Genomic DNA, 70,947 nt, shown 5'->3' with positions numbered 1-70,947 from the left:
CTCGGTATGACTCAACTAATTTGTTGAAAAACTTATAAATATATTTCAACAGTATCAAAGTTTTGTAAATATACTAGTTGTAGTCTAGTGCGTTAAGGTTTTGGTCCAATTTGGTCCACTTCAATTCATTGGATCTCTATTTCGGTACATACAATCCACTTCATTCCATACAGTCCAATTCGGTTCGTTTGGTCCATTTCTATCCAATTCAGATAATTCAGTTTAATCTGGTCCATTCGGAACTTTCGGTCCATATCGGTCCAATTCAGTCTATCCAGTCCACTTTGGTCCATTTTGGTCCAATTTAGTCAATTCAATCAAATTTGGTCTACTTCGGTCTATTTGGTGCACTTACTTTTTTTTTTTTGAGAAAGAACTTATGAATTTCATTAACGTAAATGAGCTACATCCAACTGTAAAAACTGAACAATATGGATTGGAACATCCTCCATCCAAACTTGGAAATCTGGTATGCGTAAAGCATATTTGGCCAGATTATGAGCTACACTATTGCCATTTCTCATAACATGAGAATACAATACTCTTCTAAAATTTTTTCCATACTCTTTCACATCTTCAACCAGCAGACCCCACGGCAGTAAGGTTTGTTCTTGTGCCTTCAATGCTTGAATTAAGTTCAACGCATCACCTTCAAGGATAATATTCTGGAAGCCCAGCTCATGAGCAAAGGATAGAGCCTTCAACGCCGCCAAAGCTTCCAAGTCCTCTGCCTTGAATTGTTGGCTTAGTTTCTCTGCACAGGACGCCAAGACAGCCCCCTCCGAGTCTCGAATCACCACTCCCACACCAGACGTTCTTGAGGATTCACCATTTGCTCCATCAAAGTTAATCTTAACAAAACCGGTCGGCGGTGCCGTCCATATATTTTCTCCCCTGCCGCTGCACTCCACTTGAACCTCTGAAGCCTGCAGGTTATTTCGGTACTGCACCAGACTAATCCAAGCAAGTGCAGCAACCTGATGGAGCGGGCTGGACTGCAGCATTAAGCGAGTCTTGTTCCTCTGATTCCATACTCCCCATGCTGTGAATGCTAGAAGTTCCAGAGATTTCCCTTCATCAACCATCCATAGCAGCAGCTCCTTGACAGAGACAAAGCCAACCTCATACCTGAATCTCCACATACTCTGGTCTGACCACACTACATCCAGTTCCGGACATAACCATAGTGCATGAAGCGGGTCCTCCACAGCATTCTTACACCTCTCACACGTTGGGTCTTCAATGATTTTTCTTCTCATCAAGGCTTGTTTGGTTGGCAAAGCAAAGCGGCAAGCTCTCCACAGAAAATTTTTCACCTTTGGAGGGGCTCGCATCTCCCAAATTTTTTTCCACAGCCGCTTCTCATCTGCTGGAGGTGTTGGCTGATTTGATTCCATCTCCTCCTCCTGTTTTAGAAATCTATACCCCGACTTACAAGTATAATTTCCCGTTGGAGAATACGGCCAATAAAGAGAATCCTCTGCTGCATTACGGCTGAGTGGGATTTGCTTAATCAAGTCTGCATCTTCAGTCACAAACAGCCCATCTATCAACTCTTCATTCCACCTTCTTGTGATTGGATCAAAGAGAGTAGCTACGGTATGCTCCTCAAAGCTCTCCAAGGGACAGATTGGCAGCTGCGTTGGGTGTTTTCTTGGCAGCCAACGTTGCTGCCAAATGTTTATTTTCTCACCATTACCTATTCTCCATAGAGCCCCTCTTTGAATGATGTCTCTCCCTCTAAGGATACTTTTCCAAGCATATGACCCCATCCTAGAGTCGGTAGCCTCCATAATCGTTGAATTTGGGAAGAAACGAGCCTTAAATACTTTGTAAAAAAGTGATGAAGTATCATTCAATAGCCTCCAAGCTTGTTTTGCCAAGAGTGAGTCGTTAAACATAGCAAGGTCTCGGAAGCCCATTCCTCCAATAGTTTTTGATTTTGTCATTTCCTCCCATTTAATCCAATGGATTTTTCTTCGATCACCTCGTTGGCCCCACCAAAATTTCTTGATTAAAGACTCAATCTCATTACACAAACCCATTGGCAATTTGAAACACCCCATCGTGTAGGTAGGGATGGCTTGTATGACTGCCTTAAGGAGTACCTCTCTCCCCGCTTGTGAAAGCAATTTAGCTTCCCACCCTTGAAGCTTCCGCCATACCTTCTCTTTTATGTAATTAAAACTTGCCTTTTTACCTTTGCCAACCAAGGAGGGCAGCCCAAGGTATTTTTCATAGTGCAAGATTTCAGGGACTCCAATGGCCACTTTGATTCCATGCTTCTCCTCCTCTGGTACAGACTTACTAAAGAACAATGAGGTTTTACTTCTATTCATTTTTTGTCCCGAAGCTTCCTCATACTCCTTAAGGATATTCAAAACTTTCCCACATTCCTCCATTGTTGCCCTGCAAAAAATCAAACTATCATCTGCAAAGAGCAGATGTGTTAGTTTTGGACCCCTCCTACAAAGGGAGTATCCATGGATTTCACCTTGTAAATCAGCCTTTTTAATTAAGCTATTCAATCCTTCCGTACAAAGAAGAAATAGGAAAGGAGATAGTGGGTCTCCTTGCCTAATGCCCCTTGTAGGAAAAATTGTCCCATATGGATCACCATTTACCAACACCGAGTATGATACAGTTTTCACACAACCCATGACAAGATTTATCCATCTCTCCCTAAAACCCATCTTCCTCATAATCCCCTCCAAATACGACCACTCCACCCTATCATATGCTTTACTCATATCCAATTTTAATGCCATATACCCATAATTACCTCCCCTAAAGTTTTGTAAGTTGTGTAGTGTTTCAAAGGCCACTAGAATATTGTCAGAAATCAAACGCCCTTTAGTGAAAGCTGATTGGTGTTCAGTGATAATGGATGGAAGTATTTTTTTAAGTCGGTTTGCAAGAACTTTAGAGTAAATTTTGTAGAGGACATTACAAAGACTAATGGGGCGGAACTGGTGGGGAAATTCAGGGGAGTGTAATTTCGGCACAAGAGTAATAAAAGTATGGTTCAAATTGGTTAGTATTGTACCTGAATTTAACCAAGACAGAATGGAAGAGGTAACATCCTGGTTCACTGTGCTCCAAAAATGTTGGTAGAAGAGCGGGGGCATACCATTCGGGCCAGGAGCTTTAAGGGGCGCCATTTGTTTTAGGGCAATGGCAACTTCACTTGCCTCGAACTCACGACACAAATCACCATTCATCTCTTCATCAATCAGTGGTTGTACACAATCCAACACCCCAGTGGATACAATCCCCTCTGAAGCAGTAAATAGAGACTTAAAATAGTTAACCATCACTTCACCCATATCTTCATGTCTGGTTCTTCATACTCCGGCCTCATCTCTAATACCCTGCAAAAAAATTTTCCTGAATCTCCTAAAAGCACAACAATGGAAATATTTAGAGTTTTTGTCCCCTTCATTAGCCCATAGGATTCTAGACCTTTGAGCCCACATCGTGGCCTCCCTATCTTGCATCACCTCAATCTCTTTTTTAATCTGCCTGACCCTAAAATTATTACCACTCACCATTGCTATCCTTTCTTCTTTGGCTAGGGATTTTTTCAATCTGTTCAACTCCATCCTAACATTACCAAAAACATTTTTCTCCCATATCCCCAACTCTTTTCCACACTTCTCAATTTTATTCAAAATATTACTCTCTACACTTCCATTACTTCCACTACTCCAAGCCGAAACCACCACTTCCTCACAACCCGAGTTTGAAAGCCACATTTGTTCGAACCTAAAATTTTTTTTCCTGCTTGGAGGAATCAAACCCGATGGGGAGATGAATAATGGGATATGATCCGAAGAAGAGCAAGACAAGTGATACACCCTTGACCCTCCAAACATCATAAACCAACTATTATTAACCAAACACCTATCAAGCCTCTCTCAAATTGAAATCCCGCTTTCAAAGTGTTTGCTCCATGTAAATTTAGGTCCCTCAAAACCCAAATCCATGAAGCCACATTCATCAATCACCTCCCTAAACTGCTGCATCAAATAATAAGGTCTTCTAGCTCCTCCTAGTTTCTCATCTTCTTTTATAATCTCATTAAAATCTCCAAGACAAAGCCAAGGCTTCTCAGGTTGTGAGTTTAGAGCTCTTAATTTGGCCCAAGCTTCATGTCTTCTCGCTGAATCAGGTTCCCCATAAAACCCAGTTAATCTCCACTCATTATCCGTATTTTTATTGATCACCGCATCAATATAGTGTCTATCTGAATCTTCCACCATCAAATTAACTGATGCTTTCCAATATAGAACTAGTCCACCACTTCTTCCCACCCTCAGTACGACCCATCTATGCTCAAAACCAATACTTCTCTGAACGAATTCTAGCCTTGCATCATCTGTAAGTGTCTCGGCTAAAAACACCACAGAGGGATCTTTTGCCCGGATAACATCACCAAGCTCCCTCACTGTACGTAGGTTCCCAAGCCCACGACAGTTCCATGCTAAGCAACTCATGGCCCTTGGCGGGGCTGACCATCAGCTCCCGCCACTACAAAGAATTTTTCATCATCATTGCCAACTACTTGGAGACGTTTTGATGAACCTGTCATAAGGGATACCTCAGATGCCGCCATTCTTTTTTTTCCTTGCACCTTAACTTGTGCTGTCGTGTTACTCTTAGGCTTAGGTCTTTCTCTTCTTGTCCAAGTACGTGCTGCCCTTGGAGCTTGGAGATTGTGAACATCACTAACAGTAGCATCACGTGACAACTTAAGTGAGGGATTGCCACTTGAAGTCTCACGTGCACTAGGGTTAGAGAGTCCACTTGGAATAGGGTTTTTGTTATGAGCTTTCCTGCTTGAATCCATTAACTTTGCCGCCCCAAACTCTGCTGCCAGACATAACTCCTCATTACACGCCACTTCTTCAGTTTCAGTTTCCTTAGGGGGAGTAAATACTCCAATAATCTCATCCTTTAAATTGTTTTGGTCAACCGTATCTCTCCTCATAATTGTGTCTCCTTCATTACGCTTTAAACACACCACGTCCTCATCTTCAATTCCCTCATTATTGCTCCCATTATTGCTACCCGTTACCTCATGTATCTGATCCGTTACACCTCTGCTGCCTGCATCGGAGTTCTGTCCTAACTCACTTGCCGCCGGTGTACCTGATCTGACCTTCTTCTTCGCTGCATAGAACCCAGGGACAGTGATAGCATAACGTCTGGCCGGAACAAAAGGCAGTGCTCGCAAGTATGGCCCAAACTCACGTTGTTCTGGTTTGAGTGTACCCTCGCTATCAATCCACAGATCACAATCTCGATCATCATGAGTAAGTCTCCCACACCAATAGCATATGTTAGGCAGTCTTTCGTACTTGAACGCTATCCATACTTGCTTCCCTCCTTCACCTATAGACACTAATCTTCCTCGGCACAAAGGTAGTGACAAATCAATGGATGCCTGAATACGAACAAAATGACCTCCATCGAAAAATTTTGGGTTCATTGGCACGTCAACCTCCCCCAAGACGCTGCCAATTTTCTTCGCCGCCTCTACTGTCATATACGTAATCGGAAGCCCATGGAGTTGAACCCACAGTTTCGTCTTCTCAAATTTTATATCCTGAAGAGAGGATTCATTCTCGTATCGATTCATGACCACTAGATGTTTATCAAACGTCCACGGCTCACCTTCTAAAATTCTATCCACATCTTCCATATTGTCAAAGAAGAAAAGAACTTTATGGTCTCCAAAGCTCTGAATCTTGAACCCATTCTTGGCTCTCCATAGCGGGTTAAACGTCTTCGCTATGACCTCCATATTGATTGCTCGCCTAGTCAAAAACTTGGCAGCAATAGCAAATTTCTGACTTCTATCATCATCAAGTAGGCAGCAGCCCGGTCCCTCTCTATCCGATAGAGTGAGCTTATTCCAAGACTGAGCCAAATCTTCCATTCTCTCACTCGCTCAAAACTGTTTCCCCACCCCCAAAAAGAACCCAACAAGCCTAGGAATAACAGTGTTACTCCTAGGATACAACGCACCTTCAAAGAAGGGACTCACCAATTCTACTGTGGAAAGAAATTAGAGAGAGACCTAACTTCTAGACTCACAGAGAAACTTGTAGCATGTGACAAAAGTTAAAGAACTAGAACCGTCAAAGAACCAATCTTATTCCCAGTTTTTATCTGTTGAACCATCGGTTTTCCCAATTTTTATTTGACCGGATTAGGGTCTAGTTCCTAGTTGAACCGGCTAATACAATTTGATTTTTAAAACCATGGTTAAGAATGCCTATTTTAAATCCAAATTTATTTAAAAACTACTTTTTAAGTAGCAGTTTTTACTACATAATTGCAAGTGGGAATCTTGAAATACATGTTACCACGTAGGCGGTTCTGTTATTTAAAGGCAAAATAGATTTTGAGTTGATGCTAATGTGGCTGTTTCCTTTCAAATCCTAGAACACAGCTTGGATAAGAATAAAAGAGCCCCATAATTATATATATATATATATATATATAAAATTGTTAGTATATATATATATATATAATTGTTAGTAAATATATCAATAAAACATAAAATCAAATAAAATAGAATTTTAATAATAAAAAAACGTAAATACTATTGTACCTATCAAATTTTATCAATCAAATATAAAATCAAATATGATAGAACTAAAATAAAATTATTGATAAAAACAATTAAGTCATTGAAATTTTATAAAACCAAAAAACAATGAAGTTGATATGAACATAGGTGGTATGTTTTGATAAAACATTAACAATAGTTTTTTTTTTTTTTTTTTTTTAAACACAAATAGTAGTTGATAAGAAAAAGTAAGCTATTTGTTCTTTATCTAAAAAATTGCAATTTGGTGCATCAATTTTTCGCAATCACAACTTCTAGGGGCCCAACTTTTATTTTATAGTATATGATTTCAATTTTTTATTTTAAGGATATTCCAATGATGCATAAAGTTGCACTTACATCTGTAGAAAACTCTCTATAAAAGGATGAACCTACTTATAAATAGTTTAGGTGGTTGGATGGCAAAACATGTAAGTGTGGGTTTGAAGTTGCACCCATTGTCCTTGTAAGATTTAGTATGTACAAGAATCAAGCAAGAGTTGAACAGGAAAAGGAAAATGAGGCTAGTGATAGGAAAAAATAGCTATTGAGAGGGAAAAAGTAGCCAAGCAACGGGAAGAAAAGGCTAGGGTGAGAGAGAGGATAGCTAAAGAGAAGTTGCAGAACTACAAATTTGTACTTGTTGTGTCATAGGGGTTTTTTGCTATTTTTTTGTGTTTTCTAGTAGGATGGGAGAATTTGGAACAAAGCCATTGAGTCTACTTTGAAGGCAAGTTGTTGTAGTTATTGTATAATTTTGGATACTACCACTTTTGACAAGTGTATTCCATGTATTTGGCACTATGTAATGTTGTTGTTTATTTGAATAAAGTATGCAATGTGTTCTTCTTTATGTAATCCGTTCTTGTTTATGTAATGCTACCTTGTAATGTGTTCTTTATGTAATGTGTTCTTGTAATTTGAATAGAATATGCAATCTGCTTTTCTTTATATAAGGGGAAATTGCACTTGCACCCCACAAGATTCTGTTTACATCAAATGAAGAAGTATAAAGCAACCTAATGGAATAGCAGAAAATGACTTAGAATCAACTTTCAACTGCTCAAGCTTCTGCACTATGTTTGGACATATGTCACTAGTGAACTTTTCAATCTCAATCCTCTTACCGTACATTCAAGTCAGGGGCGGAGGTAGCATGGGGCGAGGGGGGGCACTTGCCCCCCTTAACTCTGTAAAAATGCCTTAAAAGTTACTGTATTGGTTTAAAAAGTTTGACACTTTGACCCCTCTAATAAAAAAATAAAAAAAAAAGTAGCCCCACTCTCTCCTTAAAGAATCAAAACAAAGTCCTAACCTCTGATATGTCTAAGTCCTAACCTCATATTATTTTTTTTCTTAGTTTTTATATTGTATACACGTCCCCCTCAAAAAAACAAAAAAAAAAAAAAAAAATTGTATACATGTTTATTTTTTTACCTATTTCACTATTTACAGCACTTATCTTTCTTGCTTATCTCATAAATAACTTATCCCATAAATGAATGATGAAATGCCGTTATTTCTTAACTTTTTTACAATTTTTAAATCTAAAATTTTGTTATAAACTTAAATTTTAAATACTTAGAAGGATAGAGAAATAAATGTTGAATTTTACATATTTTAAGAAGTAGTTCACATATATACAACTTTACAAGTATTTGCTATATTTTTAATATTTTTAGATTTCATAAAATAAAATAAAAAACTTATAGATGAATTTTTTTCTTAATTTATTTTAAGGAATCAAATTAGATGTCTAAACTTTGTGTACTTATTCTTCTAAAAAAAAAAAATTATGGATTTACATTAATCTCTTCTTTCAACTGTTAGTATCTATGAATTGGTTATTTTTGTTTCTTTATTTTAACAATAAGAAAAATATACTTGTAATTATAATTGTTTGTTTACAATTTATTTTGTTACTGTTATGGATTAATATATTTAATTTATTTTTCTTTTAATATTGTCTTTTAATCTTGCCCCCCCTAGACTCAAATCTTAGCTCCGCCACTAATTCTAGTCATCAACCTAACGCTAATCCATTCTAGCATGGCAATGATAGGCTTATCCCTAGCGTCTAGTATCATAGAATTAAATGACTCACTAAGATTATTCACATAACAATCAGAGATGGCCCTTGGAGTGAAATGTAATAACTAAGAACAAACAGAAATCTCAAAAAGCAAGTGAATTGTATTACCTTCTGCCTATCTTAAATGAACACCAAATTCAGCTCATCTTGCCTCCCAATATCATCTGTAAATGTTTGTAAAAACCATACCCAATAATCTTTGTTTTCTTGCTCAACTACACCTAATGCAACAAGGAATATATTGTCATTCCCATCCCTTGCAGTTGTTGATAATATATGTCGACCAAACTTGCCCTTAAAATGGCAACCATCTAATCCTACAAGTGGCTTACACCCCTCCAAGAATCCAACTTTCTGTGCATTGTATCTCATATATATCCTCTTAAACTTAGGTTGTGTTTTAGGTTCAGTAATTTTAGTTTGTAGAATCACCTTACTCCCCACATCAGTTACTCTTATCATCTCAGCATAATCCCTAATTTTCCCATACTTTAATCTCTAGCTTTCCTCTTAGCTCAATACACTTGATTTATGCTCAAGTCCATAGACACATCCTGCATAACTCAATGCTTCACACCAGAAAATGCCTAATCAGGGTTTTTGTTGAAATCGTCCAAGTACTTCTTAGCCACATATGTAGAAGTGACCTGACTATGCTTGAATGTCCTCCCACATGTACAAGTTGGAACCATGGTCTTTATCTGGAAGGTTAACTCCACTAAAATCTGTGATGCATATACCACATTCATACTTGCGGTAGATAGAAACCTTGGCCTTTTCATTAAGCTTGAACTTAATATCCATAGGCTTTGCACTGAATATTCCCTCAAGGCAACTCTAAACACCTTCCCATTTGGAAACTTCATACCCTTGCATAACTGAGGGTTACTCATGCCAGTCTTCTCATTGAACTCTAAATGTCTCACCCTTTCATTCTTATCCTCAGAACTGTTAATGCTCCTAGTGTCATCATCATCAAGAGTTTTTTTAGGCTAATCATCATCATCAACAGCTTGATCACTAGCAGCAGCTTCTAGCTTCTTCCCATTATCTGTAACCTGCTCCTTCAAATGCTCTCCCATGTTGGGCACTTCATTGTTCTGAGCATCAAATATGTCATTAGGATAATCTAGTCCTTCATACCCTTCATCTAGCCAATCAGGTTCATCCACATGAACATCTTCACTACCAATAGTTTGTCCATAGGTAGCTTTGTCATCCACATTTTGTCCAGGGGTAGCATTGTATCCACATGCATTTCTCCACAACCAACAGGTTGCCCACCCCCAGCATTGCCATCCACAGCTCTACCAACACTACTATCTCTTAAACCCTTAACAGGTTCTTCACTAACATTATTTTGGTCAACCACAGATAATCTAAGAGAGACAATATTGTCACTACCCCTATTGTGTTCATCCACTACTAAAGTCATTGCTTTACAATCAGTATCATCATTTTCATCATTCATTTCCCATGGTTGGTATACTGCAATTGGTTAATTTGGTTCAACCATAGGTTCTTCAATAGCAATTGGTTCAGCTTTAGGTTCTACATAAACTGTGATTTCATTTGTTAGCCATTCAGCATATAGTTCACACATGTAGGTCACATCATTATCTGAAGTAATTAACCTTAACCCTTGCTCTAAGTCACCACCAGGTATTAAATAATAAATTTTACTATTAATAGGTCTCCCAGCATCAACATAAATGTCTTGTATCTCAAAATGACTTAGTAGATCTGGATCAACATTACCCATTACAGATACCTCACCACCTATATACTCTAAACCAAGGTTCCACTCAAAATTCCCACTATGGTGAATAGTAAAATCAAAATGAATTTCAACAACCATCTATAGGAGTTAAAACACATGCACAAACAATAGTAATTAAATACATAACCAATACATGCACAGAGAGCACCAATCATTGACAAAAGCAAAATAATTTCATACAACATAAAATATCATTTAACATGGGGTCAGGGGAGATAAGAAACACAACCAACTAAACAATTTATCTCTATGGGACCACAAACAACCTAAAGATGCATCTACCTAAAATATTCCTAGGGACCACAGTCATCAATGTCAACTATAAAAGCAAGAAATTATTTAACAGAAAACCTTTAATTTGAATCACCTTCATCAATCGTTACACATTAAAAAAGAACAAACACAACAATGGTAAACCCTACAAAGTAATTTCATACCTGATATAGAGGAAAACCCAAGCTTCAATACACCCCCTCCTTGCTTGCAAATGTTCAGATTTCACTTTGGCAATCTAAGTAAAAAGAGAAAGGGATTATGGGTTTGGGGATTTTTAGGGATTCTAAGGTAGAGAAAGGGAGAGAGCTCGTTCTTCTTTTTAGGGTTCTATTTTGGTTCTAATTTTGGCTTCTTTAGTAAAGGAGATTTTCTAACGGAAAGGGTAGAGATGGGTAGCGAGGGTCAAACGGAGGCCACCCTAAGTAGGTTAAGTAATAACTTTTAAACCACAAGTGGGCACTGTTAAAACGGGTCAAACCACAGGTGGGTAAAGTGCAATTTCCACTTTCATTTTTTTTCTCACTTCAAATCCATTCTAGAATTTTAGATCGAAAAGCAAATATCTTAACAAACTAACAGTTGAACCGGCTTACGATTTGAATGGTTTTCCAAGTTAGACCTCGGTTCAAGTAGTTCTCTCATATTGTTTACATGCCCGGTTCTTATATATAAAAAACTGTTTTCATGAACGGTTCACAGTTAAACAAAAGACATGTTATGTGGAAATAAATTAACCAACCTTGTTCTCAAAAACCAAGAAAATAGTGCAAAACACAATTTGCTTCCTTTTTGTTCTCCCCCTTTTTTTATTTTTTTATTTTTATTATTATTTAAAAAAACTAAAATGAAATGCATGAATGTTATGCAATGCAAATCCTAGGAAAAAAAAAACACACACACACACACACAAAACCAAAGAACAATGGTCACAAAGGGTAGAGCAATGAAGCACAAGGACCATGTCAGAAAGACTCAATTAGTTCGAGTTTTTTGCATCCAAAACCTTTTAGATGCACTATGAATGTTTATCGCCTTGTCAATACACATTACATTTCTTTCGTAGAATGGGGGAGACAATTCATGGTAGAGAGTCATGTTCCTATCATATCAAGGCAAAGGGTGTTCTTCAAAATCGTGTTTTAATCCTAACACGACCAATTTATTAAGCAAATTGACACGACATTACGTACGTAACACACTTAGTATACATGTTATGTTGAGCTAACACAAATTTGACTCATTTTAAGCTATTTAATAAACATGTATTGTGTTAACTTGGACATGACCAATTTCAACCCATTTAATAAATGATCTAAAATGAAGAGTTTATCAACAATTTTATATTTAAATTTGAATTTAAGTTTGATAAAAATGACATTTATTAATATGAACTAGCAGCATGAAACACATGTAAACACATGGATGCATTTAAAATTAAACTCAATTTTTATTATAAAAATATAAATAATTAGTCAAATTATTAAAAGAAAAAATAGCATGTAACACATGCATTAATGCATATGTATAGATACAGTTAAAATTAAGCACAATTTTTATCATAAAAATATAAATAATTAGTCAAATTTTAAAATTTTAAAGTAAATATAATTAGTCGCATACTAAAATTCTTATCTAAATTTGATACTACTTATGATTTTTTTTTTCTAATTTTTAATAAGATAGACCGTATGGTAATTTTTTTGAGTATATGTGATTGGTTTTTTTTTTTAATTTTTTTATAGTTCATTAATATTAGGGTCTTAGTATTTTGCACTCAATAACTCACTTGGCACAAAGATTAAAAAACTTAAGTGCAAACATGGCACAAACTTAAGTGGATGATTATAATGTGGTCTCCACATAAATTTAGACACATGATGCAAAATTGGATTCTAATTTCAAATTCTAATTGAACTTTATCTAAACTTTGCCTATGTATATATATATATATATATATATATATATAGATATATATAGAATCATTTTAGGTTGATTTTGTTTTTAAAAAGTCAACACAGAAATGACCTAAACCTTGTTATCAATCATATCAAAGTGGGTCAAACCTTTTTAACATGAACTCATTTACAACTTTAATTTTGCATTTAGCCTTTTAACCTCTTTTCATTAAGGTCTTCTTAATTGTTACCCAAAAAATCAATTTAACTTATTTTAACTATTATATAAAAGATGGCTAGTTGTTGTGTAACACCCCAAGCCTTTTTCTTAAGCAAATTTTAGATGTGAATAATACCTCAAATGAATTTTATTTTTCTTTAAAGTGGTAAACTATTTTTGCAGAGGTCTTTTGAATATTTAAAGCATATAATGACATTTTTGTAATTTGTGGTAATGAACTTGGTGAAAATTAAGGAAGTGAAGAAACCTAAGGGTAGACTGGTAAATGTTTCCTCAAGATATTTGTAGTTAATGGTCCACAATGATCAGCACAGCCCCTCCTTGGATCCACATGGTTCTCACCCTCTTCTTGTGTCCTTCTCTAGCTTCTTCTTCTCTTCTCATTTTCTCTACCCCATGGCTGACCCATTGCAAGCTTCCTCTACTCTAAACCACCCATCATCACCACTTAAACGACCTAAACCCCAACAGCACTGCTCCATTTTAATGGAGGCAGCAAATGTTCTCCTGGAGTTGCTAAAACAGTGGTGTAAAGATGAAATTTTCTTGGATTTACTTTATTATTGTTTTGGTTATGGTCTAAAGCTTGTGTAGAGTCAATCTCTTGGGTGGGGATACTATTTTGATAAGGGTGTTTCTCCTTGATGATGTTTAAAAAGTGGGTAATGCAAGCTTTAGATATGGGTTGTGTGAGATGTTTCTTTTGGTTTTGTATGATTTTTGCTAAACTTTGTTTTGTGGTTGCTTGCTGTGTTAATTTCTTAAAATTCTGGTGTCTATGTATTGTACCAATGATAAAATGGTTTGTTGATGATGGACACATGATATTTCTCAAAAGGGGATAGGAAGTTTGGAGTTCAAAACGACCATTTGACCGTACTTAATCTGTTTTCCGTTGAAACTCTGCACACATTGTAGTTAAAAGTTCATAATAACTACCATAGATTGAATCTGGAAGCGTTAGATGGCTATAATGAAAGCTAATACACATGTCTTTTACCTGATTCAAGTCTCAAAGCATTTTGGTTAGTATAATAATTATAATGATTTTTCTTTTGGGACTGTAAATCTGTCCCTGACAGATTGAGTAAGCTGAATTACGTGATTTTTAATAAATTATAGAAAAATAATTTTGAGCTGAATTTTTGGTGGTACATATTAGACATATAAAAGCATCTCCCTATTTAATTTCAAGTTTTTTGGATAATACTAAGTGGACCAAATGAATTTTATAAAAAGGGCTGACCTGTTGGAAGTTATCTGAAAGTGTGAATAGGATGTTGAGACTTTAAGGAATTTATTCAAAGCTTTTGTTGTGTGATTTAGCTCATAAGTTCATATGTGCTTTCTTTGACAAATTTTTTACTTTAGCTAATTTTACCATGGATTGGTAATGACATGTGTAACGGCGGATTTTGGGACCCAGGCCCAGTGAGCAGGCGATTCTGGCCCAAAAGACCCTCAACAATGAATTTGTAGAGAGTGGGTCGAAGAACTAGGTCAAGACAGAGTGCACGTAATTGTTAGTAAGTCATGCAACCATTTAAACGTGGGAACGTTTTATTAAGCCTCCTGGGATAACGATTCATGGAACAACAACTTAGGCTTTTCTTACAGAACTTCTCTCCTTTTCTCTCTCTTTTCCTTACTTTTTGCTCTCCAGCTTCCGATCCCCTGATCATGGGGGTTTTCTTCTCTTATATAGCATCCTTCGAATGATAATGGCCCTACACTTCTTGATCATCTGGGCCTCTACTTGAGTGCCTGTCCCATAGGACATCATCCTCCTTTTCTGTGAGTTGCACTGGCCAAGATAATACTGTTCTCCTGTCCTCTCCACATTAATACGGCTGGAAAAGTAGCTTCCTTGCATTTAATGCGGCAGTTGTGGTTACCCCCCTGTGCATCCAACATTTTCCTTTGACTTGGGACGATTTCCCACTACGTGAAGGGTGTGTGTTGGACTCCCATTTGATGCGTCCGAGGAGACATTCCTCCTCGGACGCCTCTTAAACAGGCCCGGCCCGGCCCAACAGGGTTGGGCTGGAAGTCCTCTGGCCATGTCCTTACTTCCTGTTATGGTTGGGCCCCGCATGGGTGCCAAGGCCCACTGTTGACTGATGAACTTTACCCCCACAATAGCCCCTCAAAATTCCGACTCTTTCTTCTTGATCCAAGGAGGAAAGGCGGGATTTTGATACCCACTGGATAGTTCGCTGGGGATCCCTACTTTGCACGTGCGGAGGCGTGCCCTTACGTGCCTCATTAATGCTGCAGGCATTATTGAACCTGGGGGAAGTAATTGTAGCTTTTGGAGTTTTACGTTCTTTCAATCCAACGGTTGGAGACCAGATCAACGATGGACAACATTTCATTTGCTCTAGGCGGGAGTGTGTCTGTCCAACTCCCTCTGAGTATATAAGGTTTTGGAAGGCGTTCCTTCCTCGCTTTTGACGAACACTCCAGTATTCAGAATACCTTAGAGCCTTCTCCTTCAGCGCGTTCTTACCTTCGCCGCCGTTCTCTTGAAGATTCCGTCGAGCTTCTTACCCGTAAGTGCACGCTTCTTCTTCGTTACTCTTCATTAGACAAACTGCCTTCACGTTGTCAAGGATTAGAGGGGATGGGTAGGCTTGAAAAAATGGTAAACTCTCCGGCCGGTATGGCGGGCTTCAGGGTGAAGTATCGTATTCCACCGGAGGTAGGTTTAGAGTATTGCCACCAGGAGGAGATTTTGTTCAAGAGAAGAACGGGGGAAGTCGCAATTCCAATGATAGCCTTCGTGGAAGGAGGAATGACGATTCCAATGGGGAGAATAACTAGGGACTACCTACGTGGTCATAGGTTGGCCCCACACCAGTGCACCGCGAACCTGTTCCGGATCCTGGGGTGCGCCGACACCTTAAATGACCAGATGAACCTCGGCCTTTCATGGCACGACGTGGTTCATCTTTATGAATGCCATAAGCTCGGCGACTCATATTACCTAAAGTCCAGGACTGACGAAGTGAGGTTGATATCCTGTCTTCCCAAGTCCAGCAAAGGCTTGAAGGACAACCATCTGATCGTCTCCGGACCATGGCATGACGGCCTTCACTGTCCGACTAGGGCAGGAGAGCCAGGTGGGGTGTCATAGAATTAGATTCCATGGGGAGAACCTTAGTTTCGAGCTCTCCCCTTTTTTTTTTCTTTCTTTCTTTCTTTTCCTTTTTAAACTTGTTGGTTTGGTTGCATGCCTCCTCGGACTAACATAAACCCTTTAACGGCCTTTGCAGACAAGGAGCGAACATCCCCTCGGCTGAGCTTGGTCAACGTCCCGGCTCTAAATTTCCTCCTGAGATCTGAGATTTTCGTGAGTGAGGACAGATAATTACGGTCGGCTCCTTTGATTTTGGACTACGTTCCTCTCACTCGATCCTTGGTGGACCCCGGCCAAGCTATAAGGGCTGGCAGTCCAAGATTGGCACGTATTGACGTATCTATACCGGGGTTCCTTGCTTCAACAGACTTACCTCCTATTCAGCTGCCTCCCCAACGTGCCTTTCCCCCAGTGGTTATCCCGGAAGAGGAGGCTGGTTCTTCGCATTCATCCTTGGAAGAACAAATAGACCAGTTCCATTTTCCCGAGGAAGGAGAGGTGTCGGCCAGGGTAGTAGAGCTCTCGGACTCCGACGCCGATCTAGACCGTGCTTCAGCGGCTCCTGATACTGGTCTAGTCATCGCACAAGTTGACACCAGCGAAGAAATTGAAGAAGAAGGAATGGACTTGAAGCCGAGGACAGGCCTCAGGGGCCTTCTATCCAACAGGAGCAAAGGGCAGTCCTCTAAGGATGTCTCGAAGGAACAAGCTGCCACTAAGGCTCCCGCTCCTCCTCTCCCTCCCCCCTCGTCGAATGCGGCGCTGCAGCCTATACCTAACTTAAGGCGAAAAAGGCAGTTAGAAGAAACGGAGGAGGGAGAGATTGGCCGTGAGAAGGCCAGGCCTCAGAAGAAGGGCAAGGAAACGAAAGAGCCCCGAGATAAGAGGACTAGGTCCACTGATACCCGAGACGAGGCAGCCACTCGTAGGGAACAACGAACATGGTCGCCTCGGATCGAATTGGACGGCGCCCCGATCCCTTGGGATGCGACCCTATGGGAATCCCAACGAGAGCAGGCATCATACTTGGCCGAGGCCCTGCAGCAACCTCTTCTCTTGCCTCGTGATATGGAGGGGCTCAGAAAGACTCGCCAGTCGAAACTTTTCATGTCCTTGAAGAGGGACATGGCCATGGTAAGTGGAATCTTCTATCTCGTCCCTATATTGCGCACCCTATTATCGTCATGTTTTAATAGGGTTTTTATTTACTTCCGAGCGCAGGTCACTCAACAGATTTTTGTTGCGGAGGAATGGGCCAAGAAGGCTTGCGAGGACTTGCATAGGGAGGCTCAGTCCCGCTATGCCGCCGAGAAGGCTGCTGGTGATCTCAAACAGGATTTTGAGTGTCAGGATAAAGAAATAAAGGAGGTGAAGAAGGCTCATGCGAGCGCGGAAGCCGGCCTTAAGAATGCCGAAAAACAAGCTGATGAACTGCGCATAAAGCTCCGCCAATCTGAGGAGAAATTTACGGCGGAGCAGCAGGCGGTCTCCACGCTCAAGGCTGAGCTTGCAAAGACCAAGGAGGAGGCTCGCTTGGCCAGGGAAGCTGCTGAGAAGGCTGTGGCGGCCTCCTATGAGCGTGGAGTTCATGATACTGAGGCTAGGCTGGCCGAGGAGGTAGCCATTGTCTGCAGGGAATACATCACCACGTCTTGGGGTGTAGCCCTGGATCGGGCAGCTGTCCCAATGGATTCTGATCTCAGGAAGGCTGAGAACATCTTCTTCCCAAAGGATGTACGCGAAATTCCTGACCAGGATGTCTCCAAAGAGCCTCTTCCAACAGACTCCTTTATTCTCGAAGCTGGGGGCGATGAGCAGGCCGCGCAGGACAAGCCACCTGAGGACAGCCTTTCCATCAACGAGATCGTCGCACAGGCCAAGGAGGTTGCCCCGGGGACCCAAGCAGCTGATGGTCAGCCCACTCCTGCTTAGGGCTTTTAGGAGACTGGTGTAGGATTTATTTGTCTCATTTTTTGTATTTTGTTTTGTTTTGCCTCGCCAGTGTTTGTAAACAGAACTGCTTTTAGATTTTAATGACAAAGGTTATTTTCTTTCAAATATTATTGTCTACCCTTTTTTTTTTTTTTATCATGAATGGATGTCTATTTCTTCACTAACTGTTGATAACCGAGCGTAAGTGAATGAATACGTGAATAGAACGATAGTTAATAATTAGGCGCACTGGCTGCGAACCTTATTTTTTCAAGTCCCTAGTCCGAAGAGCCAGACAGGATTTGGGCCCTATTTAACACTTATGGAGAACTGCATCGCGGTTAATTTCCCCCAAGTCAGTGGCCGAGGAGCCATGCAAGACTTGGGTTCTGTTTAACACTCGGCTAGAATAGCTTAATTGTTAATTTCCCCCAAGTCTGTGGTCCAGGGGGCCATGCAGAACTTGGGTTCTGTTTAACACTTAGTCGGAATTGCTTTGTGATTAATTTCCCCCAAGTCTGTGGTCCGAGGAGTCAGGCAGGACTTGGGTTCTGTTTAACACCTAAGGAGAACTGCCTCGTGGTTAATTTCCCCCAAGTCTGTGGTCCGAGGAGCCAGGCAGGACTTGGGTTCTGTTTAACACCTAGGGAGAACTGCCTCGTGGTTAATTTCCCCCAAGTCTGTGGTTCGAGGAGCCAGGCAGGACTTGGGTTCTGTTTAACACTTAGGGAGAACTGCCTCCTGATTAATTTCCCCCAAGTCTGTGGTTCGAGGAGCCAGGCAGGACTTGGGTTCTATTTAACACTTAGTTGGAATTGCTTCACGGTTAATTTCCCCCAAGTCTGTGGCCGAGGAGCCATGCAGGACTTGGGTTCTGTTTAACACTCGGCTAGAATAGCTTAATTGTTAATTTCCCCCAAGTCTGTGGTCCGAGGAGCCAGGCAGGACTTGGGTTCTGTTTAACACCTAGGGAGAACTGCACCGCGGTTAATTTCCCCCAAGTCTGTGGTTCGAGGAGTCATGCAGGACTTGGGTTCTATTTAACACTCGGCTAGAATAGCTTAATTGTTAATTTCCCCCAAGTCTGTGGTCCGAGGAGCCAAGCAGGACTTGGGTTCTGTTTAACACCTAGGGAGAACTGTACCGCGGTTAATTTCCCCCAAGTCTGTGGCCGAGGAGCCATGCAGGACTTGGGTTCTGTTTAACACTCGGCTAGAATAGCTTAATTGTTAATTTCCCCCAAGTCTGTGGTCCAGGGGGCCATGCAGAACTTGGGTTCTGTTTAACACTTAGTCGGAATTGCTTCGTGGTTAATTTCCCCCAAGTCTGCGGTCTGAGGAGTCAGGCAGGACTTGGGTTCTGTTTAACACCTAGGGAGAACTGCCTCGTGGTTAATTTCCCCCAAGTCTGTGGTTCGAGAAGCCAGGCAGGACTTGGGTTCTGTTTAACACCTAGGGAGAACTGCCTCGTGGTTAATTTCCCCCAAGTCTGTGGTTCGAGGAGCCAGGCAGGACTTGGGTTCTGTTTAACACTTAGGGAGAACTGCCTCGTGGTTAATTTCCCCCAAGTCTGTGGTTCGAGGAGCCAGGCAGGACTTGGGTTCTGTTTAACACTTAGTAGGAATTGCTTCGCGGTTAATTTCCCCCAAGTCTGTGGTTCGAGGAGCCAGGTAGGACTTGGGTTCTGTTTAACACTTAGTTGGAATTGCTTCGTGGTTAATTTCCCCCAAGTTTGTGGTTCGAGGAGCCAGGCAGGACTTGGGTTCTGTTTAATACTTAGTTGGAATTGCTTCGTGGTTAATTTCCCCCAAGTCTACGGTCCGAGGAGTCAGGCAGGACTTGGGTTCTGTTTAACACTTAAATCAAGTAACTGCACAGCAATACGGTACCAAAGATTACATCTTTCATTAATAACAGTACCTTTTCAGGTTGTTTACATTCCAAGGGTGTGGAACTACACGTTCATCCAAGTCTTCTAAAAAGTAGGCTCCTACGCCAGCTACGGAAGTGATACGGTACGGTCCCTCCCAGTTTGGTCCGAGCTTTCCCCATGCGGGGTTCCTCGCAGTGCCCAAGACTTTCCTCAGTACTAGATCTCCAGGCGCCAATGGCCTGGACTTCACCTTGGCGTCGTAACCTTGCTTGAGCTTCTGCTGATAGTTTGCTAGGTGGACCATCGCGCCTTCCCTTCTTTCGTCAATGAGGTCTGAGCTCTTTTCTAGAAGTTTGTCATTGGTAGCGGGACAAAAGGTGGTGGTCCTCTGGGTTGGGAAGTTCACCTCCAGTGGAATGACAGCCTCGGCCCTATAGGTCATTGAAAAAGGGGTTTCCCCTGTGGACCTACAAGGCGTGGTGCGGTATGTCCATAAGATATGGGCTAACTCTTCTACCCATCTTCCTTTTGCGTCATCTAGTCTCTTTTTCAGTCCGTTCATTATGGTCTTGTTGACGGCTTCTGCTTGGCCATTACTCTGGGGGTAAGCTGGCGTGGAATACCGGTTAACAATTCCCAGCTTGCTGCAGTACCTTCTGAAGGCTTTGCTATCAAACTGGAGCCCGTTGTCCAACACCAAGGTGTGCGGGGTGCCAAACCTGGTGACTATATTCTTCCAGAGAAACTTCTTGACATCGACGTCCCTAATGTTTGCCAGCGCCTCAGCCTCTACCCATTTGGTGAAGTAGTCGGTGCCGACGAGAAGAAATTTTCTATTCCCTGTTGCCTTAGGGAATGGACCAAGTATATCTAGGCCCCATTGTGCAAATGGCCAGGGACTGGACATTGGGTTTAGCTCTCCACCAGGCTGGTGTATGCTCGGAGCGAATCTCTGGCATTGGTCGCACTTCTTCACATAATCCAGGGCTTCCTTATGCATGCTCGGCCACCAATAACCTAGCGTTAAGGCTCTGTGAGACAAAGACCTACCCCCCATGTGACTTCCGCAAATTCCTTCATGTAACTCCTCCAGGATGAGTTCTGCCGCCTCTGGGTGCACACATAGCAAATACGGCCCTGAAAACGAGCGTCTGTAAAGATTGGAGTCCTCCGATAACCAGAATCGAGTAGCCTTTCTCCTGATTTTGCCAACCTCAACCTTATCGTCTGGCAAGGTGTCATGCTTTAAGTACAGAACGATAGGGTCCATCCAGCTCTGTCCTGCCCTGATGTTATGTATTCCAATCCCATTGGCCCTTTCTGTTGATGGACGGAGGACCTCTTCTACCAGAATGACTCGAGGTAGGGGTTGAGCCGAGGAGGTAGCCAACGTCGCGAGAGAATCAGCATGAGTGTTCCCACTTCTGGGTACGTGCGTCAGGCGGAAGTGATGAAATTGGGTCTGCAGGTGCTTAACCCGAACTAGATACTCTTGCATTCTTTCGTCCTTTGCTTCCATATCCCTATTTATCTGCCCCACAATAAGTCTTGAATCCGAGAACATGTCTACGGATTTTCCCCCCAACTTCCGGATCATTCCCATTCCTTCCAATAGCGCCTCATATTCGACTTCGTTATTCGTGGTTGAAAACCCGAGTCTCAATGACTTCTCTATGGTTATCCCTTCAGGTGAGAGCAGGACAAGTCCTAACCCTGAGCCCCTTTGGTTCGCTACGCCATCGATGTGTGCTTTCCACCAGGTGTTTTCATGCTGGGAGACCGTGCTAATCATCTTCTCATCAGCCCCTAGAGGTCCCACCACGTTTTGTTCCTCTAGCATGGGCTCCGCAAACTCTGCTATTAGGTCGGCAATGACCTGGCCCTTTACAGCAGTACGAGGCATGTACCTAATATCGAAAGCGCCCAAGATCGTTCCCCACTTTGCAATTCTGCTTGTGTAATCGGCACTGCGTAGGACAGACTTTATGGGGAGTTGTGTCAGCACCACCACAGTGTGCGCTTGAAAGTAGTGTGGAAGCTTTCGCGTGGCCTGCACGATAGCCAAGATAGCTTTCTCGAGGGGAAGATAACGTGTTTCTGCCTCCTGCAGTGATTTACTAACATAATAGACTGGTCGCTGTGTGCCGTTGTCTTCTCGGATTAGCACCAAGCTCACCGCATGCAAGGCTACCGCAATGTAGGCAAACAAAACCTCGTCGGCATTTAGACTGGACATAATTGGTGGTCGGGCGAGGTACTCCTTTAATTGTTGGAAAGCTACAGCGCAGTCTTCATTCCACTCAAATCCTTTCCACTTGTGTAATAGGAGAAAGAATGGCTTGCATCTATCTGCTGAGCGCAAGATAAAACGATTTAAAGCTGCTATCATACCAGTAAGCTTCTGGACTTCTTTAGGGTTCCGAGGAGGCTGCAAGTTATGGATGGCTCTTATTTGGTCGGGGTTAGCCTTAATGCCTCTGTGAGTCACCATATAGCCCAAGAATTTTCCAGATCCCACTCCAAATGAACATTTGGTTGTGTTCAGCCGTAGTTTATACTTTCTTAGTATTTGAAAAACGTTGTCAAGGTCGTCAATATGGTTGAGAGCCAACTTACTTTTAACCACCATGTCGTCTATGTACACTTCAATGTTTTTACCCATCTGCTGTTCAAACATCTTGGTCATCATCCTTTGATAGGTTGACCCGGCATTTTTTAGGCCGAAGGGCATCACTTTATAATGATAATTCCCAACTGGGGTGACAAAAGCAGTCTTCTCCTGGTCTTCGGCGGCCAAGGGTATCTGGTGGTAGCCCTGAAAAGCGTCTAGAAAGCTCATTCTAGGATGTCTGACAGTTGAATCTACCAACCAGTCTATCCGGGGCATAGGGAAGGGATCCTTTGGGCACGCCTTGTTTAGGTCGGTGAAGTCTACGCAGACCCGCCATTTCCCGCTCTTCTTCCTTACCACTACCGTGTTAGCCAACCACTTGGGATAGAAAACCTCTTTGATAGCCCCTGCTTTCTTCAATCTTGTGACCTCTTCTATCACGGCGTCAGTATGTTCTTTCGACGGTCGTCGAGGGGCTTGCCTTTTAGGTGTTATGGTCGGGTTCACGTTAAGGCGGTGGCAGATGAAATCTGGGTCGACCCCGAGGGCCTCATAGGGGTCCCAAGCAAACACGTCTAAATTCTGTCGGAGGAAGGCAGTCAGCGCCGACTTCTCTTGGGGCATCAATTCCGAGCCAATTTGAAAAAACCTCTCAGGGTCAGATCCGACAAGTACTTTCTCCAACTCCTCACAGTTCACCTCCATGGCTGGTCCTCCACTACCCGCAGTTGGGACCGTAGTCAGTAATTGCTATAAGCCGCTCTCGGCTGGCGTGGAAGTTAAGCGATCCTGCTGCCGCAAAATTGTCGACACCATGCATTGCCTAGCTACTCCCTAGTTCCCTATTATCTCTTTGATCTGACCTCCTGACGGATATTTCACCTTTTGGTGCAAAGTTGACGACACAGCCCCTAGTGTATGAAGCCATGGCCAGGCCACGATGGCTGTGTAAGGGGAGTATGCATCTACTACAATGAAGTTCACTTCTACCACCTCTGAGTCTGTTTGCACAGACAACCTTATCATGCCTCTCGGGATGACAACCTTTCCTTCAAAGCTAACTAGGGGGGAATCGTATGGCAACAGGTCTTCCTGCTTCAAGTTCAATCCCTTATACAAATCAGGGTACATTATCTCCACTGCGCTGCCTTGATCAACCAACACCCTCTTGACGTCATAACCTCCTATCCTGAGCGTCACGACTAAGGCATCATCGTGGAGTTGGATAGTTCCTTGTTTGTCTTCTTCCATGAACCCGATTAATGGCGTGGCGCTCATTCTAGCCCTCTTGGATTCCCTGTCATCTAGCTTAGTCGGAAAGCTGCTCACTGACATTACCCTGAAGGGGACAGAGTCTGTCCTTCCAGGAGCGGCGAGAATGACATTAATTGTGCCAATGGGTGGCCTCAACGTACTTTGTCTGGTTTCATTGTTCGATGGTTCTTGCCATCCTTCGGAGCGATGCAGCAGATGCCTCAGCTTCCCTTCTCGGACGAGCCGATCTAAATAGTTCTTTAGGTTCCTGCAATCATCAGTAGTGTGACCGGGCTCCTGATGGTATGCGCAATACAGGTTCTGATTACGCTTCAAAGGGTCGCCAGCCATCTTGTTCGGCCACTGAAAGAAAGGCTCATATTTCACCTTTTCTAGGATTTTGTGAAGAGGTTCTCGGAACACAGCATGGACTGCCTAAACCCCAGTAGATCCAGACTGCTCTACATAGTCCCTTCTCGGCCTATTACTGTTGTTAAATCGTTCCGACCTGAAGTCCCTCCTCTCCTGAGGGACGACCTTCGCCTTACCCTTCCCCGTCTGCTGGTCCTCCTCGACCCTTTTGTACTTGTCAATTCGGTCCATGAGTTGGCACACGCTTGTGACTGGCTTTCCAGTGAGGGACTTTCTTAAGCTGTGTTCGGTCGGCAAGCCCTTTTTGAACACACTGATGGCGACGTCATCATATTTCCCTTCGATCTCGTTATACATTTCCCAGTATCTATCCGAGTAGGCCTTCAGCGTCTCTCCTTCCCGCATGGACAAGGATAGGAGGGAATCGAGGGGCCGAGGAACTCTAGTGCTGGTGATGAAACGGGAACCGAAAGCCTGCGTCAGCTGTTTAAAGGAATCTATGGAATTCGGCTGGAGGGAATCGAACCATCTCATCGCCATGGGTCCCAAGTGAGATGGGAATATCCTACACATTAACGCCTCATCCCTGGTGTGGACGGCCATCCTCTGATTAAATTGGCTCACATGCTCCACTGGGTCGGTCCGACCATTGTATATAGCAAACGTTAGTTGATGGAACTGCCGAGGAAGTGCTGCCCTCTCTATTCTATAGGTAAACGGCGACTGGGAGATGCGATCCAGGGCTTTAGTCATGGCATCGTTGGCCAGGCCTTGGTAAGATGGGCTCTTGTGGCTGCGTTTACGATGTCTCTCTTCCTCGTAGGAAAAGGTCTCGCTCGGGGGGGTTCTTGATCTTCGCCGATATTCATTATCCTCGTCACTGCTAGAGCCCGAGGAGGGTAAAGGACGTTTCTGCTGTGCTCGGCGCAGCTTTTTCTTCAAGTCATCAATCTCTTTTCGTAAAGTCTTTCGATCGTTTTTCTCATGGGATGCATGATCCTTCCCCTTTGAACGGCTTTTACTCGTATAAGAGGTGTTCACGCTTCCCTCTCGTTGGTTATCTTGGTCGTTCCCTCGTTCGACATTTAAAAAATTGTCCTGCCGTTGAGAATCTGCACGTCCGGTTTGGCGCGGGCCTGATCCTTCCATTTCTTACTGTTCACTTGTCAAGACACAAATTCTCCCCACAGACGGCGCCAATTGTAAGGGCGGATTTTGGGACCCAGGCCCAGTGAGCAGGCGATTTTGGCCCAAAAGACCCTCAACAATGAATTTGTAGAGAGTGGGTCGAAGAACTAGGTCAAGACAGAGTGCACGTAATTGTTAGTAAGCCATGCAACCATTTAAACGTGGGAACGTTTTATTAAGCCTCCTGGGATAACGGTTCATGGAACAACAACTTAGGCTTTTCTTACAGAACTTCTCTCCTTTTCTCTCTCTTTTCCTTACTTTTTGCTCTCCAGCTTCTGATCCCCTGATCATGGGGGTTTTCTTCTCTTATATAGCATCCTTCAAATGATAATGGCCCTACACTTGTTGATCATCTAGGCCTCTACTTGAGTGCCTGTCCCATAGGACATCATCCTCCTTTTCTGTGAGTTGCACTGGCCAAGATAATATTGTTCTCCTGTCCTCTCCACATTAATGAGGCTGGAAAAGTAGCTTCCTTGCATTTAATGCGGCAGTTGTGGTTGCCCCCCTATGCGTCCAGCATTTTCCTTCGACTTGGGACGATTTCCCACTACGTGAAGGGTGTGTGTTGGACTCCCATTTGATGCGTCCGAGGAGACATTCCTCCTCGGACGCCTCTTAAACAAGCCCGGCCCGGCCCAACAGGGTTGGGCTGGAAGTCCTCTGGCCATGTCCTCACTTCCTGTTATGGTTGGGCCCCGTATGGGTGCCAAGGCCCACTGTTGACTGATGAACTTTACCCCCACAACATGCTTTCTAATAAGTTGGTAAATGCATATTGTTTGCAGAAGGAAAATTGAAGGCTTTAGTTGTGTTGTAGTCCTATGAGTTTCTTGTATGCTTGTTTGGTTCCCTTTTGGGTAGGGGTACTTGTCTTGGGCTAGTCAAGCTAGACTTTAGAGCCTTAGGTTTGATTTTTGAGGGAATCCTTTCCAATTTATGGAGACAAATTTGATAGCGTAATTTTGTAGTAGACCTTGATACTTGTGTTTCTAGGTTCCAAGGTACTTGGTGATGGAACTAGTAACTTGATTGGTTAAATGTGATGCCCGGTTGAGGTAAATTTGGAATGGACTGCTGAGGTAAGTAGTTTTTTAATGGGATTTTTGGAAAAATAAACATGTTGCATAAATGATGTTTTTGGGTTAGACACACTTTGGAAACTACCTATGGAAACTATATTTTCCTAAAAACTATTGTGTCGTAACCTTGATATATATATATATATATATATATATGTGTGTGTGTGTGATTATAGATGAAAGTGCATCATATTTGGTATTGCATTTGGAGAAATGCATGAATTGTTGATATAGAAAAATGAGCATCTTTTGTTTAATTTTTGATAAGAAAATCATGGATTTTATGGTATCTTAGAAAATTTAAAAATGCTTATTTTGTCTTGTTATATGGGAAATTGATAGAAAATATTTTTGACAAGAATGAAGTTGAAAACGTTACAAACTTTGTGAAAGTTAGATTATTTAAGATTTTTCTGAAACTACCTAAATATGAACTATGTGTTTCAAAGTAATGTAACCTGTGAGTTTATGTGGTTTTAACACCATGTCATGTGTGATTTCCCGGTGATCACCCGATTTGGTTTTCGTAGTCTTTATGACAATGGAATTAAATCCAGGTCAGTGCCCTTTCACTTTGGATGACGCGTTCTTCCATGTTGTCCGTGGGGGGAAGAGGTTTCTTGATTGTGTGTGGGTGAAGCTGCTACCCATGGGGCCAAGAGACCACATGCAAGAGAGGTCTTATTTGACGCACTCTCTCTGCTGCCCATAGGGGGAGAGAAAAACCTTGAGGGTATGGGTGAGGCTGCTGTCCATGGGGCCAAGAGTCTGCATACCAAAGAGGACAATATCATGCCAGTAATGAATGGGTGGATCCCCTGAGTAGTTTATGTGGTAGTTTGGTATATTTGTGATAATTTACCTTACGTTAGATATTATGGTTTTGAAAATTATATTGCTGGTGCTCACAGATTATAGTATATAGTTTCAAGGTATTTACTTTGAGAAACTTTGTGTTTCATTATTAAATCATTCTTGTCATATTATTATTATTGAAGATGAAACTTGCGTTTCCTCCACCCCTATTAATTATGCTACTTACTAGGCCTTAGCTCATCCCACTTTTCAACAGTTTTACAGATAAATTAGCTACACGTTGGGCATGGAGCTTAATTTATTGGTGGTGATTGGAGTGCTATATTAAATTGGGAGACTTGAGCCATAAATGGTTGATGACTCAATCTTAAAGTTCAACGAGATATTAAATAATTTTATTGGAGGTTGGATACTTGAGGTTTGTTAGCCTTGGGCTTGGTAGGCCTAGATTTTCGGTTGAGGTTGCATACCTTAAAGAGGATCATGACTTTGCGCTTATTTTATTTGGAATGTTGGATTGTTAAGTGTATTTGGAGACACATGATTTGTAGTTTGTATTGCTTTTAAATGTGTCATAGAGCTCTGACTTGTATTGTGAAGAGATCAATATATTTATTTACTTGATCAAATGAAAAAAAAAAAAAAAAAATGTCATACAGTCTCTCACAAAGGCTTGGTTTCTCATGCTTTGGACCCTTTTGGGTTTGGGGCGTGAAATGTTGACAATTAAACTAAATATTATGAAAATTCCAAGCCCACTTATTACCTCACGTGTAGATGAAATCCAAATCCTTGACTTACTCACAAACTCAATTTCTCCTCCCCAAGGTTGTCAAAAACGGGATTCTACGTAGAATCGTAGAAGGTAGGTGGGATCATAAATTATAGGATTAGATCGTGGATCGTAAGATCCTACACTATTTGAGAAAAAAAAACCCATTGCCATGTTAAATAATCACATAAATTATACATTAATTTTAAAAACAAAAAATTTGCATCTATTTGATATAATTACCATACATCACTACATCCATTTGTAAACATCATTTAAAGGAGCCAAAAATCTCAAAACATGACACTTTACTCTCCACCCATATTCTTATTACCACCTACCCCTATTATTCGTTCTCCTCTTTCTCCTATGTTACTTTACTTTCCTTTATCTCCTTCTTTAGCTATTCACTTTCTCAATTTTTTTTTTTTTTTTCAACTCAGACTCTCTAGCTATGAACTATGAATCATCAATGGATAGGAAGAATAAATATCTACTTCAAATTTTTTACTTTTTGATATGTATCTGTCTCGCTCTTGTAAACTTGTAGGTACCATTGTTATGGGTTTGTTTTGGTTAAATTTTGTAAAATATCTGTCTTTCTTACTTCTCATAAACCTTAAAATAGAAAAACTAGGTCTATTATAATGTTGTTTTTGATTTGGGTCCAACTAAGCCTACTATCAAGTTAAAAAAAGATTACAAAGAAACTAGGATTGTTTGGGATCATCACAATCTAAGATACTACCGATCCTAAATAATCGTAGTGATCCTACCAAAGATCCTTGAAAGATCCGAATCGTTTTGGGTAGGTGAGATCGTAAGATCATAGGATCTATATCAAAATTTTGACAACCATGCTCCTCTCCCACATGTAGATTACAAACTCTCTTTCTCCTTCCCAGCGTGTAGATGAAACATAGCCAAGACCTTTACTCACTTACAAGCTCTCTTTCTTCGAATAAGTTGGACACTTCAAACCACATGCACTTTTCGGCTTCTTTGAAAACAATGGTTTGCACTCCAAATTCAATGATTATTTGAAACCATAAATGCAAAAGCTTAAGAGTTAAGAGATTTCAATGTTTGGTCTTTTGGGCTTCAATGCAATCACCTCTAACCAATTACACAATACACTTAACACTAAGTAACTGCCACCTGATTTATCCTTTCCCTTTTCACGCTACTTTGATTCTTGCACTGGAAATTTATTTTGTTTATGAAATTGAAGAGTTAGTTTCATTCTCATTAATCTCTCATTAATTGCATGAGCTTACATCACACCTGTCACAAGACAAAATGATTAAGGTGCTCAAATCTATGTAAAGACCTCCAAACTATATTCATTTCTATTAAAGAGTTCTTAAAAAATGTAATATTAATTTTTATACTTGCTGAGATTTACTTAGAAATTATTCCATGAAAATTTATAAAGTTATATATTGGATAAGGTTTCAGTGTTCACTTGAAGGTGGAAAATTTTCACCATGTGGTAACGAACAATTTCTTTCTATTATATGGGTAAATTTTAATACAGTAGATTTGCTTTGATATAAATGAAAATTCTCTTGCATTCTTATATATAGGATTGAATATTTTAGAGAAAATAATAATATTTGTTGTTGCACAATTGCCTTTTTTTCTTTCTTACATGGTTTGTGTCTCTCTATTTTCAATCTTTAACCTATTGTTGTGATAAAAGAAAACTATGTAATTGACTCATTATATAGTTTTAGGAGATTGATCTTTGTGATAGGTTGTTACTAAACTAATTTTTAATATATCAAAATGTATATGATTCTTTACTCTAGTTAATAAATTAATTTACATTTTCATTATAATATATGCAACATTCTCTAAAACCGTCTTACATAAAACATGACATCTTATTGGTAGATATAGAATGGCGCAGGGGCGGCTCCACTTGGAGCCTAGGGAGTTCAAATGAACCCCCTGAATTGAACCAAAAAAAATGATTATAATATTTTTATTTTATTTTTCCTGTTTTGACACTTAAAATAAAAATTTGAATACCTTAACCTTAAACCCAACAAAAATAAACTTAAATATAAACATCTTAACAATAACTTGACCTTTTTAAACACAAAGAAAATTCTCAATAATAAATCAATTTGATCTAAAATCTAGAAAAAAAAATTTAATTAGCCTAATAACAAAAGTAGAATTTGCTAATCTTAAACCTTAGAAAAAGCTCATGTAAATCTTAAGAAATTTTAAATAATTCAATCAAATGAGAAATTAGTGGATGAGTGATTGCTTAACTATGTACATTGTAGCTAGTAGGATTGATAATAAAGATATCACATAATAATTTCAAAATACGAAAAATCATAGAAGAAAATTATAAAACTTTATGTATTAAAGATTTTTTGTTTTTGTTTTTTTTTTTTTTTTTTTTTTTTTTTTTGTGATGTCAATATATTTAATTTATCTTTTGTTTAAAATTTTGTATAATTTATATTTTTTATTGAACCCCCTAGAAAATAATCCTGAAGCTGCCACTGGAATGGCGAACAATAATATTAAATGGAATCATTAAGATATGGAGGAGCAACCCAAACAAAAAATTTGTTGCTACAGTATTTTCTTTCTATATCTAGAGAAGCAAGGTAGCTACTTCAAAAAAATTTTGGAAAATTTTAGCATTTGAAGAATTTGTTGCGGCTGATTTTTGGGATTTGTTCTCCAAAAAAATAGATTTAGCTAATGCTCTCATAGCAACATAGGTAATAAGCCAAAATTTCCCCAACAAAAACAAAAGAGTAGAGAAGCAAGCCAGCAAGTAATAATCACTGTTCCGTTGAAGAAAATGTCCCAAACGTCGATTCTCCGACAGAGCATCCCAGACGACGTCGTACTGAACATTAAGTACCAGTGAAATCAGTGATAAGATTCAAGTGCGTTTCCAAATCCTTGGACTCCTCGATCACCAGTCACCACCCCATATTTCATCTTAACCCACCTTAACAATATCAAAGATGATGATGATCATCATCATCATCATCGTTATCTCATACACATGCCGCTCAATCTTGGTAGTACTAACAGGTCAATCTGTACGGTTGCTTTGGACCGCACGTTTGATACGATTTCTGAGGGAAGAATTCCTTATATTTTTTCTTCCAACTTTGCCCAAATAGTGGGTTCCTGCAATGGCTTATTGTGTATCGCTGATTATGGAAATGTTAGAGATATATATTTGTGGAACCCCAGCCTTAGAAAATTCAAGAAGTTGCCTCATCCTTGCTTATCAAGGCCAAGCTTTGCTTTACTCAGATTTGCTTATCATTCCCAGAATAATGACTACAAGGTTGTCAGGATTTCATCTTCCCCTTTGTCTCTACATGAGATTGAGGTGTACACATGTTTGGATTCATGGAGAAGGGTTGGATTCAACTTGAAACCCGATCTTAAGTTCTTTGATAAAGATCATTTTTTGCCAACCCCATTGGTTAGTGGAGCTTTACACTGGATGGCAGTTATGAGAGAAGGAGAAGAAAATCACAAGGATAAAAATATGATTATGTCATTCGATGTCAATAGTGAGGTTTTCGGAAAGCTAGCACTGCCTCATGTTTCTATCGATGCCGACAACCTTCATAGATGTCTTGCATCATTCAAGGGGAAATTGGCTTTCATTACATCTGGACACGGTGAACAAATTGGCTTTCGGCACTCCATATGGGTGATGAGGGAGTGTGGTGTGGTTGAGTCTTGGAATAAACTTTTTGTTGTACCATTTCCCCAACAAACTGATTGCATTGCCTTTACCGAGTATGGTTCACTTCTGACTTTTTGCTTCATCCACAGCAGTCCACTAGAGATGCAGAAATACAAATTGCTTTTGATTGATGCCTAAACTCTACAGCAAAGGAAGGATCCTGATATCCAATATCTTTCATCTGTAGCTGCTTTCATGGAGAGCCTTGTTTTACTTGATGGAGCAAACGTGGTGTCTTACTAAGCAGATGGTTGCATATAAGAAGTGAAGTCATTAGTGGTATTCCTTTTCCTTTAGTAGAAGGCATGATAGTATTGCTAAATGCTTGATTTTAATCCCAGTTTTACATTTTCCTTTTATGGCTCTATTATTTATATGTTAGTATTTGATATTTTCATGTGGATGGTTGTTGTGCACATACGCAAGTCCAGCAATGTTAACAAAAAAAATACTTGGCCAATGTAACCCGTGATATCAATGAGAAGGAGATAATTTTTATGACATTGAGTTGGTTGAGCAATATGTGATCTTCCTATATCATACTATCTCTGGCCTCTAAGAGATGTATCAAGGTGAGGAATGCTATTTTACCATGCTTAGCTGGGTTCAAACACATGTTTGATGTCAGCGGATGTGTATTAACATGTTTAAGGGCTGAAATGTTGTGTTTCTGTTAATACTGTTGTGTTCTTTATTTTACAGAAACATGGTATAGTTTATACTACTAAGGGATTTGTTCGCTAAACTAGTTTGGCTAATGAGGAAGAACTTAAAGGCATATAGAGATTTTAGGTTGTGAGGAACATTTACTTTTCCTCTGCATTGATGGGATTTTAGTGACCCAATTTATTTATGAGAAAATTCAGTCGATGAAGAATCCATATACCACTTCAATTGTATGTCATCCCAAGAATATTTTTGTACCATATTTGGTTTCTTGCATGGACATCAACTAGTCATCTATATATTTGGAAACCCTTTGGAAGAGGTTCCATTTTACTTTCAACAACTTGATATTGACAAATATTTGAATTCTCAAACTCTCTTTCTATAGCACAAGTTCACTTGTTGTTGATACCAGAGGAATTCTTCCTGATTTCTTTTTTAAGTTTATGGCATAAATTACTTTCTTTGAACAAGAAAAAAAATTCATAAATTCATTCCTAAACCTCTATCAGAGCAATAGTTATAGCAGTATCCCCATGACATTGTACATTGTCCATTGACCTCCCAACTCTGTAGCATTATTTGTATTCCTAGCACTATACATCTTGCAAGCACATATTTTCTCAAGTAATAATTAGATAACTGTTTTATCTTGGGAATATATTTGATGCTAACCCACCTAAGTACACTCACTCTTTCATAATCATAATTCTCTTACTTTCCTTCTTTCTCTCTCTCTCTCTCTCTCTCTCTCTCCAAAAGATGGGGCCATATACACTGATCCACCAAAGAAGTAACATCTGTCTCCCTAACGACATCATGGTTGACACCCTAGTGATGCTGCCTTTGAAATCATAGATGAGAGGTTCAGGTGCATTTCTATAAGCCTAGGACTCAAACTCAGCTTATTAACTGTAGTGGCTCTCTCTTCTACTTTGATTCTTGCTAGAACCAATGCTGCTCTAATATCTGATATCTAATAATAATAAGAAAGAAAAATAAACATAGATGAATAGAAGACAAAGGATTGATGGGCCTTTTACCTTGGGCTGATATTCTAGGTTGTTGGCATGCATGCTTATATTTATTTTTTTAAGCACAATCCTTGGTTTGGAGAGGTCCCACTAATATTCTATCCATATTTCTTTGTGATGGTTTTGGTAAGATTTTCAAATTGGCTTCTTATTTGGTTGCAATGGAGAATCTTCATCATTGCCAAAAGTTTGTTGAAGTGGAGCAGAGTAAGGGGATCTAGAGTTTGTGTCTTCCTTTTCTTAGTTGTTGGTATAGACTGTTGTTTTATGTCCAAGGGCAGTGGAGAGAAAATGTTGATAGGCTCTTGCTGCAGTGTTTAGTTATAATTTGGTTATGGCTGCAATTGTTTCCTTGTTTCAGGTTTAGCGGTTGACTAAGTAGGTTGTTGAGATATTAGGATGGTGGGAAGGAAGGTGAAGATGGTACAACAATAATGGGATTTGGTATGGTTATACCACATTGCCTAAAATGGTATATTTGGTGAAAAAGAAATAACTACACTTTTGAGGATGTTGAGAATAGCTGAAGTTCTTTTTTTAGTCAATGACTCCTCAATAGGATGTCTTCTATAGGCTGCTTCCCCTCACCCTCCCTTTCTCTCTCCTTTTCTCCTATCCCTTTCTTTCTATGAATTTACAGACACTATAAATTTTTCTTTCTTGAAGGTTCTTCATTATATCTCTAATGTACTAAAGTTGTACTCAATGTTTATAAATAAATCTTTACTTGAAAAGAAATTAATAACAAATGATTTTGATGCATCCTTACTCTTGCTGTTCTTTATACATTGTTACAGTTTACGAATATGGTTTGCGAGTATTGCTCAAAGTTTTACCTCATTTAGCCTTTTTTAAGATATGAAACAAACCTAGGTCTTATTTGTTGGAATTGGCCATATAATTTGTGCCTTAACTTATGATTAGCCCCTTAAACCACTCTATTTGAAAGCCTCTCTTGCTGTCCAGAAAATTTTTATGATTTGTTCTGCACAATTTGTCAGACTTCTCTCCTACAAACCTTGCTATTATGTTCATATGAAAGCTCAAAACCATTTTACAGCTCCAGCCCTTAACTTATCATTTATCCTATCCTCAACAACTAATTAAGAAATTGGAGGAAATTTCCTGTGTTCCTGTACAATCTGGTTTTGATAACTTCAGTAGTTTCATTTATCAAAAAAAAATAAAATAACTTCAATTGTTTCATCAAAGATATAGCCACTCCACTTAAACTACCGTTCAAATGACTCCCCCTCACACCTTTAGAGACCTTTTTGGAGTTGTATTCTAGGCTGAAATATAAGGAAGATAGGGACTAGTAGTAGTGGAAGATTGTCAATAGTGAGATGTTCTGCGCCATGACTTTTTGGAGAAGCTTAAGAAGGTAGTTGATCATATAATAGGTTTTTTTTTTTTTTTTGGTGATTTATATTGAAGGATTTTTTTTTTTTTTTTTTAATGCTAGATGACATGCATGATTTATCTTTGTGTTTTTTTAATCATGATCCTTGGTTTGGAGAGGTCCCACTAAGATTGTATCCAAATTTCTTTGAGATAGTTTTTATAAGATTGCAACATTAGCTTCTTATTTAGTTGCATTGGCTTCTTCATCATAGGAAAAGATCTGTAGGAGCAGAGAAGAGTTGGGGGCACTAGAGTTAGTGTCTTCATTTTCATAACTGTTGGATACAGCGAATGTGTATCTTGTAGGAGATGATGAAATGGTTTGGAATTTCATGAAGTATGGAAAGTTTGATGTCCAATCTTATTGTAGGGTTTCAAAAAAACCTATTGGAGCTATGTTTCCATGGAGTTTAAAGAAATGACTGCACTTTTGATGGTCTCTCTCTCTCTCCCTCCTATCCTTTTCTTTCTTCAACTTTCCAGATGCTGTAGATTTTTATTTCTTAAAGGCTCTTCCCACCTCTCTCTCTCCTCTTTTTAATCTGTTACAGTTGACAAGTATGGCTTATGGGTATTGCTCAAAGTTTCTAAAAAGCTCAAAGTTTTACCTCATCAAACCTCTTTTAAGATTTACAAAAAACCTACTCCTTATTTGTTGAAGCACCCCATATAAGTTGTGCCTGAACTTCTAATTAACTCCTTAAACCACCCTATCTTAAAACCTTTGTGTTGTTTCTTGAAAATTTCTGCAACTTGTTTCTACACAATTTGTTAGACTTCTTTTCTATACATCCTGCTATTATGTTCAAAATACAAGCTCTAAACCCTTCTGTAATTCCTAGCCCTTAACTGTTGGATTTAGTGAATGTGTATCTTGTAGGAGAGGATGAATTGGTTTGGAATTTATGAAATAAAGAAACTTTTAGGGCTTCCTGAGCACCTATTGGAGCTAGGATAAATTTTAATAGTAAAAAATATCCTCAATAGAAAACTATTATTATGGACAGGTTTTTGTCCAAGAACAGTGGAGAGAAAATGTTAATAAGCTATCACTACAGTGTTTAGTTGCACTTTGGTTATGGCTGCAAATGTTTCCTTGTTTCAGGTTTATGGGTTGCTGACTTGCTGCCTAAGTAGTTATTGAGATATTAGGATAGTAGGAAGGTGTAGGGGGCACAACAATAATGGGATTTGGAATGATTATATCACTTTGCCTAAAACGGTTTATTTGGTGAAAGAGAACTGCACTCTTTTATTGGATGTCTGCTATAGGTTGCTTCCCTTCTCTCTCCCCCAACCCCCCCCCCCCCAAAAAAAAAACACAAAAAAAAGGGTTTTGATGCATCCTCACTCTCTCTCTTCTTTTTTACTGTTACAAACTTGCAGTTGACAGATATGGTTTATGGGTATTGCTCAAAGCTTCTGAAAAGCTCAATGCTTTACCATGTCAAGCCTCTATTAACATTTAAAACAAACCTACATCTTATTTGTTGAAGCTCATTTTATAATTAATTTTATCCTTATCTTCTAATGAACCTTGTAAACCGCCCTATCTTAAAAACTTTGTTACTATCCAGAAAGTTGCTTCGCAATTATGTTGACAATACAAGCTCTAAACCCTTTTACAATTCCAAACCCTTTAAATTATCATTTATCCCATCCTTAGCAATCAAATTAGATATTATAGAAAATTCCCCAGCTTCTTGTGCAATCTTCTTCTTCTTCTTAATGTAGGAAACCTTTTTAAAGAGGAGCCCTTTGGACTCGCCTTCTTGTGCAATCTCCTTAACTAAAACATCTAGTTTTAATAACTTCAATAGTTTCGCCCTTTGAAGCTATTCACAGAATAAACAAAGTGCCTAAATATCTGCCAACTCATGCTCCATTTTAATCTCAAACCAAGCCTGCCTCCTTGCACCTTTACAAACCTCCTTAGTGACATTTTTACCTCGCATTTTGCTACCAATGAAACTATTATAATCAGCCCTAAATCGTTAGCTCTAAACAGGCTACTTTGTAATAGCCCTAGCAAACCTTTAATTCACTAACCACACAAAATGCCTTTTCTTTCATGTTAGACCCATGAAGTTAAATGTCATTCAAGTCCCACTGCATACTTGTAGGCAGTATCACTCAATTAGCCCATGCTCTACTATGTCTGGAGAAAGTAGCAAAGGGAATTGTGTGGGTCCAAATACCCCAAGGAAATGGTAAATGATCGACACAATTAATTTATAGAATATGAGCTAATAGTTTACAATGGGGGAAAACTAGGTTGACAATCAGGTTAAAAGAGCTAACAGACACAAATTGGAACTAATATGAATCAACTTTTATTATTCTCTTCATCTTGGCCAAGGTATAGGATCATACAATCTCTCTCTCTCTAGATCCCCTTCTTAGGTGGAGGAGGGTCCTATTAATGCTTGGGCTGGTTATTCAATAATAAATGTAGCCCTTGGTAGGTGGGAACACCTTTTAATGCGAAGGCTACAGTTGTTAAATGTAGGCACTATATTCTGGTTTGCTGGGTGTATTTCTATTGGATTGTGGCCCTCCCCTAGTTCTTCCATGGTTTGCTTAAGTTGTCAGTCGTGTACCAAGGTTCTGAATCTCCTTGGTAGGTGTTAAACTGCAGCAAAGACCATTGTTGGGCTAGGATCCATGGTCTCACCCTATCATGGTGCTCAGTCATCCCTCCTGTTGGTACATTAGGTTAGGCTTTAAGCTTCACCACCTATAGTACTTCACTACATAGAGTTGCTTGGAGTAAGCAACATTAACTGTTAGAAGGAGAATCGCAAATTCCAAACCAAACTTTTTATTAATCTATATTAAGCCTTCTACAAGAGTGGATTATTTGACCTTTATATGGATTCCCAATTAGATCATTAAAGAAGAAGAAGCAAAAATAAAAAATAAATAATAATAATAATGTAACTATATATATATAAAAAAAAAAAAAATCAAATCCTCCTAATAACATCAATTAGCATCAAGCCATGAGTCAGGAATAAAAATTTTGCACCTTTAGCCTTTGCACAAGCTTATATAAAATGTTGACTTTCTTGAGAGCATTCGATTCATATATATATATATATATATATATATATTTTAATAAAGTTTCAACCTATAACATCTGATTCTGATAATTATGTTTTTTATTATGAGGCCAAGACACCGATCGATTTTTTGGCGTAGGCAGAGATTGAACCTCATATCTTTTATTCAACCATTAGAGACTTTACCCGTTGAGCTAACTTGAACCCACTTGCATCCAATTCATACGTTGATTGTTCATAAGATAGTCAACATTGCATATAAGATGCCATGTATGGGAATTTCTTCCATGGAAAGATATTAGAAAAAATATTAAAGTATTGGAGAAAGTTCAACTTGGTCTCTCAACCATTGATTGTGTCAATTATTCACTCAACTTTCCAAACCAGTACAATGTCATCCCATAGTTTACCACCTATTTATCTTTTGATAGAACTAATAGTTGACTTAATTTTTAATTATTTTACATTTTATATAATAATCGTTTTGCATGCGCTCAATTTGCCACATTAGCTAGTTTTGTATAAACTTAAAATGGTGAGAAAAACTAAGGATCAATTGACATTGGAAGTTAAGGGACTAAATTAACATAATTAATGATTGAGAGACCAAATTGAACTACCAAGAACTTGAAATTTGACACGTTTTATCAACTTATACGAATTTATCATTCAAGGTAAATAGGCTATAGATAAGAAAAAATCTCAATCAACCAATTTGGAGCGACATTTGAATTCAAAATAGGTTTAGCCTATCCAAACCCATTACAAATGTATCCTCACAAAACTAGACCCAAACTTCAAAAAGTCATGACCTTGAAAGTTGAAAGGGAAAGGAACCAATTTATTATGTCTTAGTACATCATCATTTTCCTTCCACCTGTTTCTTCTTTTTTTTCTTTTTTTCTTTTTTCAATGAATTTCTTCTTTTTCACTTTAATTTAACAAATAACATAGAGCATTCACATGCCAAAATACAATTTAAATTTACTTACAACAAAGTGACTGAATTTAAATTTAAATTGTACTTGGCCTATTATAAATATAAGATTTTGCAAAATACAAGTAGGCAGTAAATGCAACTGCACTAATTCCAGCAAGTAGCCAATAAAAATAGTCAAGATGTGCCCTATTAAGATTATCAGCAAACCAACTATCTTTTCCATCCCCGCCAGTCACCTCCTCAATGACAGAGACAAGAAAGCTGCTTAAAAAATTCCCGACCCCCAAAATACTAAGATAGAGGGCAAGACCAACACTTCTTAATTCACTTGGGACCTGATCATAGAAGAATTCTTGTAGCCCAACAATGGTGAAAACATCAGCAATTCCAGACAAAACATATTGAGGAAGAAGCCACCACACACTCATTGGAATAGTCACATCTGGCATATTAACCAACCCATATTCTTTAGCAGTTTTGAGCCTTTTTATTTCAACTAGAGCTGCAACTACCATGCAAATGATAGATAAAAGCATCCCAGTTCCAATTCTCTGTAGCAGTGTGATTCCAAAAGGTTTAGTGGTGATAGCTCTTGCTATAGGAACAAAAATACGATCATATACAGGAATGAAGAAAACAATGGCTAGGCCGATAAAGAATTGTAGTGAAGCAGCTGGTATCTCAAAGCCACGAAAAATTGCTCTATCAAGAGTAGCCCCTTGCTTGGTAAAGAAAGTTGAGGTTTGTGCAAACACAATAGCATAACCTAAGCTCGTAGCCCAAATTGGAATAAGTCTAAGAACGGCCTTTGCTTCTTCAACATCACTAATAGTACATACCTTGCCTTGCAAGGCTCTGTTAAGGAACCTGTCACATTAGTGGATCCAAATCATTCTATAAAAGGAAATTAGATCTAAAAAAGGAATTAAAATTTGTTTTCTTGATCTGAAAGAAGAGCAATACTTGTTCATTAGTTAGGAAACAAGTGGTCTGACTGTTTTTTAATTAGTAATATATCAAAATTCTGATAGTTTTCTAGAAAATTGTCTATAAGTCCCAAGCTAATTCAGTGGAGCATAGGTAAAATGAATGGTTTACGCAGCAGACTAGCTCTAGCGAATTGGTCAAGTTAATTGTGTTCAAGTTCGATGTTTTCGGGTTTAGGTAAGATTGGGTTCAAGTCAGCACTGGGTTGTACTAAATGTGTTGCAAAACCTATAAGCTATAACCCTTATACATTCTTTTTAGGGTCAGGTCAATCAAGTTTGACCTTTTTTTTCACATGCAAATAATAATAATAAGTAAAAATGAAATTTGATCAAATTGACTGTATTCTTTTCAATACAAATAAGTGAATAAATAATAAAAACACTCTTAAGTAAAGTTAAAATAAAACACTTTTTTTTTTATGAGAATACACAAAATTTTAAGTGTACATAGTCTGTGGTTCACTAAATTGAAGTCTTCAAGGCTCCACTATGTTAAGAAAGAATCTTTAAGTGTTCATAACAAGAATAGAGCTTAAAAAAAAAAAAAAAAAATTTAAAAAGTGAAACTGCAAAAACATTTTTTCACAGGATCAAAGAGCCAAAGTAAGCGAAAGTTTTTCCTTTGAAAATAAAAAGAGTTGACCCATGTGACTTGCAGATCGACCCGAACAGATATTTCAGCAAGTCTGGATTTAGGTCAACCCATTTTTTTTATGGGTACAAAAGCCATACTAATACCAATACCAATATTTTTCTTTTGGGCTTATTAAGTCCAAGTCTAATATTATTATGTATACTCGAAACCCATAAATAAGCTTTTGGATTAAATATGTTTATTATATGTTAGAATAATGTTTTAATTTTCTTCTCCAAGTATTATCTCTTCAACAAGTTAACCTCCTGAACCCTTTATATCATATTTGTATACAAAGTTTCTTTTTTTATTTTTAGGACAAGAAATACCATATTAAAGAGGTAGTAAGTCTTTAAAATAAAACTGAATATTATTGCTCTCTTACTTGAATTGTTCAGAGTTATGCTGCGGCAAGGTTCTGCAAGCTTCCTCTTCAATAGCTATTTCTGATGGTTTAGCCCGCCGATTCTTAATTGCGGTAACAAACACTTGACCGATTCTCACAAATGGGCTTTTCACCTCTTTGACACTATATCGATAAGTTCTAGTACCAAGAAAAAAGACACCTAAGGCAATGACCATCGCAACACACGGGATTCCATATCCTAGACCCCAACTAAGGTTTTCTTGTACATAGGTTAGGATCAACATTGCCACAGAACAACCTGCACATAATCCAAAATACCACCAATTGAAGAATGAGCTTTTGGCTCGGCATTCCACCGGATCTTCTCCATCAAACTGATCAGCTCCAAAAGCTTGAACGCAAGGCTTGTGTCCACCTTGCCCAACTGCTACTAGATATAGAGAGATGAAGAATAAATTCACTTGGAGCTCGGAAGAAGCTAATGTAACTCTGTATTTGCCCACGTAATTAGAGGTACTGATAGAAGGAAGCATAGCTGACAGAGTCAGCAAGCCTAGTCCCTGTGATAATCCCAATCTAAGTCATGGATGGTTAAAGTAAAAAAAAAAAAAAAACAAGCACCTAAGTTTAAAATATAATGCTGAAATATTGATGTTTAGTTTGGGAAGATTTGGGTTTGAAAGCTGATACTATCCTGTCATAAAACCGTGTGTTGTTTGAAAGACCTTTTGTTTCTATGAAAATGTACTAATAATCTCTAGCAGATTTCTTGCATGCAAAGGCTTTTGACATTTTTGAGGAAGAGGATTGAGCCAACTTTGGCAATACTCTCCATTTTGTTCCTTTCTTTGGCAAAGGTGGGTAGTTCTTATATGGGTTGGGTTTGTATCGAGTGCATTAACTGCTGCGACACGTTAAGATGAGGACATATATCCATCTCCTAACACGAACAGTGCACTAATGTGGACACAAACCATGTCCTTCTTACATAGCCTTTGTGGAAAAGTCAAGACCAGGACAATGGTTGTCTAAGGTTTGCTATAGGAGTTATTTGGAAAACAAGTGCCGATGCACTTGTGTTGCCTATGAGATCTTTGCAAATTGCTAGTTTTTCTGCTATGAAATTGATATTTGACTTCTCTCCCACTTTTGGCAAGGGATGCTTAAATGGAATTAGGGGTGGGAGCGAGAGAGATACGCACCAGAATGTAAATGCAAGAAGCAATAATAATAGTGCAGTAACGCCCCAGATAAGAATCAGCTACGAATGCTCCTAAAAGAGGAAGCAACGATGCCGTCCCTGACCAAGTGTTGACATTCTCGGCTGCAGTGGCTGTTGATTGCCCCAGCTGCTCAGTCAAGTACATGACCAGGTTGCAGCTAATCCCATAATATGCAAACCTCTCCGCCACTTCCACACCTAACATATATAAACCATCATATTCATACATGATACTAATTTTATGCCCAAAAACACAAAAGGAGATGATCGTCACATTTCTTAATTATTTGAGAGATTTTTCACTTTGCTGAATTGATTTGGGTGAGACTTTCTTACCTATGATGAAACATGCAGACCTCCAACCTCCGGAATTGGATCTGAGGACTCGCCGGCCTTTGTAGTCAACGACGGCATTTGCAACTGTGTCTAATAGCAGTGGCGTTTCAATGGACATTTCTTAAACCACACGACAAAGTTAACATCCTCACACAACCCCACTTTTTGAAATTTGAGAGTTCAGTTGAAACAGAGAGAGCAAAGTGTTGCTTCTATATCTACTCTTCTTACTTAACATTGATTGTAGTTGGTTGGTGGCTTTGCTGTACAGTAACTCCTCTTTCAAATAAAAAGTATAAAAAAAACTTACTTTTACTATTTGTTTATGCATAAAATTTATGTATATATACTTTTAGAACCTATATTAATAATTGATCTAGTTAATGTGTGTGTTAAGTACATGTTAACAAATTTATTTTTAGAAAAATTTTATTAAGAATTGAAAAAATTATCAAAACTTTTTAATTTTCTATAAACTTTTATCAAAATTGGTTTATTATTTGTGTGTCCTTATGACACACATTAATAAAATTCATTAATAATTTATTTTTAAAAAAATTATGAAAAAAAAAAAAAAAAAAAAAGGTAATTCATAGACTCTTCTTTTATATACTACTGAATGCGTTTTTTTTTAGGGAAAATATTTTGGCTGAATGTGATTGCTTTAAATGGTTGTCAGGGTTGACTATACTTTATTGTACTACTCCCGCGAGAAGCACGCTGAGTTATTATAATTGAATAATTACCCCCATATTAAAAATAAAATAATAAAAAGTGCTGCCCCACTTTCAGAATTAATAAAATGTTAATTTTGTGCAATCATCAAGGACAACACCAATTCGTACACTCTTATTAAAATTTGAATATGGTTCTAAACTACATAGATATTGGCTGTGGTAAAAAGATGAAATTTGGCTGTGTGTGTGAGTAAAAGTTTGGCTGTGGTGAAAAGATGAAATTTTCTGTTCTTGAGAATGAAACGCAAGAGAGAGAGAAAGAGAGAGAGAGAGAGTTTGGCTGTGGCAATTAGGGTTATAAATGAACCAAGCTATGAACAATTCGGGCTCAACTCGATAAAAAGCTTGTTAATGTTTGTTTGTTTATAAATAAGTTAAGCTTAAGCCTTAGTTTTAGGCTTGTTTAATAAACAAACCAAGTCCAAGTAAAAAAAATTGTTCATGAACAAGCTCATGAGTCATTAGGCTTGATACATAACAATTCTAGTATAAACTCAATTATAAGTGTATATGTGTTAGCTAAATATATTCATTACACATATCTTAATAAATTTCTCAAAAAAAAAAAAAAATCTTAATAATGACATGGCCAACATGAAACCACTCCCTATATTACCTTAATTTTTTTCCTTCCCTTTAAACTAATCAAGAACCATTTTAGACTATAGTTACATTTAAAAATAAATAATTAATTAAGTAGGCCACATATGATCCTTCTCTATCAATCATCTAAAATAAAGTTATGAAACATGTTAGTATTTTCTCACTCATAATAGTTACAAACAAACATTTTTCTAGTCTTTGACCTTCTAACGTGAATATAAAAATTATATTTTGAACCATTGCTAAAACTATAGATAAAGAATGATAAATGAATGAATTTAATTATGTAAATTATTAATTTGAATAATAGATAATCATAAATAAGATTAGATGCATGATAAATGAGTATATTTTTTTTTCTTAATTTTAGAGATTTAAGCATTTAATAATGTAATTTTTTTTAGATCTCAAGCTCAAAAACTTGACCTGAGCTCGAGTTTGAGCTTGATATTAAGCTTGAGTTTAACTTGACTAATTATTCAAGCTAAGCGAAGCCAAGTTAAGCTTAAATTTTTTACTTTTCCACAAATTCAAACTCAAACTCTATTTTTAAACTTGTCACAATCATTGTTATTGATTCCGTTCCGTTCCGACCGGAACGGTCGGAATTTTTCGTACCGGTATGCAAACTGGTACCGGAATACCTCACATTCCACCTCGGGTCAAATTTCGGGTCGTTTCGGTCCATTTCGGTCATTCTGGCCAATTCCGACCGAAATGCAAATTTCGGCCAGTACCGGATTTGGCCTGTTATTAATTTTTTTTTTTTAATTTTTATTTGGGAGTTCTTTTGGGAGTTTTTTTTATGATGAATTTGATCCTTCCCTCATGGATGATGATGAGGAGGAGGAGTACATCTTGTATTATTTGATATTTAGTTATTGTCTTGTAATCTTCTTATTGTGTGATATTAAATTGATGTTATATTTCAAGTTATTGATATTTAAGATTTAAGAGTTAAGACTAAATAATTTGTATTATTTGATATTTAGTTATTTATTTATTAAAATTGACAATTTTACGTTCTACAAGAATATATATAAATTATTTTTTAAAAATTTCGAAATATCTTGAAATAGTACGTCGAAATCGGTTGGTACCAAAATATTCCATTCTATTTGATAAATCAAAACGGGTCCAAAACGGTATTAATAACAATGGTCACAATCTCCCACCAAACTTGAATTTTTAATATTTTTTTGACAAGACCAAAGTTAAACGTGTAGTACTCAGCTCGTTTACGTCCTAGTGGGAATGGAGAAGTGAAAATAAGACAAAATTGAAAACTTCAAAGAGTGGTATTGCTGTAGAAGTATAGAACTACTGGAAGTCTATGAAGTGATTGAAGTGTAGGACTAGGATGTGTGGTGGAAAATGAAAGAGGTGGGCCATTTCATTTTTCTATTTTTATTCTTGAGTGGTAGCCATCAACAGTCAGGCTTCAGCACAGCACCTGACTTTTTTTTTTTTTTTCCTAACTCTCGTTTAACGAATAACGTATCTTTCTATCTTATACTAGCTTAATATTTAATGATATTACGTTTACGTTAACTTACATTAACAGTCATGTAATTTTCATCTTCTTCTATATAGATTTTAAAATAGTTTTTAACAATTTCAAAATACCAATAAATATAAAATATTTCTCAATTCTATCTCTATTATAAAGTCCACTTCTTATAAATTTAATTCTACCACTAACCTCATCACACGCACTTTGCGCATGCAATGAGACTTTTATTTTTAATCTAGTGAAAACATTAGGCTTAGTGGTCCTATTTTATTGCAAAAAAAAAAAAAAAATACTGTCTTTGTTTTTTATATATAATTTTTATTTTAAGAATTTAATTTATAAGTGGATAAAGTAATTTGACCATATTTTTTAGGCAATGTTTTAGTGGGAGTTAAGATTATATTTTTACTAGATTGTCTTTTAGTTTTGTTTTTACATAAACATAAGGGTGTAAGGGTATTTTTTTAACCAAAAAAATGAGGATCCCAAACAGAAAAAGCCCCTTAAATAATAGTATAGATAAAGCCCACATTTAGTTCCTCCCCTTTCCCCCACCTTCTTTGCAGGTATTAAACTACAGCAAAGACCATCGCTGGGCTAGAATCCATGGTCTCACCCTATCATGGTGCTCGGTTAGTTCTCACTATTGGTACATTGGGTCGGGCTCTTACCTTCACGACCTATAATACTTCACTGCATAGAGTTGCTTGGAGTCAGCAGTGTCAACCGCAAATTGGAGCAACATTTGGAGCAACATTTCAGTTCAAAATAATCCACTCTCAAATTCCAAACCAAAATTTGGAGCAACATTTGAGTTCAGAATAGGTTTAGCCTATCCGAACCCATTACAAATGTATCCTCACAAAGCTAGACCCAACTTTAAAAATTCATGACCTTGAAAGTTGAAAGGGAAAGGAACCAAACATATTATGTCTTAGTACATCATCATTTTCTTTCCACCTGTTTCTTCTTCTTCTTCTTTTTTTCTCTTTCAATGATTTTCTTCTTTCTTTCATTTTAATTTTAAAAAATAACATAGAGCATTCACATGCCAAAATACAATTTAAATTTACTTACAACAAAGTGACTGAATTTAAATTTAAATTGTACTTTGCCTATTATAAATATAAGATTTTGCAAAATACAAGTAGATAGTAAATGCAACTGCACTAATTCCAGCAAGTAGCCAATAAAAATAGTCAAGATGTGCCCGATTAATATTATCAGCAAACCAACTATCTTTGCCATCCCCGCCAGTCACCTCCTCAATGATAGAGACAAGAAAGCTACTTAAAAAATTCCCAACCCCCAAAATACTAAGATAGAGGGCAAGACCAACACTTCTTAATTCACTTGGGACCTGATCATAGAAGAATTCTTGTAGCCCAACAATGGTGAAAACATCAGCAATTCCAGACAAAACATATTGAGGAAGAAGCCACCACACACTCATTGGAATAGTCACATCTGGCATATCAACCAACCCATATTCCTTAGCAGTTTTGAGCCTTTTTATTTCAACTAGAGCTGCAACTACCATGCAAATGACAGATAAAAGCATCCCAGTTCCAATTCTCTGTAGCATTGTGATTCCAAAAGGTTTAGTGGTGATAGCTCTTGCTAAAGGAACAAAAATACGATCATATATAGGAATGAAAAAAACAATGGCCAAGCCGATAAAGAATTCTAGTGAAGCAGCTGGTATCTCAAAGCCAGGAAAAATTGTTCTATCAAGAGTAGCCCCTTGCTTGGTAAAGAAAGTTGAGGTTTGTGCAAACACAATGGCATAACCTGAGCTTGTAGCCCAAATTGGAACAAGCCTAAGAACGGCCTTTGCTTCTTCAACATCACTGACAGTACATACCTTGCCTTCCAAGGCTTTGTTAAGGAACCTGTCACAATAGTGGATCCAAATCATTCTATAAAAGGAGATTAGATCTAAAAAAGGAATTAAAATTTGTTTTCTTGATCTGACAGAGGAGCAAGACTTGTTCATTATTGGGAAACAGGTGGTATGACTATTTTTTAATTAGTAATATATCAAAATTCTGATAGTTTTCTAGAAACCTGTCTATAAGTCCTAAGCTAATTTAGTGGAGCATAGGTAAAATGAATGGTTTACGTAGCAAACTAGCTCTGGCAAATTGGTCAAGTTAATTGTGTTCAAGTTTGACATTGTCGATTTTAGGTAAGATTGGGTTCAAGTAAACAATGGGTCGTACTAAATGTGTTGCAAAACCTATAAGCCATAACCCTTATACATTCTTTTTAGGGTCAGGTCAATCTAGTTTGACCTGTTTTTCTCACATGCAAATAATAATAATAATAATAATAATAATAATAATAATATTAATAAGTAAAAATGAAACTTGATCAAATTGGCTGTCTTCTTTCAATACAAATAAGTGAACAAATAATAAAACACTCTTTAAGTATAAGTTAAAATAATACACAATTTTTTTTTTTTTTTGATGAGAGTACACAAAATTATTTTAAGTTTACATAGTCTATGGTTCCCTAAATTGAAGTCTTCAAGGCTCCACTATGTTAAGAAAGAGTCTACAAGTATTCCTGACAAGAAAAGAGCTTAAAAAAAATAAAAAAAAATAAAAAATAAAAGAAGTGAAAGTGCGAAAACATTTTTTCACAAGATCAAAGAGCCAAAATAGGCGAAAGTTTTTCCTTTGAAAATAAAAAAAGTTGACCCAAGTGACTTGCGGATTGACCTGAACAGGTATTTTAGCAAGTCGGATTTGTGTCAACCTAATTTTTTCATGGGTAAAAAAGTCATACTAATACCAATATTTTTCTTTCGGGCTTATTAAGTCCAAGTCTAATTTTATTATGTCTAGTCGAAACCCATAAATAAGCTTTTGGATTAAATGTGTTTATTATATGTCAGAATAAGGTTTTAATTGTCTTCTCCCAGTATTATCTCTTCAACAAGTTAACCTCCTGAACCCTTTATATCATATTTGTATATTTGTATACAAAGTTTCTTTTTTTTTTTTTAGGGACAAGAAATACCATACTAAAGAGGTAGTAAGTCTTTAAAATAAAACTGAATATTGCTTTCTTACTTGAATTGTTCAGAGTTATGCTGTGGCAGGGTTCTGCAAGCTTCCTCTTCAATAGCTATTTCTGACCGCCAATTCTTAGTTGCGGTAACAAACACCTGACCGATTCTCACAAATGGGCTTTTCACCTCTTTGATACGATATCGATAAGTTCTAGTACCAAGCAAGAAGACACCTAAGGCAATGACCATTGCAACACAGGGGATTCCAAATCCTAGACCCCAACTAAGGTTTTCTTGTACATAGGCTAGGATCAACATTGCCACAGAAGTACTTGCACATAGTCCAAAATACCACCAATTGAAGAATGAGCTTTTGGCTCGGCATTCCACCGGATCTTCTCCATCAAACTGGTCAGCTCCAAAAGCTTGAACGCAAGGCTTATGTCCACCTTGCCCAACTGCTACTAGATATAGAGAGATGAAGAATAAATTCACTTGGAGCTCGGAAGAAGCTAATGTAACTTTGTTTTTGCCCATGTAATTAGAGAAACTGATAGAAGGAAGCATAGCTGACAGAGTCAGCAAGCCTAGTCGGCTAGTCCCTGTGATTAATCCCAATCTAAGTCATGGATGGTTAAAGTAAAAAAACCAAGCACCTAAGTTTAAAATATAATGCTGAAATATTAATGTTTGGTTTGGGAAGATTTGGTTTTGAAAGCTGATGCTATCTTGTCATAAAAACGTGTGTTGTTTGAAAGACCTTTTGTTTCTATGAAAACGTACTAATAATCTCTAGCAGATTCTTGTATGCAAAGGCTTTTGACATTTTTGAGGAAGAGGACTGAGTCAACTCTGGCAATACTCTCCATTTTGTTCCTTTCTTTGGTAAAGGTGGGCAATACTTATATGGGTTGGGATTATATCAAGTGCATCAACTACGCCGAACTCGTTAGGATGTAAACATATATCCATATCCCAACATGATCGGTGCACTAATGTGGACACAAACCATGTCCTTCTTACATAGCCTTTGTGGAAAAGTCAAGACCAGGACAATGGTTGTCGAGGTTTGCCACAGGAGTTATTTGGAAAACAAGTGCCTATGAGATCTTTGCAACTTGCTACTTTTTCTGCTATGAAATTGATATTTGACTTTTCTCCCACTTTTGGCAAGGGATCCTTAAATGGAATTAGGAGTTTATTTGGTTAGGTGAATAGAAAAAGTAACAAGATAAAAAATAGAGAGGGGATGAAAAAGAGGAGAGACAAAAGAGATTTTAATTTCTCTCTTCTCTTTTGTATTTGATTAGAGAGTAGAAAAATAAAGGGATAAAAAATAGAGTTTGTACAAATTTACTCTCATGCCCTTATTACATAACTTATTTTATATAAATATTTTATAAAAGAAAAAACTGGTCATATGTATAATGGTTCAAAGTTAGGAAAAAAAAATTCAGAAAAAAAAAAGTTTAAATGTGAGTAGCAACTAGCAAAGAATCTAGGAAAAAAAAAAAGGTTCAACGAAACAAAGACAAAGAGCCAAAAAAGAAAGATTTTTTTTTTAAAAGAAAAAGGGAAAAAGAAACAAGGGTCAACGTCAGACAAAGAACCCATAAAAGGAAAAAGAAAAAAAAAATTAACGTAGCAAAGAAGAAGAAAAAAAAAAAAGTATAAACATTGAATTTTCTTTGGGAGAGTAAAAGGGGTAGAAATGTCATTTTAATCAAACCACTTCCCTCTCCATTTTCTCTCCAATTGGGGGCTGAAAATTGGTGTGCCATGGGAGAAAATAAGCCTCATCATTTTTTCTCCTCCAAAATAATTTCAACCAAACACCTTTTCTACCTAAAATTTTTCTTATTTTCTCTTTTTTATTTTTCATACTCTCTATTTTCACTCCCATCAAACATAGCCTAAGGAGGAAGAGAGAGATATACGCACCAGAATGTAAATGCAAGAAGCAATAATAATGGTGCGGTAGCGCCCCAGATAAGAATCAGCTACGAATGCTCCTAAAAGAGGAAGCAACGATGCCGTTCCTGACCAAGTGTTGACGTTCTCAGCTGCAGTGGCCGTTGACTGCCCCAGCTGCTCAGTCAAGTACATGATGAGGTTCAGGGCCGGCTGAAGCTATAGGCCACTTAGGCAGTGGCCTAAGGCCCCCACTGATAAAGAGGCCCCCAAATAGTAATAATATATTATATAATATCCCATCAAAAAATTGTATAGTTTGAAAAAAAATTGTCTTAATCTTGAATATTTTCTCACACATGAAACTTATTCCGATATTGATGGCTTAGATTTATTTTCAGAACTAAAAGTTTTAAAAGAAGTTTTGCAAATAAATGAAAACTCTTCAATTAATGTACTAAATTATATAAAGAGGTTAAAATCTTTTCCAAATGCATGTATTGCTTTCAGAATATTACTAACTATACCTGTTATAGTTGCTTCTGCATAAATAAGTTTTTCAAAATTAAAATTAATAAAATCCTATTTAAGATCAACTATGTCACAAGAAAAATTAAGTGGATTAACCATATTACCAATTGAAAATGAAATGTTAGCGGAACTTGAATGCAAAAATTTAATTAGTAATTTTGCCTCTCAAAAAGTAAGAAAAATAAATTTTAATTGAAAAAAATATATGAATTTATAATTAAATATAATAAAAGGCCCCATTTAAAGATTTCGCCTAGGGCCTCCAAATTCATTGAGCCGGCCCTGATGAGGTTGCAGCTAATCCCATAATATGCAAACCTCTCAGCCACTTCCACACCTAATATAAACCATCATATTCATACATAAATACCATTTTTATGCCCAAAAACACAAAAAGGGTCATTTAAGATCTTTCACTTTTTTTAATTGATTTAGGTGAAACTTAATTTCTTACCTATCATGAAACATGCGGACCTCCAACCTCCGGAGTTGGATCTGAGGACTCGCCGGCCTTTGTAGTCAACGGCATTTGTAGCAGTGTCTAATAGCAGTGGCGTTTCAATAGACATTTCTCGAAATTTGAGAGTTATTGAAACTTTGAAACTTGAAACAGAGAGAGCCAGAAGTGTGGCTTCTCTACTCTTCTTGCTTCAACAATAATTCAACATTTTCATGTAGGTGGTAATTGGTTTGTCGCTTTGTTGTACAGTACTTCCTTTTTCAAAAGAAAGTAGTAAAAATAAAAATAAACAATTGCTTTTGCGTGTGCCTTTGCATTTGCGTTTGCGTTACTGCTTTTTTTTTGCGTCTACGTTTACGTTTTCTTGGATGAAGGACCCACAAATATAGGGTTTGTTTGGATAGAGCTTATTTTGCTAAAACCAGGACCGGCTCTATGGTGGAGCAAAAAATGCAACCGCCTAAGGCCCCAAGTAAAAAAAAGGCCCCTAAATTTTAACCAATAGGATTATTTATAATCAATAAATAAAATAATTTTTTTGATTAGATGAAAAACAAATAAAAAAATAGAGAAAAATGCAATGTCGTCCACAATATTTTTCACAATACTTTTACAACTAATGCTAAGAAGCAAGTTATTACAGCCTATTGTTGATGGCAAAAAAATAATTATAGTGATATTTTCAAATAAAAAACAAAAAGCAGTTTAAAATCTAGGATTTGTTGTAAAAAATATTGTGAATGTTGCACTTCTAAAAAAAAAAGAATAATAATAAGAGTTTAATTAGCAAATTTTTACTAATTTTCATCTAAATCTACCACTAACACCACTGTTTTACTTACCACTATCAATCTACCACATCAACAAGTATGAAAAATTTTGTCAAATTTTTTTTGTCTTAAAAATTCAAAAAAAAAATAAAATTCTATGTAGTTCATGTTAATTAGTAGTAATTTTGCATCTAAATAAGATGATCAATTTTCGCCTTAGGCCCCCAAATGCATCAAGCCGCCCCTGACTAAAACTGAAAACTGAAAACACTGTAGCAAAATAATTTTTAAATGTGTGAATAGTATTGTGGGACTCATTTTTAATAAAAAAGTTGATGAAAAATATAATTTGTGGGACCCATGAACAGTGCATGAGTGCACTATTCACTACTGACTTAGTCAAAAGGTGCAACTGAAGCCAAAAAAAAAAAAAAAAGAGGAAAATGCGCATGGCCCAGAAAACGCAACGCAAAACGTGGGATTCAAACTGCCCCATAGTATCAGGCAAATATAACTTTAAAACTGGGTCTTATGATTGTATTTATATCTTTAAAAATTATTTTACTATAATATTTTCAGTAATAAATTTTCAATCTTTGGTAATAAGTAATACCTAAACAGACTTTAAGTGTTTTCTATTTTAGCTTAATGATTGTTTTAAATATATTTAGAGCATTCAGCCTTCGTTTGGATACCACATAAATGAAAATTATTTCACTTTAGCTTATTTTTGTTACTATTTATATATCTCACGGTACTTTTTGGTACTATTTATAGACTCCATGGTACTATTTCAACTAATTTTTATTTTTATCTACGGTACTTTCAGCAATAAATTTCAATTTCAGCAAAATAAGTTAAAACAAACCCTCAGTATAAAGCATCTAAAAAATTTAGTTTTTAACAACTCAAAACACTACTTTACCAACTAAACTTAAATGAAAATTATTTTACTGATCAACTTATTTTTGCTAAATATCAATGAAAAATGAAAATTATTTCACTATTTAGCTTATTTTTGCTACTATTTATAGCCTCACTGCACTTTTTGGTACTATTCATGGACATACTGTACTATTTTAATTAACTTTTATCTTTATCTACGTTACTTTTAGCAATAAATTTTCAATTTCAACAAAATAATCAGTATAAAAAAAAAACCCTTAACAACTCACTGGGATGCTAGAAGCATAGTTTTAAAAACGGACTGGACCAGTCAGTTTAACCGAAAACCGGCCATTAATCTGATCCCGTTATGACAAATAACTAGAAAAGAGCTAAAAACCAAAAATAATCAAAAACCAGTCTGTTCAACCATAAAAACTGGAAACTGGTATGATTGAACTGGTTATTGGAATGTTTGATGATAGATCAAAACACTGTCATTTTAAACAACAACCACAACAAAAAGAGGGAAAAAAAAAAGAATATGAAATATAGGTAAAAAAAATTTAGAACCGTGATGTGTTTTACAAAGAGAGTGTGATCCTTCATTATATTTCTTAAGGTGGATATCATTTAGCTTTTTCAACTTCTTTAGCTTACTAATTTTTTATCTAGAGTTTTGCTGCAACGAGAGAGACTGAGAGATAAACTTAAGAGTGGCTGTGGAGCATCGAAGAAGCAGTTTTGGCTTTGGAGACTTCGGAGTTCAGATCGGACTTAAGAATAAAAGGAGAAAATTGAAGTCTAAATTAGTGGGGTTGGTGAGATAGGTGTAATATTTAATGTGGGGAGTGTATTTATTAATTAATATTTTTTTTCTTTGTACTTCCTAGACCTAAATACCCACGATACTTTACAGCTCATTTAGTGGGGTTATTTGCATGCTAATCCTAGATAAGAGCATCAACATTTCAAAATTTCAATTCTACTCTATTTTACCATCTCAAAAAACTACTTTATCATTATACTATACCATTTTACAATACCTCCAGCATCCCAACTTTTATTTTCCTATTCTACTCATTAAAATAATATATCTACACAATAAAATATTTTTCCTTTTTTTTTTTTCCAATTTTCTCCTCCACCTTCCCTCGACCTCTATCACCGCGCCTCCACTGCCCAATCACCACCACTACCCAGTCACCACCACTGCGCCTCCACCACGCCATCACTGCCCACTGCCCACCAAAATCCCATCGAACCAAAAACTCATATTAAAAAAAAAAAAAAAAAAAAAAAAAAAAACCCCATGCCGTGACCCACGCTAACCAAAATGCAGAACCCAGGCCTTGCCGACCAAGCACGACCCAGACCTCGCCAACCAAGCACGACATAGCAACCCACAATCAAACACAGCAACCCACCCACTCCTATTCAAACCTTTGTCAAACCCATCGGAGCCATCTCTAGCAAACCCAGTCCATCGATCCAAACCCACCATCAACCGATCCCAACCCGCCACCATGCCCAAATCAAACCACGAACCCAACCCAGCTCCGGGGCAAGCCTTGAACAAGAAAAAGAGATGTGAAATGAGAGAAAGAGTGAGGACTGAGAGAAAGAAGGACTTTGCAGGGAGTGGAAGACGGAGAGACAGAGTGGGAGTGAGGGAGAGAGGACTGAAGGAGAGAGAGAATTGATGGAATAGAAAACTAATATTTAGCTTTAGAATTGTGCTACAGTGCAATTCTAAAGGTAGAATTGCACTATAGCAGTATTACAAAAAAATTTGCAATACTTGGGTTTTGAATTCCCTAATACTGAGCACTTTGGAGCTTGAAATGTCAAATTCTCCTTACATTTGGCATTTGCATTCCCCAATACTGATGCTCTAACCACAACACTATGACACCTGATTTAAACCAAAAACAAACAAACAAACAAACTGTGGAACAAATTATATAAATACCAAATATATAAATATAATAATAAAACAACCTTACTACAACTTTGTTATTATCTATTGTTAATATAATACTTTTTTTGTTAGAGTTAATTTGATATTGAATAGATATAACTTCTTATATATAAGTTTTAGATTAATTTTCTAAGTACAGTACAAGAAAACTAAATTCATATATATATATATATATATATATATTAAAACTAAATATTATTAGTCATAAATTTATTATTTTTTATAATTGTAAAATTATAAAATAAATATTTATGACGTTACCGGTCAGATCATCGGTTCGACTCTGGTCAGACCAAAAAATCGATAACCAGTTCATTTTTTAGTTCTTTGACCGTACTACTTTTTAAAACCATGGCTAGAAGTGCTAATGACCCCATAGAAGCACACTGAGTGAATTGAATAATGACCCCAAATTTTATAATAATAAAAAAAAGTACTACCCCACATCTGTACACGAGAATTAATAAAATGTTGATTTTGTAATTTTTTTTTTTTTTTGGGGAATTCATTTTGCATTTTAATGTTGGGGGAGAGTTTGATTTGGTTGTGGTTGATTAGTGGAACGGGTTTCATTGGATTTTGTGGCAACGTAGTGAGAGAAATGACACTTCCAAATGTGAGCAAAAAGAAAAAGTCAATCTTGGAATGATCGAGAATTTGAGACCAAAACAGAAGCATATGAATGAAGAGAAGTGAGAGAGAGTTAACTTTTGGCCAGAGGAAAGAGAAATGATTGGAAAATTTTGGGTTAAACTCCATAGTTTTGAGTTAAAAAATACAAATAAAATAGATATTAAAAATTAAAAATATAAAACTTAAAAATACAATAAAAATGATAAATATTCAAAAATTCTATACAGTCCACTTCAATCATATTCAATCCACTTTGGTCCTATTACATCTACTTTGGTCCACCACATTTATTGTGAACTTTTGGCTAAAGGAAAGGGAAACAATCCTGTTGACGAAAATTGTTAACCAATGTTTAACAATAATTGTTAGATTATGTTTAACAAACACTGTCAAATTATGTTTAACAAAAATTGTTATGTCTAATTCATCAAATATAATTTCACCCATAGGCCTTTTGTTATATGAGTTTTATTGATATGAGTAGTACTCATTCAAGATAATGTATTTCTTAATTACAACAACTTATTTCAAGTGAAAACCCTTTGATTCCAACTATGTTGTCTTTGTATATGGGTTTATTTATTTTATGGGTTTATTTATTTTCATGTTTAAGGGGATATGTGTTTTTATTTATTTGTGGCTGCACCTAATAATTTATTTAGGTTGCTTACGTACCCTTGGCGGGGATCAAGCCAATTCGTAGTTCTTAATTTGAGGTTTTAGATTTAAAATCCTCAAATTGATTTTGCCCAATTTAAATGATGGACATTTAAGTTAAATACTTTGTATTTAATTAAGCATCGACTTAATTTTACTTTTGGGTGAGATAATTGATTTTAATTTCAACAATAAGTCAAGAACCATATTTTTATGAAAACTGAATCAAGGATTCTCTTTTATGAGAAGTTGAATGTCCAAGAAATTTTCCCTTTTTCTTTCATTTGCTTCCTTGTTGGAATTTTAATAATATTTGGATTGAGGTTCCCAAATTTAATTAAGGGAAAGAAAACTCCTTTGAAGCATCTTCCTTACGACATCGTACTAAACATTCTGACAAGACCACCGGTGAAATTAGTGATGAGATTAAGTTGCGTTTCCAAATCCTTGGACTCTTCAATAATCAGTCCCCATTTCATCTCCACCCACCTTAATAATATCAACAACAAAGATGATGAGGATGACGATGATCATCATTACCTCATACACATGCCGGCTTCTCCTCCTCGTACTCGTAGTATTAACAGGTCAATCTGTACGGTCGCTTTGGACCGCACGTTTGATGGGATTTCGGAAGTTAGAATTCCATCTGATTTTTCTTCCAACGTTGCCGATATAATCGGTTCCTGCAATGGCTTATTGTGTCTCGTTGATTACACTAATAATATATATTTGTGGAACCATAGCATTAGAAAATTCAAGAAGTTGCCTCGTACTTGCTTAAAAAACTTAAACTATGCTACACTCGGATTTGCTTATCATTCGCAGAATAATGATTACAAGGTTGTCAGGATTTCATCTACTAGTTGGTTGCCAACCCTGCCTCTGCCTCTATCTGAGATTGAGGTGTACACATTAAGTTCGGATTCATGGGGAAGGGTTGGAATCGATTTCACAACCAATGGTGTGTTCTTTAACAAAAATAATCTTTTGACAACCCCATTGGTTAGTGGAGCTTTACACTGGATGGCAGTTAAGAGCGAAGGAGAAGAAATTCGTGATTGTGAAATGATTATATCATTTGATGTCAATAGTGAGGAATTCAGAAAGCTAGCACAGCCTCATGGTTCTATCGATGACAACACCATTAATGAATGTCTTGCATCATTCAAGGGGAAACTGGCTTTCATTACATATGGACATAGTGAACAACTTGGCTTTCAACACTCCATATGGGTGATGAGGGAGTATGGTGTGGTTGAGTCTTGGAATAAACTTTTTGTTCTACCATTTGAAACACCATCTTATTGCGTTGCCTTTACCGAGTATGGTTCACTTCTGATTTTTATGGACTTGTGCACTGCATTAGAGAATGGTAAATTTCAGTTTCTTTTAATTGACACTGAAACTCGACAGGAGAAAAGGGATCCAGATATCCAATATATTTCAACTGTAGCTGCTTTCATGGAGAGCCTTGTTTTACTTGATGGAGCAAATGTGGTGTCTTACTAAGCAGATGGTTGCATATAAGAAGTGAAGTCACTAGTGGTATTCCTTTCCCTTTAGTAGAAGGCATGATGGAATTGCTAAAACCTTGATTTTAATCCCAGGTTTACATTACCCTTTTGTGGCTTTATTATATGTTAGTATTTGATATTTGCATGTGGATTGGTTGTTGTGCACATACTTAAGTACAGTAATGTTAACAAAAACAATACTTGGTCAATGTAACCCTTCTTTGCTTGCGTGTTCCTTTGGTAGTGCTACAAAGAACTAGATTAGAGCTTTCCTGACTTCAATTTAAAAGTAGAAATGACCAAAAACCAAAAGAGAATAGTAGTAGCCAAGTGTTTCTCTAGTGAGCATGCTACCATTCCAATATCATGTTCTTACTTCCATGGTCTTTGTTGGTTTGTGTACTGTAATTAACCTTAATATTGACATTAATAAGCTAATTTATTTGACAGATGATGGGTTCCAAGATATCTTATCTTGCTATATTACCCTATCTCTAGCCTTTGAGAGATGAATCTTAATAAGGAATTCTGTTATGTTTTGCTTAGGTGGGTTCAATGGCATGTTTATTGTCAGTAGATGTGGATCAAAAAATTTAGGTGGTTAAATGTGGTATTTCTTTTAGTACTGTTTTTTTTTTATAGGTAAGTAAAATTTATTTTATTATAAAAAAGACTTCACCCAGCACATGGGATATGTACTGGTGGGGTACTACAATCCTCGAAAGGTACAGCAATCAATAAGGGTGTGTTTGAATCGGCTTCAAACCAATTTCAGAAATCAATTTCCGGAAAATGCGTGCGTTTGGCTGTCACGGAAAACATCATTTTTCGGAAAATGATTTCCTGTTGACCGAAATTTTCAGTTTGACCACGGAAATGAATTTCTGCCTTCATTTTCACTTCAAAGGATTTCCGGAAAAAGAGAGAGAGAGAGAGAGAGCGCGCGCGCGAGAGGAGAAGACCAGTCCGAGCTCCAGTCCGCGCCGATCTCCAGTCCACGCGCACGGACCAGTCCGACGACGGCGATCGACGCTTCGCGAGATCGCGTCGGATCGAGATCGCGATCGACGGCGCGATCTCGCGAAGCGTCGTTCGCGAGATCGCGCCGTCGATCGCGATCTCGCCTTCGCGAGATCGCGCCGGATCGAGATCGCGATCGACGGCGTGATCTCGCGAAGCGTCGACCGCGAGATCGCGACGTTGATCGCGATCTCGCCTTCGTGCGATCTCGCCTTCGCGAGATCGCGCCGGCGAGATCGCGCCAGCGAGATCGCGATCTCGGATCGCGATCGTGTTTTCTGGATAAACGTTTTCTGGGTTGTGGCTTGTGTCTGGATTTGTGTTTTCCTTTCTTCTTTTCCAAACACTAGAAAATATTTTCCGGAAAATTTTTTGAAATGCAACCAAACACACAGAAATATTTTCCTTTTCCAGAAATTAGCATTTCCGGAAAATATGTATTTTCCGGAAAACGTTTTACGGCAACCAAACACAGCCTAAATCGATAAAACTAGAGAAATTAAGAATGACTTCTTACGGAAGCCATCCACTCATACAATAGGCGTAGAAAAAGAAATTTCACATCCAGTCTTGACTGTTGGTACTGTTGTGCTCTATATCCTAAAACATGCCATGGTTTATGCTACTAAGGAATTTTTTTTTTTTTTTTTCTCCTGATAATTAAATAATACTTCATTGATGAAAAAAGAAGGTAACACAAAGAACCACAGCACACAGGCAGTGTGCTAAGGATACAAACAGGAATTTGTTCACCAAACTTGTTTAATTAACGAGGAAGAATTTAAAGGCATATATAGCTGTTAGGTTCTGACTTCTGAGGTACATTTATTTTTCTCCTAGGCGTTTGGAATTTATTGACCCTATTTATTAATGAGAAAATCTGGTTGATGAAGCATCTGTATACCACTTTAGTTGTATGTCATCCCAAGTTGGAAAAACCAAATATTAAGTTCTTATAAAATATATATATATATTTATATATATATATATATATATATATTTGTGCAAAATTAGCTGTGCCACTTGGCGTAGTGTGAGACATTGACGATACATTTTTAAATGGTTATTGCGTTTTGGGGTTGAGGAGTCACTTCTTTGAAGGAGGGTGGTAGCTATGAAGTTTGGGGAAGAGTGGGCGGGATGGACTTCTAAGTTGGGCAGGGGTGTATATGGTTGCGCCATTGTGGTTTGTGGAGAGGTATTCAAATGGGTTGGGTGGCATTTAGCCAAAACACTCTGTTTGAGATTTGGGTGGGGAACAGACTGAAATTCTGGCATGATTAGTGGCATAATGGTGTTAAGTAGCCACACAAGATTGCTGCTGGTGCTGCATTCTAGGCTGAAATATAAGGAAGATAGGGGCTGGTGGAAGATTGTTAACAGTGAGAATAAAGTGAGGGGTTCTGCACCATGACTTTTTGGAAAAGCTTAAGAAGGTAGTTGATCATATCAGAATTTTTTTTTTTTTCTTTCTTAGTTATTTATTTTTATGCATTTGATGTTGAAGGATTTTATATTGTTTGATGCTAGAGAGGACATGCATGACTTGTTATTTTTTTTTTATTATTATTTTTTTTAATCATGATCCTTGGTTTGGAGAGGTCCCACTGTCCCAATAAGGTTGTATCCAAATTTCTTTGTGATAGATTTGGTAAGATTGCAACATTGGCTTTTTTATTTCGTTGCATTGGCTTCTTCATCATAGGCAAAGATTTTTAGAGGCAGAGCAGAGTTGGGGGCACTAGAGTTAGTGTCTTCCTTTTCTTAACTGTTGGATTCGGTGAATGTGTAAGTTGTAGGAAAGTTTGATGTCCAATCTTATTGTAGGGCTTCAAAAGCACCTTTTGGAGCTATGTTTCCGTGGAGTCCAAAGGTGTCCTCTAGTGTTTCTTTGTGCAAGACTGCAGCTTTAGGGATGATTTTTAGTAGCAAGGAATATCTTGAAAAGCTCAAAGTTTTACCTCATTAAATCTCTTTTAAGATTTACAACAAACTTCTTATTTGTTGAAGAACCCATATAATTTGTGCCTTAACTTCTAATTAACCACTTAAACCCCCCAATCTTGAAGCCTTTGTGATGCTTTCCTGAAAATCGGTGCGACTTGTTTCTGCACAATTTGTTAAATTTCTTTTCTCTAGCCCTGCTATTATGTTCAAAATACAAGCTCTAAACCCTTCTACAATTCCAAGCCCTTACCTGCTGGATTCAGTGAATGTGTAACTTGTAGGAGAGGATGAAATGGTTTGGAATTTAATGAAATATAGAAGTTTGTAGGGCTTCCAGACTGCCTATTGGAGCTCTGTTTGAGTGGAGTCCAAATGTGTCCTCAAAAGTTTTCTTGTGCAAGACTGCAGCTTTAGGGAAAATTTTAATAGTAAAGAATATCCTCAATAAAAAATTATTATTTTGGTCCGGCTTTTGTCCAAGTTAAGTGGAGAGAAACTGTTAATAAGCTGTCACTGTAGTGTTTAGTTGCACTTTGGTTGTGGCCGCAAATTTTTCCTTGTTTCAGGTTTAGGGCTGCTGCCTAAGTAGTTTATTGAGATATTTGGATGGTGGGAAGGAAGGTGCAGGAGGCACAGCAATAATGGGATTTGGAATGATTATATCACTTATCCTAAAATGGTGTAAATGGTAAAAGAGATTTGCACTTTTGAGGGTGCTGAGAATAGCTGTTCCCCTCCCCCCCCCCCTTTTTGGGTCAAAGGCTCTTTTATCCCATCCCATTTTTAGTTTGGTTCACTTCTTGGCTTTTCCTCATTGTGTATTTATTTATTTAAGTATTTAGAATTTTGATTGTATAAATAACAGCTGCATCTTCAGTTAAATTCACCAATTTTGTATCCTGGTGTGGTTTATTGAAAGACGAGCAAAGGAAAAAACAATGAGAGGATGCCTGTGACGTGAACTAGAATACCGTTTAGGCTTTCCTCTGGTAGTTACTAGTTACATTCGTATGCTAGAATTCTAGTTCAATCTGCGTGTGGAGATTATTCAAAAATCACTTAAAATAGGTACTTACAAGTGTTTCAGATCATGGTTTGCTATTGTAATTTGTCTTAAATAACACATTCTTTACCTCTTTTTACGTTGTGCGATACATAACACCACACAAACAATTCCTAGTCATTTAGATAGGTCATGGAACTTTATTCATTGTGTTTAGAGGTCTGCTTTGTGGATTTTAATTCTCATGTCAAGGGTCCGGTTCAAGCAGATAAAAAGGTGCTTGAGTGTCCTAGTAAAAATTGTTCATTTTGAGCTCTAGCCGATACAGCCACACAGGTTTGTATAGCAGACCCCCCAGCTATTCATGTGTTCCTTTTATTTGATTCATCAAAGTATTGAATTAATTTTGTTGTTCATAGCTATTACTATTATCTGTAGCTTGGTATCACTAATCAGTAATCAGTTCACAATGTACAACCGAGTGACCTAAAGGCGTTTGATCTAAGCCAACTTATTTGCAGAAGTTACTTTTTGTCTCATCTTTAATCAAATAAGATGGCTTAGTCCACAATGCAATGCAATTTATTAGATTGTGCCTTATAGCGTGGCAACATAGTTGTACTTGTGCACTGATGAATTATCACTAGTCTTTAAGAAAAATGAAATTGAATCTAAATGGATAATGGCTTTGTTATTTGCCTTTAGAATTTAGATAGTAATATTTTTCTTTTTTGGGGCGGGGGAGCATAAAAATTCATGTGATTTGCCCTAGATCACAGATATTATCTTGAATTTTGAAGTGTGATACATAATCTTCCCATTGTACAAATTAAAATGAAAAATATTAATTAGTGAAGGAAAAACTGAACACCACATTGTTTTTGGTTTCCCATAGTGTATCCTCGAAACTTTCAACCGGAGACTAATCACTGTTCGCAACGGGTGAGCCTTAGTGGGGTAAATCACTGGCCTAGGGGGTTTCGAACACCACATTGTCACCTTTCCAATTCATCACCTATCACAACTATGATTTGGGCACTTTCTCCTTAGTTGACTGATGGTCATTAGAAGAGTCCATTTTGCTGGTGTAGAATTATTCTATCAAACACAACTATTTGATGTTCAAAATGTTTGAAATACCATGTTAAAGTGGTGCTACTTGGTTCGGGTTTATTAAGTTATATTCCCTATAATAAACCGCCTTAATTCAAGTTATTCTACTTTTTTTTAAAATTGCTTTTGAACCAAATCAAAGACAAAAAAATAAAACTACAATTTTGGTCTTATTTGTGTCTGTTTTGTCGTTCAACCTTAGAATCAAGGTACTTCAACTAGTAATTGTCTCTTAACTTTCAAAATTAAATCAATTTATTTTTCATTTTTCAATAAAACAATTTTATCATTATAAATTGACTTGATTAAGAACAAAAAATTGATACATGAATGAGATTGACACACTAATAAAATGTATTTTTAGTAAGCTTATCAAAACTATTTCTTCGGTATGACTCAACTAATTTGTCAAAAAACTCTTATCAAAACTATTTCTTCGGTATGACTCAACTAATTTGTCAAAAAACTTATAAATATATTTCAACAGTATCAAAGTTTTATAAATATACTAGTAGTAGTCTAGTGCGTTAAGGTTTTGGTCCAATTCGGTTCACTTTAGTTCATTGGATCTCTATTTTGGTACATACAGTCCACTTCAATCCATACTGTCCAATTCAGTTCGTTTGGTCCTTTTCTGTCCAATTAAGATAATTCAGTCTAATTTGGTCCATTCAGAACTTTAGGTCCATATTGGTCCAATTCAGTCTACATCGGTCTATTTGGTGCACTTACTTAAGAATGGGAAAAGAGAAGTTAAGGTTGAATGCAAAGTTTTAAAAACTAGAACCGTCAAAGAACCAATTTGATTCTCAGCTTTTATCTACTGAACCACCGGTTTTCCCAATTTTTATCTGACTGGATTAGGGTCTAGTTCCTAGTTGAATTGGTTGATACAATTCGATTTTTAAAACCATGGTTGAGAATGCCTATTTTAAATCCAAATTTATTTAAAAACTACTTTAAGTTGCAGTTTTTACTATATAATTGCAAGTGGGAATCTTAAGGGATATGTTACCACTTAGGCGGTTTTGTTATTTAAAGGCAAAATAGATTTTGAGTTGATGCTAATGTGGCTGTTTCCTTTCAAATCCTATAACACAGGATAAGAATAAAAGAGCCCCATAATTATTAAAAAAAAATTGTTAGTAATATATCAACAAAACATAAAATCAAATAAAATAGAATTTAAATATAAGAAAACGTAAATAATATTGTACCTATCAAAATATTATCAACCAAATATAAAATCAAATATGATAGAACTAAAATAAAATTATTGATAAAAAAATTAAGTCGTTGAAATTTTATAAACCAAAAAACAATGCAGTTGATATGAACATAGGTTGTATGTTTTGATAAAACATTAACAATAGTTTTTATTTTTTTTAAAACACAAATAGTAGTTGATAAGAACAAATAAGCTATTTGTTCTTTATCTAAAAAATTGCAATTTGGTGCATCAATTTTACGCAATCATAACTTCTAGGGGCCCAATTTTATTTTATAGTATATGATTTCAATTTTTTTATTTTAAGGATATTCCAATGATGCATAAAGTTGCACTTACATCTGTAGAAAACTCTCTATAAAATGACTGGCTCTAATTCTCCTGTTTGAATCCAATATTTGTGCCTTATAGATGGGGCATTAAACATAGCTTAAATATTGTTACAAAGTAAACAAGAGAGAAACTAGAACTGTGGAAATAAGCTTAAAAAAATTGTTAGAAAAATTGCTTATTTGCCTTTTGTCCCATATTATACAAATTAGTTTGTAACTCTTGCATATACATATGATATATTTACAAATAAGTATAACTAAAATTTTACTAAGTTTATATATAATAAATGTAGTATTTGTATATTTGAAAATATAAAATGAGTACTTGTTATATAAATATAAGTTTTTTAGAACAAAAATAAATATAAGTTTATTTCAAACAAATGAAAAAAAAAATCATTTAAATTGTTATTCATGAAATTTTCAATCTTCATGTGGGGCCAAAGAATTTGAGGTCCCGGCCCACTTTCCATTAGGGCCCAAGGCCCGCGTCGAGGAGGGTAGTTGCCGAGGACAAGTGGCGAAGGTACAAATGGCCTAGAGATGCAGCCGAGGATGACCCTGTCCTCGGCATCCTACTCCTCGGCATCGGGCCAAAAGGGAAGAACGACACGTTATTAAAGGCGGCCTCCGAAACGCTCCTAAAAGAAAAGGCGAGTAGAGTGGGACTCGCACAGGGGTACAGTGTGGGAGTGGCTCAAGGAAAAGACGTCACCTCCATATTGAATGCGCCAACAAACGTCCTAACCATATTGATGGGAAAAGACCCCTGAACAGTGTGGCTTCGGTTATTACAACTAACAGAAAGTAGGGGGAGGCGGCTGATGGGACAGGTACTCGAGTAGTTACCTGCCTGATCAACAGATGGAAGGTCAGAATCAACTAAGAGGGACTATATAATGTAAGAACTCGGGCGCCAAAAGGGGACTGGAGTCGCCCAGGCTGTGCCAAGGAGAAAATCTTCTTGGGCAAGCACGGTATATCCTTGTGCGATTACCATGAACACCATGACTAACTACTGTCCGATGATCAAGGCCTAGCCTTTCAGCCCATTCTCTACAAATTTATTGTTTGGGCCTTTAACGTTCGAACCCAACACACCAACTTGGAGTCGTTACAAATTGAGTCCTTACAATTGGCGCCGTCTGTGGGGAGGCTTGTGCATTGGCACAGGCGGTGTTAGGATCAAGCCCCTGTCAAACAAGGGTTCGCGAAAGCCCCTCCATCATTTCTAGTAGCACGCTGTTGTTGTCCTAATGTAAAGTTCCATTAGGGGCTACACTTCGTAGTGTCAGTGGCACGGGCAGTTCTAGGGGCTTCCAATATCAAGTCAACGCCTCACAGCTTGGTTGAGGGGCTAATCTTCAAAACTTAAAGAAAATCTAAGTTTTGGACAGAATCAAGGTATTGCATGGTCTTCGGACTCAAACCAATGGGGAAACCAACTACTTGAAGAAAATCTAAGTTTCGGACAGAACCAAGGTATTACATGGTCCTCAGACTCAAACCTATGGGAAAACCAACTACTTTAAGAAAATCTAAGTTTTGGACAAAACTAAGGTATTGCATGGTCCTCGAACTCAAACCTATGGGGAAACTAACTACTTAAAGAAAATCTAAGTTTTGGACAAAACCAAGGTATTGCATGGTTCTCAGACTCAAACATATAGGGAAACCAACTACTTAAAGAAAATCTAAGTTTTGGATAGAATCAAGGTATTACATGGTCCTCGGACTCAAACCTATGGAGAAACCAACTACTTAAAGAAAATCTAAGTTTTGGACAAAACCAAGGTATTGCATGGTCCTCGGACTCAAACCTATGGGAAAATCAACTACTTAAAGAAAATCTAAGTTTTGGACAGAACCAAGGTATTGCATGGTTCTCAGACTCAAACCTATGGGGAAACCAACTACTTAAAGAAAATCTAAGTTTTGGATAGAACCAAGGTATTGCATGGTCCTCGGACTCAAACTATGGAGAAACCAACTACTTAAAGAAAATCTAAGTTTTGGACAAAACCAAGGTATTGCATGGTCCTCGGACTCAAACCTATGGGGAAACCAACTACTTAAAGAAAATTTAAGTTTTGGACAGAACCAAGGTATTGCATGGTTCTCGGACTCAAACCTATGGGGAAACCAACTACTCCAAGAAAATCTAAGTACCCAGCTCAACAACACACACGGCACCTCAGATGATGCCTTTAGTTCCCTAGAAATATGTTTAGATACAAATTCAACACCCTATGGGCGTGGGTAAGTTAGAATTCTGGGATATGATCCTACATGTGTCATATGCCCAACTATTCATGCATGTTAGGGTAACTAGTTCAAAAACCATGAGATTTGCAACAATAGTAAATATTGGCAAGTGCAACGAACATGTAAGTTAAAGGAAAAAGGAAGAAAAGAATTTTATACATGTGGTCAAAGAGTTTAATTACAAACAAACTATAAAGTCCTCAAAACAAAAGGGAAACTAATTAATAGAAAAGTTAGAAACAAATACAAAAGTTGGTCAGGGCTTCTACTTCTTCGGTTTCGTTTTGGCCACTTCCTGGGAAGGTTGAGCAGGATTAGCCTCGGGGCCCTGAGAGACATCCCCTCCCTGGGAAGGCTGAGCAGGATTAGCCTCGGTGCCCTTGGAGACATCAGCAAGGGGAATGGCCTGAAAAGGCTGAACAAAGAGAGCCGGCTCCTCGGCACCGGTGATCTGAGCATTGACTGTAGACTTGGCAACCTCCTGAGGCATCTCAGGATTCAGACCTCCCGGTGTTCCTGTCGCCTCACGAGGCTCTCCTCCCTCAGTCGACTCGCCAGGAATGACAATGAGCTGAGCAGCTTCTGATTAAGCAGCTTCGTCCTGCTTTGGAATGCTCACAGCCTCGGAGCTGGCGGAGGCGGTCTCACGAATGGCTGGAGGATAAAATATGCTCTCCACCTTCCACAAATCAGACAAAGCCTCCACCCCAGCTCGTTTGAGGGCCTCGTTCCAAACCTAGGAGCAGTATAGCCTACATACACCAGGGATTTGAGCTTTAAGGTGGGCCTGGGTTTCAGCCACCCTCACCTTGTAACCCTCCTCCTCGGCCTTGTCCTTAGCAGTTTCGGCCTCAGTCCTGGCAAACTCAGCCTCCATCTTGGCCCTCACAGCTTCATCCCTGGCAAATTCCACCACGCCCTTAGCATTGTCTGCCTCGATCAGTTTCTTCTTTAAATCACTAATCTGCTCCTTGGCAATCTCCAATTACTCATCGACAGCAAGTAGGCGCCTCGTCTATTCCTCGGCCTGTTTTTGGGCACCAGTCAAACCTGCCTTGGCACTATCCCTGACTCTGGTTACCTCCTTTAAGTCCTCTCTGGCCTTCGTGAGGTCAGCCTTGGACTTTGTGAGGGTTCGCGCAACATCTATACGTTTATTGCGCTCAAGCTCTATGGTCTTACTCTGCCCCTAAGTTTCTTCCTCCATCCTATAGGTAGCCTGGATAGCTTGCCAATTGAGACAAACACATTATGAATGAAAATCTGGAAGCAAGAATCGATAGAGTCTTAGATTTCAAAAGCCTTACCATACCCAGGTACCTCTTCGTACTGAGGAAAACCTCCTGCATCCTCATATTTTTCAACTCCTTCATATCAGTAGGAAGCAGTAGGGCCCTCTCTAACGCATCGGCCACATAAGCGCCTTCGTTGTCTCTAAGGTTCCTTAAGGATGCATCTTCCATCAATAGCTCCCCGTGGAGCATTGGGGCAGAAAGCCAAGCGCTCGGCGCGGATTGGGCATCAATCCTTTTCCCCTAACTTTGATGCCCGATCTTTAACTGTTTTTGAGCTGGCAGGGCTTCGTCCTCCTCTCGAAGGGATTGGGATTTCCCCCCATCCATTGGCTCCTTACCCTTGGGACTCCTCTTTCTCTTTGGGCTGGTGGGCTCGGGCCGAGGAGGTAGTGCTGATTAGGGAGAAGTAGGAAGTTTGGGGCGAGGAGATTGTGGTTACGACCTGGAAGGAGAAGACCTATTCTAGAAAGGCTGGTGCTGAGGTGGGGGAGTTGGAACACTGGATTGTGACTTCCCTTGTATACCCTTCCCTGGCTGACCCTCGAGGAGGTCGAATAAGCTAGTCGGGGGCTTTCTCTTAAGACGCATCTTTGCCCAAGAAGATGTTCCCACTAACAACAGTTCCGCTTCGGACAAATCAGGGTCACCCAGGTCACTGGAAGGATCCTCGAATGGGTCAACTTGGTCAAATACCCCGAATTCCTCCTCGGACTGACCCAGATCACCTTCGCCCTCCGCTGCTTGGTGAGACGAGAAAGAGCCCGCCAACGGGATGCCCTTCGGGACAGGAGATCCTTCAGAGATCAAAAACCTGTCCTCGACTACAGTAATTTTCTGAAGCCGAGGATCGTTAGCTCTGATCACGTGCTTTTGGTCGACAAATGACTTCTGGATGGGATCGTACTCTAAGATTTTGTGAGCAGGTCTGACTTGACCATCCTCGTCATTTACGAAGACCGCCGTCTAGAGAACAGTCTCCAAATCCACCCGATTGACTAGATGAAAGTGTCGGTGAAAGGCGTGTGGATCTGTAAAAAAAAATGGGGGGCATGTTCATAGTTAGTAACCGAATTACATAAAATTTAGACGGCGCAAGAGATTGGCCCCCTCTTACTTTCTACACCCCACCTGGTTCTCCCTCCACCATTGGGTAAGGAAGGTCATCGTGCCACTCCCCAGACACAATAAGAAAGTCCTTATTCAATCCTTTATTGGACTCGGGGAGGCACTAGATTAGTTGAACCTTGTCGTCTTTCGTCTTCATGTAGTAGGATTTGCCCCTCAGATGTTGGAGGTTGTAGCACCAATTTATGTCATGATGGGTTAGTCTTAGTCCTATTATTTCGTTCAAGGCATCCACATAGCCTAGAATCCTAAACACGCATTGGGTAGGAGCTAATTGGAAGTACCTAAAGTAACTCCTCATTACCGGCCACATGGGGATTCTCATACCCCCCTCTATGAATGCGAGAAGGGGAATTACCACCTCGCCTGTCCTTCTCTTAAGATGCCACTCCCCCACCTTACTGTACCTCAAACTTACATTGAGGGGTATCCTATAGTCGACGATGAACTTTTCCATCGCCTCTTCGATCTTAACCAACTTTTTCAATTTAAACATCTCTAGTAACCACTAAACAGACTCAGAGGATCACGGGAGAAGGAGAGGAACAAGAGAAAATTGAACCCAAAAGAGAAAAAGCACAAGTTAGTGAGAGCAGAAGACTTACAGAAAGGAGAAAAGGTTCCTTGGACAGGCTTTTTATACTGGAGATAGACTTGAATTTGGATGAAAGTTTGACTGAACCCAGTATATGTGCGCTAGAGCTCTTAAATGTGAAAGTGAAAGGACAAATCAGTTTTAAAAATTATTTATACCTCTCCTCAAAAGTAACTGCATGAATTTTCCCGCCCATATAGGTGAGGAAATCTCCACCGTTAGATTACCATTGCGCCGTTGAACGTGGGAAGCACAGAGCCACCCGCATTTAATGAAGACACGTTTCACCTCCCAAGGCTCCAAGAACATGTCTCGGGCAGACGAAGAGTATCTGGAACTGATAGTTGACAAGGATTGACAAACTATGACAGAGGCTTGATGTCATCAAAACCCTCCTCTCTGTCCGAGGATCCGGATAGCAGGATTTTGAGGGGCTATTATGGGGTCAAAAAATTTGAGGTCCCGGCCCACTTTCCATTAGGGCCCAAGGCCCGCGCCGAGGAGGGTAGTTGCTGAGGACAAGTGGCGAAGGTTCAAATGGCCTAGAGATGCAGCCGAGGATGACCTTGTCCTCGGCATCCTACGGGCCAAAAGGGAAGAATGACATGTCATTAAAGGCGGCCTCCAAAACGCTCCCAAAAGAAAAGGTGAGTAGAGTAGGACTCGTACGGGGGTACAGTGTGGGAGTGGCTCAAGGAAAAGACGTTACCTCCACATTGAATGCGCCAACAAACGTCCTAACCATATTGATGGGAAAAGACCCCTGAATAGTGTGGTTTCGGTTATTGCAACTAACAGAAAGTGGGAGGAGGCGGCTGATGGGACAGGTACTCGAGTAGTTACCTGCCTGATCAACAGATAGAAGGTCAGAATCAATTGAGAAGGACTATATAATGTAAGAACTCGGGCGCCAAAAGGGGATTGGAGTCGCCCAGGTTGTGCCAAGGAGAAAATCTTGCCAAGGAGAAAATCTTCTTAGGCAAGCACGGTATATCCTTGTGCGATTACCATGAACACCATGACTAGCCACTGTCTGGTGATCAAGGCCTAGCCTTTCAGCCCACTCTCTATAAATTTATTGTTTGGACCTTTAACGTTTGAACCCAATACACCAACTTGAGGTCGTTACAAATTGAGTCCTTACACTTCATTTATCCAATCACTATTTGTATAATCTATTTTATACTATCATTTAAGGGATTTTCAAGCCATGGACTTTACTATTTGTCAAATCAAACTTTTTTTTTATAACATTATTATTTGACTCTTCGACTTTTGCAGTAATAATTTACTTAGCACAAAAATTTAAAAATCATATGAAATATGTGACATAAAATTTGACAACAATAGAAATTAAATATAAAATATAGTTGAATTTTCTATCATTTTTTACTACTATATACCGAAATAAACTATTTTGTCTAAAATTAAAAAAAAATAAAAGAAAAACTATTTTGCATATTCATAGAG

The 70,947-nt window shown here is 38.0% G+C and overlaps 6 protein-coding genes across 11 annotated transcripts; 2 read left to right on the top strand and 4 right to left on the bottom strand.

Annotated features, from left to right (window-relative positions):
* Positions 1–18,141: 18,141 nt before the first annotated feature.
* Positions 18,142–23,159, bottom strand: LOC115985287. The gene is made up of 5 exons (XM_031108246.1): positions 22,812–23,159; positions 22,402–22,505; positions 20,637–22,320; positions 19,908–20,519; positions 18,142–18,156 (listed from the first exon to the last, which is right to left on the bottom strand). Exons 1-5 carry the CDS (start codon positions 23,157–23,159, stop codon positions 18,142–18,144), a joined length of 2,763 nt encoding a protein of 920 aa, XP_030964106.1.
* A 129-nt stretch (positions 23,160–23,288) lies between these two features.
* Positions 23,289–24,059, bottom strand: LOC115985286. Its single transcript, XM_031108244.1, has one exon. The coding sequence runs from the start codon at positions 24,057–24,059 to the stop codon at positions 23,289–23,291; it is 771 nt and encodes a 256-aa protein (XP_030964104.1).
* Positions 24,060–30,981: 6,922 nt separating this feature from the next.
* LOC115985285 (F-box/kelch-repeat protein At3g06240-like) lies at positions 30,982–31,821 on the top strand. Its single transcript, XM_031108243.1, has one exon. The coding sequence runs from the start codon at positions 30,982–30,984 to the stop codon at positions 31,819–31,821; it is 840 nt and encodes a 279-aa protein (XP_030964103.1).
* A 6,895-nt stretch (positions 31,822–38,716) lies between these two features.
* On the bottom strand, positions 38,717–50,233 carry LOC115988056 (protein NRT1/ PTR FAMILY 5.10-like). 3 transcript variants are annotated; one of them, XM_031111687.1, is made up of 4 exons: positions 42,338–42,522; positions 41,982–42,199; positions 40,798–41,339; positions 38,723–39,644 (listed from the first exon to the last, which is right to left on the bottom strand). In XM_031111687.1, exons 1-4 carry the CDS (start codon positions 42,453–42,455, stop codon positions 38,864–38,866), a joined length of 1,659 nt encoding a protein of 552 aa, XP_030967547.1. In that variant the 5' UTR covers positions 42,456–42,522; the 3' UTR covers positions 38,723–38,863. The 3 variants fall into 3 exon arrangements, with proteins under 3 accessions (XP_030967548.1, XP_030967547.1, XP_030967546.1); XM_031111686.1 differs by having other exon boundaries at positions 38,724–39,656; XM_031111688.1 differs by lacking the exons at positions 41,982–42,199; positions 42,338–42,522 and adding an exon at positions 50,151–50,233 and having other exon boundaries at positions 38,717–39,656.
* Positions 46,290–51,259, bottom strand: LOC115988057 (protein NRT1/ PTR FAMILY 5.10-like). Of its 4 annotated transcripts, none has more exons than XM_031111691.1 (5): positions 51,106–51,259; positions 50,934–50,988; positions 50,150–50,313; positions 48,271–48,802; positions 46,290–47,082 (listed from the first exon to the last, which is right to left on the bottom strand). In XM_031111691.1, exons 1-5 carry the CDS (start codon positions 51,218–51,220, stop codon positions 46,290–46,292), a joined length of 1,659 nt encoding a protein of 552 aa, XP_030967551.1. In that variant the 5' UTR covers positions 51,221–51,259. The 4 variants fall into 4 exon arrangements, with proteins under 4 accessions (XP_030967551.1, XP_030967549.1, XP_030967552.1 ...); XM_031111689.1 differs by having other exon boundaries at positions 48,271–48,811; positions 50,123–50,325; positions 50,946–50,988; XM_031111692.1 differs by having other exon boundaries at positions 50,150–50,325; positions 50,946–50,988.
* Positions 51,260–56,586: 5,327 nt separating this feature from the next.
* Positions 56,587–57,549, top strand: LOC115985284 (F-box/kelch-repeat protein At3g06240-like). The gene has a single exon (XM_031108242.1). It carries the CDS (start codon positions 56,587–56,589, stop codon positions 57,547–57,549), a length of 963 nt encoding a protein of 320 aa, XP_030964102.1.
* The last annotated feature ends 13,398 nt before the right edge of the window (positions 57,550–70,947 follow it).

The sequence above is a fragment of the Quercus lobata genome, chromosome 4 (genome assembly GCF_001633185.2).
Source record: "Quercus lobata isolate SW786 chromosome 4, ValleyOak3.0 Primary Assembly, whole genome shotgun sequence".
Taxonomy (NCBI): Eukaryota; Viridiplantae; Streptophyta; class Magnoliopsida; order Fagales; family Fagaceae; genus Quercus; species Quercus lobata.
Note: the sequence above shows the minus strand (reverse complement) of the source record. Positions and strands in the feature narration are given on the sequence as shown.

Bases quoted from the DNA above. Each gene is read 5' to 3' on its own strand.
- LOC115985284 (XM_031108242.1), top strand. From the start codon at position 56,587: ATGCCGGCTTCTCCTCCTCGTACTCGTAGTATTAACAGGTCAATCTGT.
- LOC115988056 (XM_031111686.1), bottom strand. From the start codon at position 42,455: ATGTCCATTGAAACGCCACTGCTATTAGACACAGTTGCAAATGCCGTC. The intron at 41,340-41,981 runs GTGCGTATCTCT...GGATTATCACAG, and splicing joins CTTCTTGCATTTACATTCTG to GGACTAGGCTTGCTGACTCT. The intron at 39,657-40,797 runs GTAAGAGAGCAA...CTAATGTGACAG, and splicing joins CATAACTCTGAACAATTCAA to GTTCCTTAACAGAGCCTTGC.
- LOC115985286 (XM_031108244.1), bottom strand. From the start codon at position 24,059: ATGGCTGGCGACCCTTTGAAGCGTAATCAGAACCTGTATTGCGCATAC.
- LOC115985287 (XM_031108246.1), bottom strand. From the start codon at position 23,159: ATGGAGGTGAACTGTGAGGAGTTGGAGAAAGTACTTGTCGGATCTGAC. The intron at 22,506-22,811 runs GTAAGGAAGAAG...TTTGAACAGCAG, and splicing joins GGTTGGCTAACACGGTAGTG to ATGGGTAAAAACATTGAAGT. The intron at 22,321-22,401 runs GTATAAACTACG...GGTGACTCACAG, and splicing joins GTTTTTCAAATACTAAGAAA to AGGCATTAAGGCTAACCCCG.
- LOC115985285 (XM_031108243.1), top strand. From the start codon at position 30,982: ATGCCGCTCAATCTTGGTAGTACTAACAGGTCAATCTGTACGGTTGCT.
- LOC115988057 (XM_031111689.1), bottom strand. From the start codon at position 51,220: ATGTCTATTGAAACGCCACTGCTATTAGACACTGCTACAAATGCCGTT. The intron at 50,989-51,105 runs GTAAGAAATTAA...GGTTTATATTAG, and splicing joins GTCCGCATGTTTCATGATAG to GTGTGGAAGTGGCTGAGAGG. The intron at 48,812-50,122 runs GCTATGTTTGAT...GATTAATCACAG, and splicing joins ATCTCTCTCTTCCTCCTTAG to GGACTAGCCGACTAGGCTTG.